This window comes from Rhineura floridana, chromosome 5 (genome assembly GCF_030035675.1).
Source record: "Rhineura floridana isolate rRhiFlo1 chromosome 5, rRhiFlo1.hap2, whole genome shotgun sequence".
In the NCBI taxonomy this organism is placed as follows: Eukaryota; Metazoa; Chordata; class Lepidosauria; order Squamata; family Rhineuridae; genus Rhineura; species Rhineura floridana.
This window is the reverse complement of record NC_084484.1, coordinates 176465980-176538068: the sequence shown is the minus strand read 5'-3', so window position 1 is coordinate 176538068 and position 72089 is coordinate 176465980. Positions and strand designations below refer to the sequence as shown.

General features: G+C 44.3%; 1 protein-coding gene and 1 long non-coding RNA gene across 2 annotated transcripts; both read right to left on the bottom strand.

The window, feature by feature from the left end:
• Window positions 1-18776: 18776 nt before the first annotated feature.
• Window positions 18777-37382, bottom strand: LOC133385601 (uncharacterized). The gene is made up of 4 exons (XR_009762919.1): window positions 37238-37382; window positions 34949-35054; window positions 28599-28703; window positions 18777-20104 (listed from the first exon to the last, which is right to left on the bottom strand). It is a non-coding gene; the product is annotated as an uncharacterized LOC133385601 (long non-coding RNA).
• On the bottom strand, window positions 20103-26951 carry FAM181B (family with sequence similarity 181 member B). The gene has a single exon (XM_061628961.1). The coding sequence runs from the start codon at window positions 26593-26595 to the stop codon at window positions 25366-25368; it is 1230 nt and encodes a 409-aa protein (XP_061484945.1). The 5' UTR covers window positions 26596-26951; the 3' UTR covers window positions 20103-25365.
• Window positions 37383-72089: the final 34707 nt, after the last annotated feature.

Below are 72089 nucleotides of genomic sequence, written 5' to 3'. Positions count from 1 at the left end.
AATGATGAAAGTGAGGTTATCCTACTTTGGACACATCATGAGAAGACATGATTCACTAGAAAAACGATAATGCTGGGGAAAAGAGAAGGGAGTAGAAAAAGGAGACGGCCAAACAAGAGATGGATTGATTCTATAAAGGAAGCCACAGACCTGAACTTACAAAATCTGAACAGGATGGTTCACAACAGCTGCTACTGGAGGTCGCTGATACATAGGGTCGCCATAAGTCATAATCGGCTTAAAGGCATATAACAACAACAAACTTTCTGGATTGTATTCAATTCCTACTCAGAGTAGAGCCTTGAAATCAATGAGCCTAAGCCATGCCCATTTACTGCAATGGGTCTACTCAGAGTAGGACTGGCATTGAACACCACCCATTTATCCTCATGCTGGCAACCCTTCCCCAAGTCAACTCCAATGAAACGTCAGAAATATATATATATAACATTCCAACCAGATGCTGACTCATCCCACATTTGTGTGGATCCTTTTCCTATATAACAGGGGTTGGGAAACCTTTCGACCTTCGAGGTTGCTGGACTACAACTCCCATCATCCTTGACCATTGGCCATGCTGGTTGGGGCTGATGGGAATTGGAGTCCAACAATATCTGGAGGGGCACAGGTTCCCCACTCCTGCTATACAATGAAATATAGGGAGTTGTGTCAATCTACATTAGCGATTGTGCAAATATTGTTCCCATGCATTTAGGGATATAAGATGAGTGCAGAAATGCTCCATTAATTCCTCTGATACACTTATAGCTCAACACAGTTGACAGAGGGGTGTTGTCTGAATGGTTGAGGATTTGGGACACATTCACACCAGACATTTATTCCACTTTTATTCCACTTTAAACAATTAAGGCTTCCCCAAAGTATCTTGGGAAGTGTGAAGGGTGCTGAGAGTTGTTACAAGACCCCATTCTCCTTGCAGAGCTACAGTTTGCCAAAGTGGTTCAACAGTAATTTCCTCTTCCTCAAAAACTTTGAAAATTGTAGCTCTGTGAGGGGAACAGGAGTCTTCTAACAGCTTTCAGCACCCTTCACAAACTACACTTCCCAGGATTCTTTGGGGGAATCCATGACTGTTTAAAGTGGAATAATAGTGCAATAACAGTGGAATAAATGTCTGGTGTGAATGTGGCCTTGGTCTGAAGGCATATGAGGCCACTGCCTTGTTGAAGCCAAGCAGGTCCAGGTGTACTGAATGCCTCGATAGGTGACCACCTGAGACCCACATGCATACTGCCTTAGGTTTCATGACAGAAGAAAGGTGAGATGTTAACCTAAGGAAATATATCATTAGATCATTCCTCTTTCCTCGCTATTTCCTCACCTCAAGAGCACAGCACCAATCCATACAATTCAACAAATGGATTTCTTTATTTTTAAAAGTGAGGTCTTAAAAATATGCAAAAGGAAGACAACAAATTGCAACACCTGTGCATCGCTCAAAATAATTGCTAAAAGGCAAGAAATATTTATTCTGAACAATTCAAGGAACAGTAATTAGAACTGTCACCTGATTAAAGAAGGGAGATGATTAGTCATTTGCCTTTTAACTGATTGATGAGGTTTTTTTTATCAATTACATTTAAATAAATTTCCATGTTACCCAAAACCTTTTGCAGAAATCAAAAGTGGCCCAGGATCACATTAGAACCTCATAAGCAAAATACTGTCCCCATTGTTAGAAGGAAAGGCCACCCTCAATAGGTTATTTTTCACTCCCTATTACAATAACATGCCAAAAGAAAAATAAACAAAGTGACATGTGTTCTCTAAACTTATGACACACACCCCATTCAAATGTCTCCCCAATTAATCATGTAATTTTTAGATTCCAAAGCATGGATAGGAAACATGTGATCCTCCAGATGTTATGGACTACAACTCCCATCATCCTTGACCATTGGTCATGGGATCTGTGGTAGATGGGAGTTGGGAGTCCAAGAATTTCTGGATGGCACCAGATCCCCTATCCCTCATTTATTCTGTAGGTTAACCTACCAATTAAAGCTTGCATCCCTTACAATAATCAAGGCAAACTCACCCAAAATTGCTTAGAAGAGTTCAGAATTTGTCATTAACTCCCACTAAGGTTGCTGGTTCAAGCATTATGTGAGGAAAACATGTTACTTGAGGAAGGTAGGAGAAATTTGATTCAGTTCACATTTAAAGGTGAACCTACTTAATTTGCACTTTCCAAAACAATGCAAACCAAAACACAGCCATTCTTCGAAAGCTACACTTCTCTGAATTTTGCATGCAGTTCTCCAGCCAAGAAATGTTTACAAAAATGCATATACCACAGTAAAATGCACATAAAGATGCATATATTAGGGAAAATAAAGTGCATTATGTTAGGGGAAATGCATTGCAAAAATGGGTATAATAGGAGAAATTTGCACTAAAATACTGGTGAATTTTCATGAGGACTTCTATTTTAAAAAATTGCAAACTGAGGTGGAAATGGGAAGAGAAACCGTAGCTACAACCAACCCGCCTGGGAGTTCTCTGAGTCAAGTACCCATCTCACCCATGTTTTAAATGCAGGGATGATCATACTAAAGGCTTCCAGGGCCTACTTCACTAGCAGCCTGAGGCCCAGCAATCAGATTCCGGTACAAAATAGTGATGGGGCAGCCCCCAAACAAAAATTGTGGAGCAAGGTACCTACTGCACCCTATGAACTGGGATGAATGATCTGCCTAAACAGCTACAAATCTCCATCTTATCAGGGATTCTAACACAAAAGGGTAAAACTGGCCAAGAATTTCACAAAGGCCCCATCTGCATTATACATTTAAAGCACTGCCATACCAATTGAAACAGTCATGGCTTCCCCTAAAGAATCCTGGTTTGTTAAAGGTGCTGAGAGTTGTTAGGAGACCTGCTGTTCCCCTCAGAGAGCTTCAATTCCCAGAATGATTTGAGAGTCAATCCTTCTTCCCAGGGCACTTTCCAACCCAAAGGTATGTACACAAATGTGCATACTGGGGGAAAGTACGCATTAAAATGAATATAATTGCAGAGGAAATAACATGCACAGATGCATTATATTAGGGGAAATGCTGGCAAAAAGTGTGTATCTTAGGCTAAATTGCATGCAAAAATGTGTCTGTTAGGAGAAAAGCTCACTAAAATGTTGATGAAAGGAAGAGACGCATCCGTTCCCCACTGTGAACAGATTTCATTGTACATGTATTGTGAGTTTCCTCATTCCCTACCCAATATAATGGCCACTGCTTGCCAGGGAAAGCAATGACATCATCATGACATTAGGACATGATGAACGTTAGGACGTTAGACATTATGGGAGCGGAAGGAGCACTTGTCTTGGGGTTGCCATTTTCTATGGCATTCCTGCCTTCTTTATTACATGAAGTGCAAGCCTTTAAATAGAACAGTGAAGGAAGCATATTGTTATGGGATTGGGGACTGAGACGATGATTGCTTTGGATCCCCTTTCCAGACTCTTATTTAGGATCTGCAAAGGAAGAAACCTGCTCCACTGGTCAGACTAGTTTCCTTTGTTAAGCTAGAATGTGAGCTAACAGGTTTGTCAAGTGGCCACTATTAGCATATGTAAGAATGTAGCACAGAAAGAAAATAGCTACTGGAACTCTTTCAGGAGAGAGGTCCTCCCTCTCCCCATCCGGGAGCCAAAGAAAGGCTTGTGTTTTTAGTCTAGTCTGGAGAAGCTGGGGATTGGAAAGACACACAGAGAGGCCTGCTCTTTTCACCATGGCTTTGGGGTGCCTCCCTACAAGCCTAATGGAAAAGCAAGATCTGTTAATGCTGTGAACCCCTCCATCTTAAGCTCAGGTTGTGAATATGTATAAATAAACCATATGTCATAAAGACACCCCAATCTCCAAGCAGTGTGAGACTTCCAGGGGTTCCTGCACTTGCTCAGGGTTTGGTTCCTTGGAAAGAAGGTCAGTGGAGACTGCCACTGGGAGTCAAAAACTGCTTGCTAATCTGTGCTAATCACCCAGCAATCTACCAATAGATGACAATCTCCTTAATGCCTCCTGGTGCTCTAGACGGCCTGTTGGAGGTGATACAGGCAGCAGACAATGCCTTGGGCTCCATTGTAACTGGGGATGCTGCCTTGAGTGCCATTGCATTTAGGGGACATGGGAATGATGGGGACTAAATTTCCCATGGCACCCAAGTGCCCTGCATACACTAGCAATGTGTGGTAACATCCAATCCTTCCATGCAATCTCGGCCATCAGAGAATCTCTGCCACCTATTCAGTCTAATGGGTCATGAGGTCTGATGGGACTGCCTGGTACATTCTCAGTTCTGTTAACATGGTGAGGATATCATCACCATGCCAGAGCAAAAAGGTCCTTGGGAAAGCCTAATACTTCTTTGAGGTTCTTTTCGGGGCAGGCGCCAATCAGCAGCCAGGTTGGGCCTTGGCTGGGGGAGGGGGCTCCTTAGGGTGGGATGGTGAAGTCCTGCTCTGCAATCTGTAGCAGCATCAGGATTCAGCAACCCGATGCTGTAATTGATCGCAAAGCAGGAGCTCCCATGGACTCCCATGGACTCCCACTCCTAGTACAGGCGGTGTGGGCTTAAATAAGCCTGCCCACCCTACCTAACTGTCACATCAGTGTGTCTGTATGAATGCCCACACTGCAGTTGCAGGTCTGCCATCACCCAAGATAGCAGTGGGGGCATCCCTAAGGGTGATGTCAGGGGCCGATGCGCTGATATGACAAGTTGGGGGGGCAGGCAGGTGAGCTCTCCATACCACTTGTATCATGCGGGGGTGGTTGGTCTTAGGGCACTGCAGGCCCTGGGCAAGCTGGTGCCCGAGGGCCCAGTCATGCCTCGCAAAAGCCCTAGTTCTTTTGCACTGAGTGAGCCCATTCTGAAATTAATCATTTTTTAAAAGACTCTTGCGTTTGCTGCTAGATTTCTGCAGTTTGCCCAACCTTAAAACTTTGAAAACAGTTTGGAAGCTGCAGCTGGTGCAGAATGCTTAGGGTTGCCATATTGCCCGGTTAGCCGGGTTTTACCCGGATTCTTTGCATGCCACCCGGCACCTGGCTAGCCCCTTAGGTGGCCCGGATTCTCAGCTTTAATTTAAAAAAAAATTAAGTTTCTAGGTGGTCCGGTTCTCGAGATATACAAAAAACGTAAGCCGCCCCCCGACTGTTAAATCTTTCTTTAAACAGTACTGTATTATAGCACTTCGTAGCTTTAACCCCGCCCGTTGAGCATTGCAGCCAATCAGAAAAGCCAGGATTATTTCAGTTTCATTGACCTGAGGCAGTGTCTAGAAAACAAAATGGTGGTTCCCCCCCCCCGTTTATCTGAAAATCTCATAAATTGGGTAAGTATATACATTTCAGTTTCTTTTCCTCTTGTGTGCAGGAGTCAGATCTTGGGCAGTGTTTTGAAAACCTTCCCAATACTTGCTTTTTGTAAAAGCAATGCTAATTCCATATGTTGCTTATCACTTCAGGTTGCATTTCTGCCCCTGTTTGAGTAGGCCCCACTGAATACACTGGGACTTGCTTCTGAATAAATAAACCTAGGATTGCACTATAAATATCTTTACAGTTTGTGTAAATAATAAATATATTTGATAGTCATGCTTATATAAGTATTTCTTCATTTGTCATATTTTTGGTTTTTGCTTATGAATCCTGACTGGTTGTGGGATGCTGAGTTTTCTGTCTTACTCACAGGAATCTTGTTGTGGTTGGTATGGTATTACATTTAGGAAAGTGATACTGCCTTTTGTGTTGTTTTTTTCCTATTTGCATTTCACTTATCTTTAACCTCACTCCGTTACAGCCATAGAAGCAACAGCAGTATATGCAAGATAATTAACTCCCATTAGTGATAAGAGCAAGAATTTATAATTATTATTTCAATTAAAACAAGAGGCTTATCAATATTTTGAAGAGGACCAGATATTTATTTTGTTTCTGAGCCCAGGACTGGGTCTTTCATGATGCCCGGAGGGAGGGGGAGCAGGAGAGTAGTCAATAAGACAGACATCCTGGCATTGGTAATCTAATTAGCAAGGTATGTGTAGAGGTGTTGCACACTTCCAGGCCCAGTTTCATTTTGAGTATGGAGGTGGAACCTGTGTAGATGTGGTTGATCAAAGGGAGAATAAATTTTGAGTTAAGCAAAGCTCTGCTTTTATAAAACCTAAGAAACATACAGATACTTTGAATGTCTGAGTGCCTGCACCAGTGGAATACTGGAGGAACCTGTAAAACTTGCTGCAACAGTATTTAGAACTGAGCATGTAGTGTGAAAGACTCCTTTTCCTAACATTTTGGCTTCTTGTTTTTCTCCACCCACCACATCTTTGAAATATATCATATATGGTTAACCGTACTGTTGCCCTGAATTACTTTATGTTTGTTGCTATTTTGTGTTTTAATTATGTTTTTATATTGATTGTGTATTTTTATTGTTTTTATTATATTTGTAAGCTGTGCTGAGCTCTGTTTTTAACAGCAGAAGGGCAGGATATAAATCCTCTTAATCAATCAATAAATACTCCATAGTGTTGGAAACTAGAGTCTAGGCATTTAAGGCTGAAAATGTTGCTTTTAAAAAAGATTTCTCCCATTTTTTCCCAGTTTTTGGTGGTAATTCCTAGGCACAAAAACAAAACAACTGGACAATCCAAATATTAATATGCAAATAATATGCATAATATGCAAATAATTTACATGATATGCAAATTAGCCTGCCCGGATTTGTGGAACTGGAATATGGCAACCCTAAGAATGCTGCTGCAAGAGTATTGACTAGTCAAGCTGATATAAAATCAGTTCTGAAGAGCCTGTTGGGTGCCTATATGCTACCAAGCCAGCGTCATGACTTATAAGGCCATAAATGACTTAAGATCTAGTTACCTGAAAGAGCACCTCTTCCTGAATCATCTTGCCCAGGAGTGAAGATCTACTAGAGATGCCCTAGTTGTTAATCCATTGCAGAGTGAGGTTCACACCTCTACAGATCATGAAAAGGCTTGCTCAGTGGTGGCTCCCTGTCTTTGGGATATCCTCCCTCTTGAAATCTGGGCGCTGCCAACATTGGGTGGTTTTGGGGATCAGCTAAAAAACTTTATATATTGATTATTTATTTATTAAATTTATATCTCACCCTTTCTCCCAGAGGGAGCCCAGGGCTGCACTTACCTCTATAGCTAGGCTTTTTAATTACATCACTGACTTTTGAAGCACAGAGTTGTTATACCAAATAATTTCATATATTGTTCTAATGCATTTTATCCAGAATTGTATTATTAGTTTATTTTTATATTTGATGTATTTTATATTTTATATTTGATGTACCCCTGGCCCGGGAGCATTGATTTGATGAAAGGTGGATTAAAAATGAAACAAAAGAAAGTGGGCAAAGAACTTTTCCTCTCTTCCTCATAATTATTATTTCTTTTTTTAAATTACTAGGGCTGTGCTCACCAACCCTACCATTGTGATGCCACATGATTGACAGGTATGTTGCCCTGCCCACCTGTCAAAATCCCAACTTCAGAGGTTAAAAGGAGGAGCATGGAAAGACTTGCAAAGCTCACCCCAAATCAATCCTTTCAACATTTTACAATCATTCCCCCATGTCTCATTTGTACCCCGATGTCCTTTGCATCATTTCCCACACACATCCCTCATAGTCTCCTCTCCCTTTTACTCTCTACTCAAGAGTGTCTCTCCCCCCACTTACCCTTCTCTCCCTTTCTCTCTCTACCCAAGGACATCTCTTTTCCCACACCCCTAACCCTAACCTCTAAACCTAAACCTGATCCTAATGCTTACCAAGAACCTAACCTGGAATGTAACCGTAACCCTATCTCTAAACCTAACTTTAACCCTAATCTTGAACCTAACCCAAACCTAACATAACATAACCTGGAACATAACCCAGAACATCTCTAACATAATCCTAACCCTGCCCCTAACCTGGAACCTAACCCAGACTTAGTCCCTAACCTGGACTGTAACCCTAACCCTAACTGGGAAGCTAACCCTGACCCAAACCCAGAAGCCAACCGTAACCCAGAATCTAACCCTAATCCAGACCTTAACTGTAAACCCTAACCCAGACCTAGACCCTAATTGATGCCCTAACCCAGAACCAAAGGCTAACGCAAAACCTAACCCTACCTGGAACCTAACCCTAACCCTAACCTGGAAGCTAACACTAACCATAATCTGGAACCTAACCCTAACCTGGAAACTAGCCCTCACCTAGAATCTAACTCAGAATCTAACCCAGACACCAATACCAACCTCAAACCTAACCTTAACCCTGAACCTAACCCTAACCAGGAACCTAACCCTGAACCTAACCCCAAACCTAACCTGGAACCTAGCCCTAATCCTGAACCTAACCCTAACCTGGAAGTTAAACCTAACTCAGGCCCTTACTCAAACCTGGAACTTAATCATAATCCTTACTCAGAATTTAACCCAAACCCACAACCTAACTTTATCTTGGAATCTAGCCCTAAATGGGACCCGAACCATAACCTGGAACCTAGCCTTAATCCAGAAGATAACCTTAACCTGGAACATTAACCTAGAACCTTCTATTCTGCAGCAATACTTTGTACCTATTTTCACCTTCACCCCCATATCCATGGTTCCTACTCACAACTCCCCCTTTCATACAGATCACCCCCACTGTAACCTCCTGCATCTTCATCCTCCCACACATTCCAGTTGCCAAGCAACCTTTTCACCTTCCACTCAGTTATGAAGCCACCATCCTCTCCTGTTCTGTAGCCCATTTTGTATCCCTGCTTTCATCCTCACCCCCTTTCCCATGCCTCCTCTCCTTTCTTGTAAATCCCATCTGCACCCCCATTTTCACCTTCACCCTTTTTCCTCCCTTCCTCCTCCTCCCTTTTCTCAACTCCCCGTTACACATACACCACCATTTCTATACCCCCTCCCATCTCTCCTACTGTGCAGTCTCCTATGCTCATATACATCTGTGATGATACATGTTGCTATATTGAATAGATTCTTAAGAGCAAGCTGTCAGCTCTTCACTGAGACAGCAGTGTCGGTGGGGGGGCAGGCAGGGCTAGAGATTCCTTGGTAATTGCCAGGCGGTAAGTCGTCAGCCGGCAGCTTGGCTATAAATCTGCCAGGCTAGCAAGGAGGAAGCAAGATAAGGGCAGAGGCCGTTCAAAGCTTACGTGCCAAGCCAGAAATCCAGAAGAGACGTCAGTGAAGGTCCGGGTCTAGTTTGCCGAGAGATCAGTCTAAGTCAAGGTTCAGGGGATAGGAAGACACACAGTGGTCACGCCTGACGTTGTAGTCAGCAACAAGCTGAACCCAAGGTTTGACTTTTAAGGAGCAGGTTTGTCAGCAGGTGTGAGCCCTCAGCATTTTGGCCTTAAGTGGACAGGCCTGCCCCTCTTCTGCCTGACCTTCTGTTGTCTACGTTCTGCAGGTGAGGGGGGAGTCTCCTGTTCACTGGCTGTGTCTGGCTGAAGGGCTTCAGCTGTGTCTGGGGTGCTCTGCAGCTGAGGGGGAGAAGGAGCTGGGTTCTCAGGAGTTTCCTCCGTTTCTCCTTCTGGGTCTGCAGCTTCTGGGTCTGCTGCTGTTACTCCCAAGTCATCCTCGTCTGATGAGTCCTCTGATGGGACCATGATACAAGCCTGCCATTGAGCTTCAGTTGAAAATGGAAATGGACTGCCTTCAAGTCGATCCTGACTTATGGCGACCCTATGAATAGGGTTTTCATGGTAAGAGGTATTCAGAGGGGGTTTACCATGGCCTCCCTCTGAGGCTAGGCCTCCCTAGATAGCTAGGGCCTGCTCAGCTTGCCACAGCAGCCCCTTCCTTGTCTGCAACTGCCAGCTGGAGGGCAACTGGGCTCCTTGGGACTGTGCAGCTTGCCCACGGCTGCACAGGTGGCAGGGCACGTAACCCCTGAGCCACTCACTGTGGGGGTGATCTTTAGCTGCCCGTTGACACCCAGGAGACACGAGTGGGGATTTGAACTCACAGATTCTGGACTCCCAGCCAGGCTCTCCTCCCCACTGTGTTATACCAGCTGTGTTAAATTCAGCTGATGGATATTGTACATATATGGGTGTTTGCTTGTTAATAAAATACCTGTTCTAAATTATTACATTGAATCTGGAACTTCATATTGAAGACAACACATGGTACTAGAAGTAAAATACATTGTGTGAAGGCACTATAGAATATTCAAGGGCTCTACATCCTTTATTTCTCTTACATGAGGCAGCTGAGGAATGGAAGAGGGAGACTTTTGAGTACAGCAAGAAAGGAGGGACACTAAAAAGGGGCAAGTGGCTGTTTTAAAGAATGGCAGAGGTTTGAGTGAAGCAGGGATTGAGAGGCATTGAACATAAAATTGTGATTTTAAAGACTGGCAGAGGTTTAAGCGAAGCAGGGATTGAGAAACAGAGAGAAAATGTGGTTTTATAGAATGGCAGAGGTTTGAGTAGAGTGAGCAGGAATTTCAGTACAGAGAGAAAGAAATTGTAAAGGGCTCTGTTGGGTACAACACAGAAGCTAACACATCACTGCTATTTCTCCTTGTTAAAACTTAAAAAAAAAACCATCAGTGTTCCACCCTTCAGAAGACTGAGGGAAGATATGATAGCACAGTCCAAGTACTTGAAAGGTTGTCACACAGAGGAGGGCCAGGATCACTTCTCGATCATCCCAGAGTGCAGGACATGGAATAACAGGCTCAAGTTGCAGGAAGCCAGATTTCGACTGGACATCAGGAAAAACTTCCTAGTGTTATGACAATGGAACCAATGGCCTAGGGAGGTGGTGGGCTCTCCGACACTGGAGGCATTCAAGAGGCAGCTGGACAGCCACCTGTCAGGGATGCTTTAAGTTGGATTCCGGCATTGAGCAGCGGTTTGGACTAGATGGCCTTATAGGCCCCTTCTGACTCCATGATTCTATGAATCTATTCAGACCTCTCTCATTGTTTTAAACCACCACTTTCCCTTGTCACTGTTCCTCTCTTCTCCCTCCTATGCCATGGCCACTGCCATTGTGCAAGCAGCCTTCTCTTTTGCTCCCCTATCCTGCCCTGACTTCATGAAAATCCAGGATTGTGATGAGGCACTACAAATCCTCCAATGGGGGCAGAGCAATGACACTGTTCTGTTTTTATTATATGTTAGATATCCCACCCTTCCTCCAAAGGAGCCCAGAACACTAGAACTGAATATTGGAAGATATGAACGTTGGAAGATTTAGGACAGACAAAAGGATAATACTTCTTCACACAGCAGACAGCACATAGTCAAATATAGAATTCACTCCTGCAAGAGGTAGAGATGGCCATCAACTTGGATGGCTTTAAAGAGGATTACACAGATTATTTATTTGTTTGTATGTTTATTACATTTGTATACCGTCCCATAGCCGAAGCTCTCTGGGCGGTTTACAAATTCACGAAGGATAAGTCTATCCATGGCTAGTAGTCACAATGTCGACTTTCTACCTCCGTTGTCGGAGGGAATAAGCCTCTCAATACCAGTTGCTGGGGATTACAGGTGGGGAGAGGGCTGTTGGGCTCAGGTTCTGCTTGCAGGTTTTCCATAGGAATGTTTGGTGACTGTGAGCACAGAATGCTAGACCAGCAGTTCCCAGACTTTATGAGTATGGGACCCCCTTTGTAACCTCAAAACTTTCACGACCCCCATACACTAATGGCTGTAAGTTGTTGCTGTTGTTGTTATGTGTCTTCAAGTCGATCACAACTTACGGCGACCCTATGAATCAGTGACCTCCAAGAGCATCTGTTCAGATCTTATAAATTCAGGTCTGTGGCTTCCTTCATGGAATCAATCTTGTTTGGCCTTCCTCTTTTTCTACTCCCTTCTGTTTTTCCCAGCATTATGGTCTTTTCTAGTGAATCAGGTCTTCTCATGATGTGTCCAAAGTATGATAACCTCAGTTTCATAATTTTAGCTTGTAGTGATAGTTCTGGTTTAATTTGTTCTAACACCCAATTATTTGTCATTTTCACAGTCCATGGTATCTGCAAAGCTCTCCTCCAACACCACATTTCAAATGATTTTTCTCTTATCCTCTTTTTTCACTGTCCAACTTTCACATCCATACATAGAGATGGGGAATACCATGGTCTGAATGATCCTGACTTTAGTGTTCAGTGATACATCTTTGCATTTGAGGACCTTTTCTAGCTCTCTCATAGCTGCCCTCCCCAGTCCTAGCCTTCTTCTGATTTCTTGACTATTGTCTCCATTTTGGTTAATGACTGTGCCGAGGTATTGATAATTCCTTGACAAGTTCAATGTCCTCATTGTCAACTTTAAAGTTACATAAATCTTGTTGTCATTACTTTAGTCTTCTTGACGTTCAGCTGTAGTTGTAATGTTAGTGTCAATTAAAAACAGCGCACAATGAAATGTTAGATGTCACTTTTTATTTCTCACAAAAACAAATATGATGATGATGATGTTTACTACCTGCCAGAGCCAATCAACTTACACGGCGTGGGACCTCAATACCTTGTGGAACGCCTCTCTCGCTATGAACCTACCCGTTCACTTCGTTCAGAATCTAAGGCCCTCCTCCGGGTACCAGCTCATGGGGAAGCCCGGAGGGTGGTTACTAGATCTAGGGCCTTTTCTGTGGTGGCCCCTGAGTTGTGGAACAGCCTCCCCGAAGAGGTACGCCTGGCACCTACACTTCTATCTTTCCGGCGCCAGGTAAAGACCCTTTTATGCTCCCAGGCATTTTAATCTTTTAATTTTCTTAATCTTTCTACTTTTAACATGTATCCTTCTTAATTTGTGTTGTATTTCGTTTTTGTTGTGCTTTCTGTTGTTTGTTTGTACATGTTTTTGTGATTTTTTACTATGATATATTGTATTTTATCTTGTTTGTTCACCGCCCTGAGAGCTATTCTGCTAAGGGCGGTATATAAATTGAAATAATAAATCAATCAATAAATAATAAATCGATTTTCTTTCATTGCTGCTGACAAAAGGGGAGGGAGAGGCGCGGGAGCCTAAAGCTAGCCCATTCTCTTGATGCACTCGCTTGAGTGCTGTGCTGCTCAGCTCTCTGTGTGGTGGGAACTGACTGTGCCAGCTGGAAGGAAGGAAGGAAGGGGAGACAGAAGCGGCTGCATGCACATGCAGTGCAGGCTCGCAAATTGGTGGTGCACAGACCAGCCATTAATTAATTTTTTTAAATTCATACATAATTCTTCTCTTGGCTCTTTGCAACCCCTCTGGGATGACTTCATGATCCCTATGGGGGTCCCAACCCCCAGGCTGGGAACCACTGTGCTAGACTATAGATGGGCCTTTTACCTGATCCAGCAGGCTCTTCTTATGTTCTTGGTATAAATGCTGTTAAGGGAGACACAAAGCAGTTCATGTCCACGATGCGTTCTGGATAATCCCAGTCTGCGTCTGTGTTATTATTGCTTTTAATATGTCTTTTAATATCTTTAATCCTTTTTTAAAAAGATGTTTTTAAAGGTTTTTTTTTAATGTTTTTAACGTTGTTTTGTTTTAATGTATTTTAAGGTCTTTTTATGATGTTTTAAAGTGTTTTTAGTGGTTCTGTTTGCCGCCCTGGGCTCCTGCTGGAAGGAAGGATGGGTTATAAATAAAATAATAAATAAATAAATAAATAAATTTATATAAAGAAAGTGGAGCAAATACAAATGTTTGGCCATAAAACTCTTATTGGCATCTCGTTGTGGGAACAGAGTGCTGGACTAGATGAGTCTTTGGCCTGATCTAGCAGGGCTCTTCTGACACTCTTAAACAAACAAACACACCTTGGATCCGATGGTAATAATATATTGAGCAGGGGAAATGATCATTCTGTTTTGAAGAGCACCAGGTGACCGTAGATGCCCAGTTTTAATTGTTTTTAAGGACCAATCTCCTTTCAAAGTTCAGGATGTTCTCTTTCAACCTGTCCTTGGAAGTAAACCCATTCGAGTCTCGCCTTAATCCCACTCTTTGTTGCTGCTCTCTGACTTTTGTTTCACAAGCACTTCATAAGAGCCCTGACCTTTTCATTCCACCAAGCGAATCTGGATAAAATGGCTAATTAATGACAAGCTTTGGCTCACCCACCGGAGAGATTACGAGAATACACGCAGGAAAAGGATGCTAAATGACGGCAACTGGGGGGGGGGAGAGAGCGGGTTTACATAAGAGGGCAAGCATGGGTCTCTGAGTCAACTCTCAATTTATATTTTTCTAAGCTTCCCCTTAGAGTCTGTAGGCCCATGTGAGCCTCACCAGGGGCTTTTCCACACCAGGCTTTACCGAGTATTTATTGTGTATTCGAGGCTGCCTCAGCCTGTTGTATGGATGTCATCTGGCGTTTCCCTTAACCCCCTCACTTTTTTGGTGTTTGTTTAGTCAATTCACATTTTCTTCATCCTTGAGAAACCCCAAAAGGTTTCAATCAAACCCTAATTCGCAATTATCTAGTTATCTGACATGCTGACAAATAATGCCCTGTGAGAGGCGGGGAACCTTAGGCCCAGGGCCCAGATGTGGCCCTCCAATCCTCTCTTTGGCACTTGGGACTCTCCCCAGTCCCCATGCCATATCTCCTCCCCAGCCACACCCCCTTTCCCCATGACACATCCCTCAGTGGCCCCACTGTGCACCTCCCTAGAGTGTTTTTGCCTGGCTGGCAAGCGTCCTTGAACTCTGATCACTTGCTCAACTTGATTTATAGAGAGGGGTGTGTGAGTGTAGAACCTACCCTACTGTACAAACATAGCAGTGACCTCTGTTGCTCTGCCCACTTTTGCCTCTGGCCCCACCCAACAATGGCATATGGCCCCCAGAAGGTTGCCCAGAAGGGAATATGGCCCTCAGGGTGAAAAAAGTTCCCCAGCCATGCCCTGTTATTTTGGTGTCGCTGTTTTATTAGCTGTCTTCATTCATTATATTCAAAAAATAGCCAAGAGCTTGATGACACAGCAGAACACGGAGAAGCTAGATCAGGATCTTCTGAGAAATTTGGAGTAGATGAGTAAGGGGTTCTGACTCCAAACTGTGTAACAATAGGAACAAAAAGGCTCTCCCCCCCCCCATCAAAGTTAGGCGGGAGAAATGGGGGCAGCTTTGGGGAGGGGGAGAACAGGTGTGGGTTTTCGTACGAAAGGATTCCATGCTCAGTTTTGCTACTGAAAACAAATTCCTGGGCTGAGCAGGTACTCAGACAGAGCCATCCTGTTCCTCCATTCCATGGGTCAAACTAGATGATACCTGAAGCCGGGGGGGGGGGTGTATAGGAAAGCTGCTTTAATGTCTATGTGAGAATTTGGGTTGGGACCTTGCCATTGTTGAAGTTTATCCCTTCCCCTCTCTTTTTCCCAATGAAAATTCCTCCCCCAAAGGTGCAATTTGTCCCATTAGGGAAAACGTACCTGCTTACATTTGCTACCGGGCCAAGTTCAAGGTTCTAGGTTTGGTGTACAAAGCCCTATACAGCTCGGGACCAGGATACCTGAAAGACCGTCGTACCCCTTGTATACCCAGCCGATCACTGTGCTCTGCAGGTGAGGGCCTCCTGCAGATATCATCTTATCAGGAGGTCCATTCTGCACAACATAAGAAATGGACCTTTAGTGTGGCGGCACCTACCCTGTGGAATTCCCTCCCCTTAAATATTAGGCAGGCGCCATTTCTGTTATCTTTTTGGTGCTTATTGAAGACTTTCCTCTTTCAACAAGCCTTTTAAGTTGAGACCTATCCCAGTCTGCATCTGTGTTAGAATTGCTTTTAATGTTTTCTTTAATATGTGTTTAACCCTTTTTTTAAAGATGTTTTTCAAGCTTTTTTTGAAATGTTTTTAACATTTTGTTTTAATGTATTTTAAGGTCTTTTATGATTTTTTAAAGTGTTTTTAGCATTTCTATTTGCCGCCCTGGGCTCCTGCTGGGAGGAAGGGTGGGATATAAATCGAATAATAAATAAATAAAATAAATAAATACACACACACCCAAAAAATGTTTTAACCAAAAATACTTAAAACAAGAGAACCAGAGATCTGAAGCGTGTATTCCACACAAGTAAGCATGTTCCCCCTCCGCCCTCGCCCAAAGGATCCTGGGAACTGTAGTTTAAGTGTGCTGGGAATTGTTGCTCTGTGAGGGGGAAGCTACAGTCCCCATGAATCAGGAGGTGTATGATGCGTATGCAGCCGGTATCATTTAGTTTGGCCTCAGATCTTGGTTACTGAATTTGGGCAAACCTGCAGAGATAAAATGATGACTATACAAGGGCCTTTTACCTCCACTAGATGGAGCTGCTGACATCTGGAAATGATCAAATCACAATTTATCTGTCTCAAGAGGGATGGAAAACTGGTAGCCCGCGAGATGTTGTTGGACTCCCAGTGCTCAACCCCATCCAGCATGGTCAATAATCCGGGATTATGTGAGTTGTAGTCCAACAACATCTAGAAGGCCACAAGGACCACACTGCCTCTGATCTAGAACCCTGGAGGCACAGGTATTTATACATATAAGGAGCTTACAGTATATGTATGAAAAAATGGAAATGGACTGCCTTCAAGTCGATCCCGACTTATGGCGACCTTATGAATAGGGTTTTCATGGTAAGCGTATTCAGAGGGGGTTCACCATTGCCTCCCTCTGAGGCTGAGAGACAGTGACTGGCCCAAGGTCACCCAGTGAGCTTCATGGCTGTGTGGGGATTCGAACCCTGGTCTTCCAGGTCATAGTCCAACACTCAAACCACTACACCACATACAAGTGGGTTCCATCACATTCTAGGCAGAACTTTTTCCATAGCAATACCTAAGCTATGAAGCCTAGAAACAACAGGGCCTTTGTAATCTAAGTGGCAGGAAAAGTCAACTGAGGAAAGCAGAGGGAAGACTTATACAGCTGTGGACGGTATAGATCCACCAGAGCTTTTCTTAACCGCAGGAGGATTGGTCTCTCAATAGCCGTGGTAGCTAAATGGAACCTCCACAGACAGGGGCAGTATACCACTAAATTCCAGAAGCTGAACTGGGAGAAGCCACCAACTTGTGAAATTTCCTACAGGTGTCTAGCTACCACTGTCGGCAATGGAATGCTCGACTGGATCTGTCCTATTCTTATGTTAATGACACATTCCATTTTGTACCTCTTAACAGAAGAGCCCTTCCTGCATCAGACCAAATGCCCATCTAGCCCAGTATTGTTTCCACAGTGGCCTAACAGATGCCTTTGGGGTGCCCACCAGCAGAACACGAGTGCAACAGTATTCTCCTGCTCATGATCCCCAGCAATTGACACTGGAGATTATGACAAGTAGCCAGTGACATTATCCTCCATGAATTTATCTAATCCTTTTTAAAAGCGCCTGTCTTGGGAAACAATTTTCTCTTCCCCTGGTTAAGCATCAGTATTGAAGGAAGCTAGACACAGGAAGAGAGGCCAGTTTGCATAGTCCAAATCACTCTCCATCATTCCAATGTTCTATGTGTATCAATTTCTATAATGTAAAAAAAATCAACTAAATGCTTTCTCCCCTCTCCTGTAGCCCCCCCCCCCAAAAAACCCCCACCTGTCGGTGTTAACTCATTTTTTATCATCAACATCCTGGAAGAAAAACAAGAATCATTTCTCTGATTTACAGATGTTTCCCTACCTGGTCACACACAGGCAGTTCTCAACTCACCACAGGTGACCAGACAAATGGCATTTTATGTGCGTCCCAAAACATGCGACCTGGGCATTCCACATATATACCATAGCTATCTGAAGAGATACCTTTGGCTGAGGCAGCTGGAAAATCAGCTCTCATGGTCACAGAAATCACCGCCAGGAAGTTGAAATTGTATCCACTGAGGAATCTAATCACACATAATGTTCTCCACATGATCAAGACCTGCCAGGAGTCGCTACACAATTCATAAACACATGGACTGCGTGAACTGGCTTTAAGAAACTCAGGAGTGGACAATAGCTAGGACAGGCCACAGGTTGAACTACAGCATACAGAAGGTACTTTCTATACTTTCAGGTACAAATCTCATAGGTTCCATGCAGCCTTAACTCCCAGCAAACTACATTTTGGAAAATGAGTGTGTCCTCCCACAAGTAATTCCCCCCTCCCTCCTAATTAACCATGGTTTAGTGATCGCATCTGTAGTGAGACAAACCAAGGTTAACATGAACCAAATTCCCTCACATAGTCTAGCCCAAGAACATAAGAAGAGTCCTGCTGGATCAGGCCAAAGGCCCATCTAGTCCAGCTTCCTGTTCTCACAGTGGCCAAATGCCCATGGGAAGCCTGCAAGCAGGACCTGGCCACAGCAACTCTCCCCACTTGCAATTCCCAGCAAGTGGTATTCAGAGGCCTACTTTGTCCAATTTGCAAACTTAATTTTTTCCCCCAGTCATTGGTTCATGAAGAAACATGGGAAGAGCCCTCCCAGAGAAGAGGGACTCACTGTTAAGCCACTCTGGGAATTGTGGCTCTGTGAGGGGAATAGGGGGTCTCCTAATCAACTCTCAGCACCCTTTACAAACAGCAGTTCCCAGGATTCTTTGGGGGAAGCCATAACTGTTACAAGTGGTACAACAGTGCTTTTACATGTATGGCGCAGATGTGGCCAATGTTACATCTCTATTTAAACAAAAAGTTGCATCATCTCGGTTAATACACTCATCGCCTTTGAAGCACCATGCACCTTAAGAGCTTTAAAACATTTCATAGACTTTAATGAACATAACTTAATTATCAAATTACATTTTGTACACCAAGATAACTCAATGGCATTCCTTTCGCCGCCTTGGCAAGCTCATGAAAGAAGTCCAACAAAGTTCATGTGCATGGCATTGATGGAACTGGTCCAATTTTGCTTCGTCTCATTTTGCAGATTCATCCATCCACTTGTCTTGGGATTGCTGTTTGCAGTATCTTCTGATACACTGTTAACAGGGCAAGCCCAAACAGGTTTACTCAGGAGCAGGTCCCACTGAAGCCCTATGGATATTACTCCCTAATAAGTGTGTTTAGGCTTACAGTCTAAAGAGTAGTTTACACTAAAGGATCTACTCTAGAGCAACCTGTCAGAGGCTCAAGTTTTAGTAACAATATGTATGAGTAGATGTTGTTTCCATAAATTCGAAGAACCTGGCCCTTACTTGCATCCTCTAATGCAAATACTGGCCGGTGCTCACCACATACAGGTGCGGGGAAAGAATTTGCACTGAAAGATCTGACTAAATTTGGGGATGAAAAAGAGTTACTTAAAAAATGGAAGTCACATACACTTAGTCATGGCTGCTGTAAAAGAACAGCTCCTGTCGTAATAGGCTAATGTCAGACACATCTAGCAGTTGCACTGGACTAGAGCTAAAACAAAAAATTGAGTCCTAAAGAACATTAACCATGGACTTTTCACATTCTGTAAATATAATGCCCAAAGGAAATACACCTGTTTTACAATGCAGTCATTTCACCAAGACTAAGGTGTAAAGTTGGGCTCATAATTTAGAGAGGGTAAGAAGTCACTCTTGCATAAAGTAAGGCTGCAATTTGTTTTCTTCAATCAGTAGTAGCAATATACACTCAGCAGCACCATGGGGGGGGAAAGTTCTCCACAAAAACTCTCATCGTTATGTGAAATTAACGTGTACACCCTGATCCAGCAAGGGGAAACCACGTGTGGAAGCAAACGTGTCCATCCACAACTAACGTAGATTCAAAGGATCATTGTGGCATTCCACCACACCGGCACAGGCACCCCTGGACCCCTACTGAACTGGCTGGAGGCATTTTTTTTAATGTAGCGGTGCATCTCTTTCCAGGATAATAACTGTTGCGCAGGACAAATTACGCATGTCTAGAGCTAGATTGCAGCCATGATGTTTCCAGAGTTCTTTTAAGCCAGGGGTTCCCAAACTGTGGCCTGAGGACTGGTCTGCGGCATGTCTGCGGATGTGTGGTTGAAGATAGGACAGCATATTCATTGCATGGAATATTCCTATAGATTTCTAATTGTGCTGTGGTATTATTGCTTCCTTCGTTTCTTATATTGTAGTTTATTGCATTCTGTGGATAAAATACAATAGGCAAGAAAAAGAAGAGGCAACAAAAATACAATTAAAAATCATACAGCACCTAGCACAGTGCATTAGTTGCTACAACAGCAGAAAAATCATTAAGTGGTGCGCCAAGACCCTCAGCAATTTTCAAGTGGTCCATGGCAAAACATTTGTAAACTACCACTTTAAGGAGCACCCAATGCCTCTTATTTCGAGAGGGAGAATCCACAAAGTATGTCACATTTTATGGCCATGCCCCTATGTCATATGCTGTGCCATCTTAACCAATACCCAATTCCTCTTTTAGCACAGCTTTGCCAACTCATCACCCACTCCTCGATGCGTGACACACCTAACAGATCGTCCCACAGGAAAACCTGCTTCTCACCCTGCCTATGGATGGATACCACAGCTTTAAAAATTCCTCTTAAAAGTTTTGCAGAACACCACAGAAAGGCACAACAGAATGCCACAGAGCTGACTGCCAAAATGGCCGATGGGCTAAACTGCACCCCTTTCCCAGCATTCCATGGTCCACTACACAAGCACCATGCTGCCATTACCATCTCAGATCCGTATCACCAAAATTTCAGTTGTCAGTGTGCCCATTCTTGGAGCTGGAAATTAATTCCATTCTTTGGACCTCTCCACTGACCAGACAATTCTCATCTCTTAATGTGACATGAGTAAGTTTTATTTCCCTTTTGTGGTGGCAGAAAAAAAAATGTAACAGCCATAGGGCACATTTGTCATCTTTTTCAGTGAATGTCGGTTCTGTTTGCCGAGTTCCATGGCACCAGGCAAACCACAGTGGGCACAATCCAGCAGGAATTCCTGCTGCGCCAGCTCCACTAGTTTCAAAAAAGCACATCCATGCCATGCATTTCAATCAAGAGTGCATGGTGGAAACCCCTAGCAGACCATGTCCCTTAATCTTACCTTGTGTGGGCTGAGGGCTACCTGTGCAATGTGCAGCCTGAATGGTCCCCTCAACAGCAAGGGGGGAGGAGATTCTAGGAGAATCAGTAGTGAAATGAAGAAATTCTGGCACTGAATTATGGCTGCTTCAGACGTGGCATTTTTCTTCCAGGAGGGGAATGGAGGGGAAATCTTTATGCCGTATGTTGTGCCCTGCGTGAAAAATGGTGCGTCTGTTCTGCCAAACAAGCACATTTGGAAGCCATAACGCACACCCCACCACACTAGCCTTTCAATTAACAGCCAATCATTACGCAGAATGAGTAATGATTTAATAGAATCATAAAATAGTAGAGTTGGAAGGGGCCTATATGACCATCAAATCCAACCCCATGCTCAATGCAGGAATCCAAATCAAAGCATTCCCGACAGATGGCTGTCCAGCTGCCTCTTGAAGGCCTCCAGTGTCGGAGAGCCCACTACCTCTCTAGGTAACTGGTTCCATTGTCGTATGGCTCTAACAGTTAGGAATTTTTTCCTTATGTTCAGTCAAAATCTGGCTTCCTGCAACTTGAGCCCATTATTCCGTGTCCTGCACTCTGGGACGATCGAGAAGATTTATTCTAGACTGTTCCACTTCAGATAGTGGGGGGGGGGTTCACCTGCTTTGAATGCTCCCCCAAGAAAGCAAGCTTGGATGTGTTACTTTACTACATGCAGAGAGGGGGTTTGTGTTCCTTTTTACATGCGAAACTTTCAAAAGTGCAATATACTTCCCACCAGCACTCAGAACTGGTACCATACAGAATTCTATCACTTTCTGCTGGGTGGAATCTAGCCTGGCTCTAAAATACACTGTGAAGTCAAGAGACCCAGGAGGGCTTCAATTCTGATAGCAGGGATGCTGGGTGGAAAGTTTTAATTCTTTCCCCTGAACTGTTTCTCCAAATCTAAACCAACACACACAGACACAGCTAATGTTATCCCTATGGATTGCTTTAAAACAGGGATGGTAACAATGGCCCTCCAAATGTTGCTGAACTACAGCTCCCATCAGCCCCAGCCATCATGGCCAATGTCCAGGGATGATGGGAGTTATAGTTCAGAAACACCTGAAAGGGCATGAGTTACCCACCCCTGCTTCAAAGGAAAGTAAAAAAAATGTCAGGGGATCCAATTACAGGTCTCCCACATCCATATATATTTTGGGCCTACGTCAATAAAGGTTTCCATCCCACCAAAATGCTTACTTGCATATCAGATCACTCATATCTATATTAGTTGTGACCAAAAAGGAAACAAAACAGAACAAATTTTGTAGCCTGGTCATCTGGAGGAATTCCTTAACTCAGCACAGGCGACCAGATGAGTGGTCATTTACAAAGGTGTTTTCCATGAATACACCACATGCCTCCCGGTGAACCACAGTGTGTGATAGAGACATGTGCATCTGGTAAACACGCTGGGCCATGTGCCAGGGATCTCAACTGGAAACACTTCCAGGAAAGTGTCTTCCACACGTTTAGAATCATGCATCTCCCTTTACAATTGACAACACTCTTCCAGGGAACACCAGTGCACACGCCACAAATACATGTGCCGTGAAAAGTATGGTCAGGCTTCCAAACTGCACTGTAAATATGCAGCAAAAGCGACATGTGATTTTCACGTGCCATATGGGTGGGCACTTCCCCCCCATACCTAAGTATAGGGGGTGTACTTTTGTGAAGCAACCTGGGTCCCATCCCCTGCATCTCAGCCCATAAATTCAGAGCAATCAGTAGGAAGTAAGTCAGCAGGGGAGATATTCTTCATATTCATGAATAATATGAGGAGACTAAGAATGTTATAAATCAGATGTGCCGATTGTAGGAAGCGGCCTCGCACTGAGTCAGACCACTGGTGAATCTAGCTCAGTGTTATCTACAGACTGGCAGAGCCTCTACAAGAGTTTCAAACAGGAGGCTTTTCCACCCATACTTGGTGATGCAGGGGATTGAACCTGGGACCTTCTACATGCAAAGCAGGTGTTCTACCATCCAGTTTTGGCCTCTCCCCAAAAGTCCCACTGAGTTCACCAGTATTTACTCCCATGTAAACAAGCAGAGAACTGCAGCCATAAATCCTTGTGGTAGGTTTCAAGTAAGATTCAGGTTCGGCTTTAGCCTTTTGCCAGCTGACCTCCTTTTCTACTTGCAGGGAGTTTTTAAACTTATGGGACCACTGGAAATCAGATCTAAAACCAAAAGGGAAGTAGGATCAACAGGTGTTTTCAGTTCAGGTTGTTGTTTTTTTTAAGAAAAACACCCTTCCCACTTTTATGTGCTGGATTCCCAAAGAGATACCTAAGAATTGATCCCATTTGGCACTAAGGATACGTTTCACACCTCAACCAACCACCCTCTTTCATTCTTCAATGCTGGTATGAACCACCCATAAGACAGAAAAGCTTTTGCCAAAACGTAACCATCCCCAAAGACCTACTTTATAAGCAACCGTAAGAATATTAGAAAAGCCCTGCTGGATCAAACCAAAAGCTTGTCATCTTGTCCAGCATCCTGTTCTCACAGTGGACACCCAGATGCTTATGGGAAGCGGGACCTAAGCACAACAGCACTCTCCCTATTTGTGCTCCTCAGGAACTGGTCTATATACTGCCTCCGACAGTGGAGGTAGTAAGCAGCCGTTGTGGCTAGTATTACTGGCCACAGAATAGTATAGTTGGAAGGGTCCTGTAAGGCCATCAAGTCCAACCCCCTGCTCAATGCAAGAATCCAAATTAAAGCATCCCCAACAGGTGGCTGTCCAGCTGCCTCTTGAAGGCCTCCAGTGTTGGAGAGCCCACCACCTCCCGAGGTCATTGATTTCGTTGTCACACCACTCTAACAGTTAAGAAGTTTTTCCTGATGTTGTCGAAATCTGTCTTCCTGCAACCTGAGCCCATTATTCCATGTCCTGCACTTTGGGACAATCGAGACAAGATCCTGGACCTCCTCTGTGTGACCCATTTCCACAGTCATTTGGGAGCTTGGAAAGCGACATGGCAAACAAGTTTTCTGCACTCACTGAACTGTCATGGTGACTCACCCAAAGAATCCTGGGAGCTGCAGTGTAGAATCCTCGCTGGGATCCTTCACCTCCCTTAGGCGACATCAGCCCACAGGAAGAAAACGGCTGGATGCTAAGCCAGTATAAGGGCCAAGCTAATACTACCCAAAAGCACATGAGATTGCTTTCTATTTAATTAAGGGAGGTGGTTGATTTTCATTGGGACTACAGCATGCAGGATGGGGAGGTCTACTCTTTCCTCCTCAGCCACGGTCCTGATGAAAATCCCACCTTGCTACTAGCCTTATGGGGGAAGTTCTCATTGGTGTCAATGGGAGATTTCCCCTCCCTCCCCCCAAGTCTTTCCCATATTATTATTTTATTTTAACAATATTTATATACCGCTTGATTGTAAAAAAAACCCCTCAGTCTAAGCGGTTTTAGAAAACACATTTAAACTTATCAATAAAACAGTTAAAAACAAGTAATTAAAACATTTAAAAAAACAATTAAAACAGCAACTAACTAAAAAGATTAAAACACATCAAGGTCTATGTGTCTGGATAATAGCAGCATTTTTATCAGAATCGTGGCAGGGGAAGGGTTAAACACCGCCAGTGTTCTGGGGTCCCCTCCACCTCCCCACATACTTTCTAAGGTAGGTCACATCTAATTGATTCTTTACAGCTACAATCCTAAAACTTTAACTGGGAGTAAACCCCACTGAATTCAACAGGACTTACTTCTTCTGAGTACGCATGGTTAGGATTGCAGTTTATTCAGTTTCCTGAACAGAAGCAAGACTGTGAAACCAGTTTAAGGCTGCAGTCCTATGCATACATACCTGGGAGTAAGTCTCACTCTGAACTCAAGTGTGGTTTAACTTCCTAGGAGACATGCATAGGATTGGCAGTTATGTCTCCTGAAAGCCAGTTGTTGGAATCCACAAGAGAGGAGAGTGCTGTTGCACTCAGATCCTGCTTGAGGGCTTCCCAGAAGAGGCATCTGGTTGTTCACTGTGAGAAGAGTGGGCTGGCCTAGATGGACCCTTGGCCTGATCCAACAGGGCTCTTCTTATGTTCTGACTGATGTCCATTCACCCAGTGGCCATTTGAAAGGAATTCAAGGCTTTCCAAGGCCATTCCCCTTAATAGACGTCACTTATTCCACACCTTCTAGGTCTAGGAGGTCCAAAAAACAGCGCCTCCTTCTGCCTCCCCAAAGTTTGAACCGCCCCCCCCCCAACTTTGGGGACCTGACAGCCCAGGTAGCGCGTCTTTTTTCAAAATTCAACACCTTAACCTAAAGGCTGGAATAAGGGGGCACCCCCCTGTTATATCCTGGGGCGTAATCGTAGGATATGGCGGGGGCAGGCGGGAGAGCGCAATCGGGAAAGAAAGGCGCAAAGGCTGCGGTGGGTAAGTGGGCCGTCGCCGCCGTCGTGCTGCTGTCGGGTGCCGTCGCCGCTGGCTCCGACGGGGTGGCGTACAGGGCGGCGACGGGGCGCAAAGGGGTCTCGGGGAAGAGCAAGTGGGTCAGCGGGTGGAGAGGCTCGTACAAAGGCGCCTCCATGCCCAGATCCGACGGCTGCAGACGGCTACTCTGGAAGACCGACTGCTCTTGCTGCGGCTCCGGGAGGAGGCTGCCGTAATCGGGGACGGCCAGGAGGTCAAACAGCTCGTCCGCCGGGAGGAGGCCTGCTCCGGGTTCTTTCAGGCCGGTACTCGGCGCCGCGGCGCCTCCAACGCGGCTCGTCGGGGCCGGCTCGGTGAAGAAGGAAAGGGGCAAATTGCGGTTCCGGAGCGGCACCTTCTTTCCACCGCCGCCACCAGCAGATGGACCCGGGCCGCCTTCTTTCCCTCCTCCCAGCCCGCCGCCTGCAGCAACCGCGGCGGCGGCAGCAGCGGCAGCAGCAGCTCCGATGGCGCCCGCCCGCTCGAAACCCGACGGCCGCAAGGAGTCGAAGAGCGCGGCCAGGCTTTTGCTCTGCAGCGCGCTGGCTTCGCGCTTGGCCGGCGGCTTCCAGTGCGCCGCGCCGCCGCTGGGTGGCGAGGCGGACGCCGAAGAAGTGCCCCCGAGCGCCGACCCGGCCGAAGTCCGCTTATTAGGATGATGGTGGTGATGGCTGATATTATTACTGTTGCTGTTATTATTATTAGACGCCTCTTGGCTTCCGGGCGCTGGGGACGCCGCCGTGGCCTGGGCGCCTCCGATCATGCCGGTGCAGCGCTTGATCTGCTTCTGCAAATATTTCCGGTGGTTCACTTTCCGCTTGGATTTCACCGGCTTGTCCAGGGCCAGCTTGATGTTGCTGGAAGCCGAGTCGATGAAGCTCAAAAGGTCGCGGGTGGCTTCTCTGAAATCCCCCGGATCGCTTCCTCCTCCTCCTCCCAACAGGAGGGAACCCCCGTCTTCGTAGGTCTTCTCCAAGTCTACGAAATCCCCTAACCCCGCGGCAGCAGCCGCCGCCGCCGGAAAGCAAAAGGGGATGAAATGGTGATGGGGGTGAACGGTTGCCGCTTGCACAGCCATCGCGCGGCGGGTCGCTTTGCTCCTTCCAGAGAGTTTTTTTTAAAAAAAATATGCAGAGGGTCTTACTTTTTAAAAACGTCTCTCTCTCTTCTGCCCGCCGCTGTTCAGGACCGCCTCGTGGTCACTTTGCGTCCTGGAGGGAAGGAAATGGTCGTCGGGGCCAGCCGCCAGTGTGGCGCGGTGGCATTTTCTCTCTTCTCTCTCTCTCTCTCTCTCGGGGCTCTTCTGCCTCTGTGTCCTGCAACCGCGCGCAACGCACCCTCCCTCCTTGGCTCGATCCGCCTTTCGTTGCCTGGGTCACCGATGCAAACCAGAACAAGAGAGGGAGAGAGGGCGCGTCCGGACATCAGCGCTTGGCCTCCCTCCGACGGCTTTCCACGGCCATCTCGCTCCCCCGCCCCGCCTTACGTTTAGCTCCCAGAGGAAGAGGGGGGTGGGGAGGGGAAGGGGGGAGGGGCCCTTTTGAAACGGGTGTTAACTCTTTCTAGGCATTTCCTTTGAAATGAACAGAGCCTCGTCAGATCAGTTTCCAGAGGGCATAAGCGGTCAGGTCCTGCTTGTGGGCTTCCCATGGGCATCTGGTTGGCCGCAGTGAGAACAGGCTGCTGGACTAGGTGGGCCACTGGCCTCATCCAGCAGAGCTCTTCTGATGATCTTCCACCAAATGAAATCATTTCTAAGTTTCACTCTCAGCTTGAAGGCAGCTAAGAGGATGTACAATAACACACGCGGCATAACCCTAAACCAGTTCATAGGCAGGTAACCTTGTTCAGCTGCGTACACACCAGACCTTTAAAGCACATTCAAAGCACACTTCCCCCCCCCTTCGAAAGCTGGGTTTTGTTAAGAGTGCTGGGAACTGAAGCCAGTGGCTCCTGGTGTCTCCATGTCAAACTGCTTCAGTTTTTCATCCAAACTTTCAAGGAGCTGTCCAAGGTGCTTGAATGTTCAGACTAAAACCTGGAGCGGATGCCACTGCCTCACTGACATGGAGCCACCAGCCCCCACTGGTTATAGCTCCATATAGCGGGGTAAACTACAGTCTACTTTGCAGCAAATACAACTACAGGGGTGGTTGCAGGTGCGAGGAATCTGTGGCCCTCTAGATGTTGCTGCATTCCCAGTTCCCATCATCCCAAACCATTGGCCATGCTGGCTGGAAGTGGGGAGTCCCATGAAATATCTGGAGGGCCACAGGTACCCCACCCCTTCCATAAAGCCTAACAAATGCATTAGGGAATAAGCTTTCATGGACTAGAGACCACTTCAGAAGCATGAGGTGCAATCCTAAATTGGCAACCATTACATGTATGGGGTGTGTGTGAGCACTGAGGTCCGAGGGAAAAGATTAAGAGCTCACACACAGGCAAAATATGCACAGTGACCCTTCACAACAGCAGTGACAGGTGATAACACAAGCATACATCCATGTTCTAACTTTGTTTCCCTCTGACCTCATTGCTTACAACACACACACACAAATGAGGATCGTCCACAGATGCCATAACACATTTATTAGTCTTTAAGCCAGTGTGGTGCAGTGGTTAAAGTGTTGGACTATGACCTGGGTGACCAGGGTTCGAATCCCCACACAGCCTTGAAGCTCACTGGGTGACCTTGGGCCAGTCACTGCCTCTCACCCTCAGAGGAAAGCAATGATAAACCACATCTGAACACCGCTTACCATGAAAACCCTAGTCGTAGGGTCGCCATAAGTCGGGATCGACTTGAAGGCAGTCCGTGCATGCATGCAAGGTGTCACAAGATGGTTGGTTGTTTATCTTAAAACGGGTGGAGAGCCTCTTTCAGTGCATACACCACACCCCCTCACAGGCCACACCCCCAGGGGCTGGATGGACAGCTCCTCAAATATTCAGGCTAAAACCCAGAGCGGATGCCACTGGCCCACCAACATGGAGCCACCAGCCACCACTGGGCGTGGCTGGAGGAAAATGGGTGTGGCCACAGACAAAGGTGGGCAGAATCATAGATAAGGCACTTACGTTTGCACAAGACAGGAGGTTACATTCCAGCCATGCAAAAGTTGGAAGTTTCTGCCTCTCTCCATCCTCTCTCCAGACAACCAAGTCTCATCGCCGTTCTGAAACCTATTCCCAAAAACATATATATATATATATATGGGACCCTCTCTAGTTGTGAATGTAGTTTGTTTCAAGCTGTTTTTAATAATGAATTTTATATTGTTGTGACCCGCCCTCCTGGGACCTACTGGTGAAGGGTGGGTAAGAAGAAGAAGAACCATCTAAGTCAGTCATGTTTGTTAACTTCAGTGGGTCTGCTCTGAATAGGACTAGCATTGAATACCACCCACTAATACATACAGCGGTGTCACTAGCAGGAGTGCGGGGGGTGCGGACCTCCGGTGCGCGCCCTCCCAGAGGCATGGACGAGGTGGCTGAGCTTGTGCGCACGCGCACATGTGCGCTCAAGGCCAGCCACCCCATCCATGCCCCTGGGAGGGCGCACGCCGGAGGGGCACCCAGCCGGAGAAGGCCTGGGAACGCCGGTGCACCTCCCTCCCCCCGCCGACGCTGCTCCCGGTCTCGCCCACCCGCCTCCGAGGAGTTGGAGCAGCCTTGCCGGGCAACAGCGTGGGGCGGCTCTGGGTGTCACCCCCCTCATGGTGACACCCGGGTGCGGGCCGCACCCTCCGCACCCCAGTAGTGCCGCCCCTGAATACATAACATACAGTTGACCCCTTATCTGTTTACTTCTCACTTCTGTATCTCCCTCCAAAGTTCTCAGGGCGGTGTGCACCTGAATGGCACTCATTCTCTCCTCACAATGACCCAGTGAGGTAGGTAGATGAGGCTGAGAGATGGTGACTGGCCTCTAGGGATGGATGAATGTATCCGTCTCTCCATTTGTCATTTTCCTGGTTTGGTTCAGTTCTCCAGATCTCTGAATCACACATTTTATACGCAGTTTTGCCTGACAAATGCATTTTTTGCAAGGTATTTGCTTAACATAATGCATTTTGCATGTTATTTTCACTATTATATGCATGTTTTGTGCACTTTCATAAACACATATTGGATGTGCATATATCGGAGAAGTGCAAATTTCAAAGGACGGCTGTGTTTCGGTGAACACAACATTTCAGAAAGTGCTAATTTGGCAGGTTCTCATTAAAACCGAAATCAAACCGAATTTCTCCTCCACCTCTATAATGGCCTCTCAGTGAAGTTCATGATAGAAGGGAGCCTTGAACACCTGTCTCTCTGATCCAATTCCAATCCCCTAACTGAGGGGTGGGGAACCTTTTCCCAGCCTGAGGGCTGCATTCCCTTCCAGGCAACCTTCTGGGAGCCACATGCCAGTAGTGGGCGGGGTCAGAATGAAAAGTGGGTGGAGCAACACATGCCAATCTACTCTGTCCTCTATTCAGGCAAGCAAGACATTTTATCAGAGTTCTAAGACACATTCTAGACAGCGGGAAATGCTCAAGGAGGATGCAAAGCTTGAGGCCTTGGGTGGTTCCCAAACATTTTTCTCACACACCACTTTAAAATTGCTGATGGTCTTGGGGGACCCCCAAATGATTTTTTTCCCCTGCCCATTGCAGCACTTGTAACGCACTGTGCTAGATGCCGTATGAGTTTTAGTTACATTTGTATTTCTTTTTCCCTTTCTTACGTCTTGTATTTTATTGTATTACAATTTGCATTCCGTGGAATTCAAATTGCAATGCAAGACAATACAGTAAAAGAAAGAAAAGAAGCCATCAAAATAGAATTTTAAAAAATCAAAATGACTATTTAATGCAGACATGCTGCGGACCACCTGAATGAAGTCTGCAGACCACTGGTGGTTCACAGATCACAGTTACAGAACCCCTTTACTATAGTATGCTGGCACTTTTGATATTGGCCATGAAGGCCATCAAGTTTCATCCCTGAGGGTCCAAGAGTATCCAGACTCAGCCTTAAATCCATAAGGGGTTATCTTCCACTCCGCAGGTCCTACTAGGTTTCACACCTACCCTGATATTGCCCACACACACACAACCTGATTCTCCGCTTTCTATCCTCCAATTCCATCCCCTGAGCATCTGGGTCTGGACATCAGTAGACTTGTGTATCCTATATATTATTCACTAATAGGCAAAAAAAAACCCTTGCAGATAAGAACGTACCTATAGCCAACAGATATTTCTATCAAAATCTTAAAAGCAGGGAAATTGGTCAGCTATAGTGAATGCACCAGGGGAGCAGTAAACCTGACCTCCTCTCTGAGATATTGGACTGCCTACAAATTTGTCAAAATGCAAACACAATTTGGGTTGGTCTTTCACAGTCCAATCCACTTCCTGTGTAGCTTGGAAGAATTTGGTAACGTGTCTCTGAGCATATGGTGAGTGGTGGCAACACCTGCAATCAGCCCAAATAACAGAAACAAGATGTGCTGTGCTGATCTTGTTTTAGCAGTGAGGAAGCAACAATATTAAGACACTTGATATAGTTCAGATAGTCACTTTAAATATGTTTGATTTACTTTGCAATTTTAGTGAAGTTTGCTATAGTAAATCATTCTATTTTGCTTCTGTTTCTGTGAATATGTGAAGTACAGCAACACTTTGCAACACTAAAAAAACTCCAAAAACAATTGTGGAATAATAACACTGAGTATTCTGCAGAATAGTTTCCAGTAGACATGAGGAGTGTCTTAGTTTGCACAAGATAAAACAATGGGAGGTGAAATATATTCTAGCAAATTCTAGGTGTGCTCTGTGTTTTTTATTGACCATGCCCACCTTTCCTTAAGTTGAATAATTTAAGCATAGCAGGCTGAAAACATGCATCTTGGACAGGCCAAGTTTGTTTTTTCCATCAGCTAGAATCATTGCTTAAGAAGTAACATATTGTAATCAGTCTGATTTTACATCAAACTGCAGTTTCAGATTCAATTGATAATGCACCCAAAATAGAAACAGAGCATAACCTCCAGTTTGAAACAAAAAGGCTGTTTTCACCATCATGTGACATTGACCAATAAAAAGGCTTTGAAATTAGTAAAAATAAATTTGACACAGATTTCTAGGATGAATAATGAGAGAAATATAATTTTCTAGGTTAGATTCTCTATAAAAACAAAAGTAACACAGGAAAGAAGTACAGTAAGAACGCCAACAAACATACAAAAATGTAATTCTCCGTCTTTGGAGATGGCAGGTGTTGCCACCACTCACCATATGCTCAGAGGCGCATGTTGCCAAATTCTTCCAAGCTACACAGAAAGTGGATTGAACTGTGAAAGACCAACCCAAATTGTGCTTGCATTTTGACGAATTTGTAGGGCAGTACAATATCTCAGAGAGGAGGTCAAGTCTCCTGCTCCCCTGGTGCATTCACTATAGCTGCCCAATTTCCCTGCCTTTTAAGTTTGATAGAAATATCTGTTGGCTATAGGTACATTCTAAAACCACAAGGATTTTTGCCTATTAGTGAATTTTACCTTTGTATTATAAGCTTGTTTCTACACGGTCATGCATCCCTCTCTATAAAGGGTATAGTTATCCAGGGTCTCAGGGTATTTGTGTCTTAGACCCCATACTTTTTTGGGAGCCAGATCCCAGCAGGGTCCTATGTCTCTAACATCCTACAAGTCAATCAGAATGAATGGGAAGTGTGTTAGATGCTGAGAAGAGTCTTCTCACATGCTTCCTTGTCCTTTCTTGCTGATTGGAGCCAATCAAAGTGAAAAGAGGTGAGTCAGCGACTGAGTAGTCTTCTCAGTAGCTCACACACTCCCCTTTCATGCTAATAGGCTCAGACATTTATTTCACTTTAGACAGTCATGGCTTCTCCCAAAGAATCTTGGGAAGTATAGTTAGTGAAGGGTGCTGAGAGTTGCCAAGAGAGGCCCTGTTCCCCTCACAGATCTTCAATAAGAGCGACTGACTGTTAAACCTCTTTGGCGACTGGAGCTCTGTCAGGGGAATAGAAGTCTCCTTTCAGCACCCTTTACAAACTACACTTCCCAGAATTCTTTGGGGGAAGCCATGACTGTCTAAAGTGAAATAAAAGGCTGGTGTGGTGTGGCCCCCTGATTAGCCATGCCAAGCAGCTGTGAGTCTGGCTCTTAGAACACTGACAGTTGGTTCTTAATTAGCATGCCCAACATTATGATAGATTTCAATGATAAATTTCTTAAATTAATTAAAACTCAGCCAGGCATTTTTTTAACTTTTAAACTGCAGAAGATGAAGATCAGAGTATGGGGCAAGGTCAGTAATAAGATTACAGGTACTCTGTGAACATGGTTAATTTTTAATTAATTTCAACAAATTATGAGAACTCTGACAGAAAAAAGTCCAAAAGGGGTCTGGATTTTTTTCTCTCTTTTTACATTTTGAACTCTAGATTCTTTCTGACTGTTTTGTGTATCACCGTGAAAACTTAGAGGGTTGTTAAGCAAGCATTTCTGAGTTCAGGACTATAAGTTTTGTAAGGTTTTGTTTTGAAATGAGCTTATGGGAAGCATCAGAATGGCATGAGGGGTATTTTCAGTTTAACATTGCGGAATGCAAAAATTCCATGCTGACTATAGTATACAGCCACTATCATGGCTGTATAATTAACATTTGTTGATCCACTCACTGCTGCCATGTGGCCCCGGAATGCTGCTCAGAAAGGAATGCAGTCCTTGGGGCCGGAAAAGGTCCCCCCCAACATAAAATCTGCATAACCTTTTGATAGGTCTCAGAAGCAAAGCTCACAGGCCACCATCAGGATTGATGAGGCAGGGCTTTTTTGGTGGTGGCCAGCAGAAGCTGGCCCAGGAGGGCAAGCCAAGACATTACCTTACCAAATGAAATTTCAAGCAAAGTTTTTTTTAAAGTTTCCCCAGTTTCTCAGACCCACACTCTTCTCTGACCGTCTTACACTCATATCCTTCCATTTCAACTTAGAGAAACCTCAGGAGACATTTCTGTCAATCTCCCATTCTCTAGCCAATTAGATTTTTACACTGCTCAGCCAATCCCAATCGAAAACTGTTGCTACGACCAGGAGGTCTCTGCCACCCATCACCAGGCAGAAGAACAATGTGAAAAATTAGCTTTTTCCCAGAGCTAGCACCAGGTTCCCACCCCTTCCTATTGCCATGAAGGCAATCCAGCCAACCAGGACACATGAATTAGCATACAAACATACCATAGACATATAGGCATAAGGCCCTGTGTTTATGAAGCGCCATCCCAAGAAATATATATTTGGCTTTTTCTTTGCCACCTTTCAAAGGGGCCTTGGAAAACATTTTGTTTTCATCTGCTTTAAAGTGCTGTGAATTTTAACTGCTTGAACCGATGCTATCTCTATTTGCTTTATCAGAGCACTTCTGATGACTGTTTTAATTTTGCAACGGCAAAAGATAAGGTTTTAGCTGTGTTTTATGTTTTCAATCGCACCTTGAAGAGGGCTTGCCCCAAAAGGTAGCACAGAAATACTGGAAATAAATCAATATAAATAAATAAACATTATCAAACAGTTGGCAACTGCATTTGCTTATTCTTCCTGTCACCACCTCATATTTTCCCCCAGCCCTTTCCCTCTGGCGTGTCTATTGGATCAGGGGTGGGGAACCTTTTTCAGCCTGAAGGTCACATTCCCCTTTAAGCAGCATTCCAGGGGCAACACGCCAGTGATGGGCGTAGCCACAAGCAAAAGTGGGCAGAGAGATGAATGTGACTTTACATAATAGGCTACATTCCAGCCAATAGCGTGGCGGCAAATTCAGAAGTGCAGGATCCCTTTACGATATTCCCAGCCACTTCCCCTTCTAAGATTAAACAATATTTTTTGCCGCTGAATTGAGAATGAGATTCTTGTTAATGCCTTCTCCCACAACAACAGACGTCCTAGGAACCAATTAACATGAAGTGGGAGTGTGGCAGCTACTGAGAACACTTCTCAGTGGCTGACTCACCTCCTTTCACTCTGATTGGCTCCAATCAGCAGGAAAGGACAAGGAAGCATGTTAGAAGACTCTTCTCAGTGGCTAACACACACCGCTTTTATGCTGATTGGCTCACAGGATGCTGGAAACATAGGCACCCTGCTGGAACCTGGCTTCTAAAAAAGTAAGGGGTCTAAGACCCCACGAGACCCTGGATGACTACACCCCTGAGACAGCAACACAGCAGTTAAAGGTTTCTACCTGCGCATAGATGCACACACGTCTCTGTCCTCCTTCCAAGCAAGGCAGAGACATTATCACAGTTAAAGGGCACGCTCCAGCCAAACGGAAGCACTCAGGGAGCAGAACCTGAGGGCCAGTCAGAGGGACCAGCACCCTTGCACTAGATTGTACACCATTACTTTACATTGCTTACAGCAGGTGTTCCCAAACTGTGGTCGAGCTTCATTCAGGTGGTCCACGGCCAGTCTATGAAGAACACTTACAATTTGACTTCTGTAGGATACTGTGTGGAATTCAAACTGTAATACAATCAAATGCAACATAAGAAATGAAAGAAACAATGAACGTGCAATTGAAAAATCCTACATTATCCAGCACAGTGCATTACAATTGTTAGAAGAGGCATACAAAAATCATTAAGTGGTCCGCCAAGACCCTGAGAAATTTTCAACTAGTCCATGGGGAAAACATTTGGGAACCACTGACTTACAGGATAGGGGTCTATAAATAAAATCGACTTGATAGATATTTTGGTCCTGAAGCCCTGTGGAGTTCATTGTTCAAAAACGCTGCCCATATAAATGTTACAAAATAATTATTTCATTCATTCATTCATTCATTCATTCAATAAATTTATATCCTGCCCTTCCTCCTAGAAGGAGCCCAAGGCGGCAAACAAAAACTCTAAACACGCTCTAAATCATCTTAAAAACAAAAGACTTTAAAATGTATTAAAATAAAACATCTTTAAAAAACATATTAAAACAAAACATCTTTAAAAACATGTTTTTTTTAAAAAAAAAGCTTTTAAAACATCTAAAAAAGTAATTCCAACACAGACGCAGACTGTGCCGACAGAAATAATAATACCACTAATAAAATAGCAACATGAATAATGATTTTAGTTTTTAATTAGTTCATTTATATACCACCTCATATTTCAACAGAAATCTCTAATGATATTATTATTATTATTATTATTATTATTAATAATAATAATAATAATAATAATAATTTCTCTCCCACTGAAATCAATAGGACTTAAAAGTGCTTCGTTTGGGGTTGGATCATCACTATTTTTTGGCATCAGAGAGCCATCCTGGCTTTTCAGTTTGCTGTGGTTAACAGGATGGAAGGAAAAGGAGCTCACAATGGAGAAAGGCAAAGGCAAATAGATTGGGGGTTTGGCCTTTTTTTAATTTGAGCAAAGTGGGGGGGGGAGGTCCTCCAGCGATGGGAAAATGAGAGGGGCCAAACAGGTGTTCCAAACACACATTCTCATTTCCTGCTTGTGTCTTAATCTGCTCGTCAATCCGGCAAGTCGACTCCTTGCGCATTCTTCCAGCAGTGGGAATTTCGGCCCTTTCCTGACAAGCATTATGGAGAGGCTTTGACATACAGCCTTGCAGGACCTAAATAGGCTGGCCTATTCTTTGCCTTCCCTGAAAGAGAGCTTTGTGCCAAAGCTTCATTAAACTGCACCACACAGACCTTCAGAAACTGGGGGGGGGGGAGGGAGGGGAAGGGGGGGTCTCAATAATGAACAGTCGATTTAACTGGAAAAGCTGCGAGAGCTGTTAAATTAAAGGGAAATAAACCACACTCTGGGCTCGGTGACCTAAAAGGGGAGGGAGGACCTTGCAAAAGTTTGCAGCCTTCAAAACACAGCTTGGAGCAGGCCGCATTAGATGCGTTAGAGATTCCATTGAGGGGTGTCTCACATCGCAGCCCATGCAAATGGGCAGTGTGGTGCTGTGGTTAAAGAGTGCTGTACTAGGAGCGGGGGGCGGAGATCCAGGGTTCAAATCCCCATTTGGCCGTGAAGCTCACTGAGTCGCCATAGGCTGGTTACTCTCTCTGAGCCTAGCCTACCTCACAGGGTTGTTGTGACGACAAAATGTGGAGGTGAAGGGAAACTGTTCCCTAAAAAAATAGCAAAACTTTGCATTTTTACTCTGTATGAATTAGGGGTGATGCTCACGTTATCCCAGCAGCAAGGAAGATGCCGCATAGGTCAGTCATAGGGCAAATGCTTTGCATGTGGAAGGTCCCATGTTCAAATCCCTGCCTCTCCAGGTAAGGCTGAGGCTGTCCTCTGCCTGAAACCCTTGGGGGCAGCTGCCAGCCAGTGCACACACTACTGAGCTAGACAGACCAACGGCCAATGTTTCAATGGCTTTGCTGGAGGAGCCCCTCATAGCCTCACCTGCCCCTTGCTCCTGCATTCTCATAACCCTGACAATAGCTTCTGCTTCGACAACTCTACTGCCTTCTGGGAAGGGACCACGGAACAGTGGAAGAGCACATGCTTTGAGTGCAGAAGGTCTCAAAGTCCAAGCCCATTCCACCCCAGCTTTAAAAAATGATGAAGTAGCAATGGGGGGGGGAATCCTCTACCAGCACCAGTGTCCAGCAATCCCAACCCTAAACCTTGCAGGGGGAGCTGGACCCCAGCACTACTAGCAACCTTGAGGAACCTGACCTTTCCTGCACAGCCTTCTGATATGAACATTCCAGCTGCAGCACCAGAGGTCTCCAGACCAGTTGCCTGGGCTCCTGTCCAGAGCTCAGACTCTCCCCCTCATCATCCCTCCCAGAGCCGCAGAAGCAGAAGAGGCAGTGAGCCTCCAGCAGAACCTCCAGCAAGGGAGTCTGCCAGCTGCATAACGCTACACTTCATAAGAGACTACTAGTAGAAGGTAGCGTGTCCACCTGAGCAGAGCTTGGAAAAGTTACTTTTTTGAACTACAACTCCCATCAGCCCTAGGCAACATGGCCACTGGATTAGGCTGATGGGAGCTGTAGTTCAAAAAAGTAACTTTTCCAAGCTCTGCACCTGAGAGCCAGGAAGGGGTGGAGCTTCCAGCTCCTACACAGGATCTTAATCTGAGCCAGGCCATTGCCAAAGCAACAGTTTCACAACGGGAAAGCCTGCGGATGGTCCACTGAGAAATGGAAAGGGGGTGAGCCTCCCCTCCAACTGCTACGTGGGCTCTCAGTGCTGAACCAGGCCATTGATGAAGCAACAGCTTCCTCTGTGCTCTGTGGCAAGTGCCTGTTTACAACCAGGAGACTGACAGACCTGTGAACCTCTCCAGAACCAGGGAAATGGACAGCCTGAGACTGCAGAGAGCTGTTACCAGTCAGTGTGGACCAGTGGTACCCCACCTGTTGTGGTTTGAAGGCATATCTGGAAATCTAAGGGTAGAAATACACTCACAGTTCTGCCGGTTCCAGTGAGTCTCCACCTCTGTCTTCTGAAAACGGGGGCACAGGACGCTAGTCAAACCCTGCCCCTGGTGGGAGCAGCTTCAGTGCATTTTTAAAAAAATCAGCTTCAAAGACATTTCACAACTGATCAGCAGATCAGCCCATTCCCCCTCCAGGTGTGGCTAATGGAAAAGCTTTGCTCTGGCGACTAGTGTATTCACAGGCTAAGAAACTGTTGTGGGCACCACAAAATACCCATTTCACAGAATAAGAACCAGTGATGCTCAGAACACCTCCACAAATAGGCAAACAAACTACAGTACATATCCCCCACTTTTAAAAAAAACCCCACAAATAAAACACAGACGGAAATGACTCACTGTTGCAGGGTGGGGCAACTCCACTCTGCAACGTTTTGCTGCAGGATATATACATAAAATTCAGTGTGCTAGTAAGGCTCTTCAAGGCTTGGAGCTTCAGTACTCCAAGGATTGTCTCTTCTTACCCAGACCCCAGGGCCAGATTATCCATTAGGCTTAGTAGGCTGAAGCCTAGGGGCCTGGAGCTCTTGGAGGCCCATGCATAAGCTAAAAAAAAAAATTGTTGGACAAGAGCTTCCGAACCGCCTGCCATCCCCCCGCTTCACTTACCTTTTTCTCCACTGTTTTTTGCGGTTTCCCATCAATCAAGATGGCGGCCGAGGTTTGCCTAAGGGGTTGAAGCCTCTGACGCCATCTTGGTTGATGGCATGCATGCATGCTACACGTGCACATTGCTGCCATCAACCAAGATGGCGGCAGAGGCTTCAGCCCCTTAGGGAAACCTCAGCCGCCATCTTGATTGATGGCAAACAAGCAGAAAGGTAGGGAGAAGAGGGCCCTAAACACCAATCAGCCTAGTGGCCCTCCTCAGCTTAATCCGGCCCTGCCAGACCCTGAGATCTTCATCTGCAGCTGCGTACGCATGGTATCTTGGAGGCATCTCATGTGTGCATGTCATCCACACAACTGTGTCCTCATCGAAATGACAGCATGTACTCCCCCACATGTCATTTGGATTTTCCTGATCTGCAGATAATGCGGTAAGCATTACGTTATCCAGCTGTGGATGTACTAAAGTGCATTGTGTCAGCAGAGGGTTTTTGTTTTGTTTTGTTTTTAATGTGTTAGATGACATTTTGCTGGGTGCCATCCATCACACACACACACAATTCCATTGGTGAGGGACTCCTCAGTAGGCTGTTGGTGCGGCTAGGCACCCATGGCAGCTGGTGCCTTTTGGGACTCATAGGGGTAAGCAGTAAGTGGAGCCAGAGCCAATGACAGGCTGAGCCACCTAATTCTAGTCTCGTCCCATCCTCCTCCTCCCTGTTGAGTTCTACAAGGGCAACACTGAGGCGAAGGCAGAAGAAACCGACAGGCAGGGCTACCCCTTGGACTGGTTGTAAGTATGAAGGCAGACAGGCAGATGGCAGGCTGAGGGCAGAATGAGATTGTTAGGGCAGTGCCCTATTTGCCTCCACTGCTGGGCGCAAAACATGTGTTTTATTTTTATTTTTCAACCCTCTGTCCTGTGTAGGTCTTGCATGTTGGAAAACTTGTATCTCAAAGATCATTTTAAAATTGGCTCGGCCCACAGGTAAACATGCTTGCAATGGACTTCTGGTTTCCAGAATTCAGGAAGGGTAGAGAAGTACTAATTGAGGAGAAGGGACAACAACACAGAGAACAAATATATTACACCTTGGGACCAGGATGTGTAAGGGACCACTTCCCCCAATATATGCCTGCCTGGCAACCATCCTCCTCAGATGGGGCACTGCTGAGAACATCGTATGCCACAAAGCGGCACAAAGCATGTACTCAGGGGCGTCACTACCGGGCTGCGGAGGGTGCGGCCCGCACCCGGGTGTCACCATGAGGGGGGTGACACCCAGAGCCGCCCTGCCCCGTGCCATTGCCCGGCAAGGCTGCTGCAACTCCTCCTTGGAGGCGGGCGGGTGGGCGAGACCGGGAGCAGTGTCAGCGGGGCGAGGGAGGCGCACCGGCATTCCCAGGCCTTCTCCGGCTGGGTGCCCCTCCGGCGCGCGCCCTCCCAGGGGCATGGACGCGGTGGCTGGCCTCGAGCATGCAAGCCCATCTACCTTGTCCATGCCCCTGGGAGGGCGCGCACCAGAGGTCCGCACCCCCCCACTCCTGCTAGTGACGCTGCTGCATGTACTAGAAACAGCTTCTAGTGCAGCAGCTCCAGCTCTCTGGAATCAATTACAAGACAAAATCAGACAGGCGATGAGCATCGTGATGTTGAGGCACCTTTTGAATACATTTTTTGTTCAGGAAGGCTTTCCCTGACGTGTAACCCAGTCATTTATGGAATTGTCAGTTTTATTACTGATGAAATCATTTTGTGAGGGAGGGGATTTGGAGTTTGCAGGCTGCTTTTATTGTTTTTTGAGCTTGTTGAATTGATTTGTTTTTAGAGTTTATGTTTTTGGGCTTGATTTTGTTTTTATCTTTGGTGGCATTATACTGTGAAGCAGACTACAGATTTTATTATTATTATTATTAATAATAATAACAACAACAATAATAATAGCCATCAAGCACCACCACTAGTGTGAACAGAAAACAGTGAGACAGAGTTCAATTGAAAGTGCTCAGGCATGAGCAAGCATGCACAAAAGCGCACATGAAAATATCAGATTTGTGTGTTCCACAAGTGCATTAACACTCATGTGTACAGAAGGGGTTCCCAAACTGTGGTCCATGGACCACCAGCAGTCCTCAAGCTTCATCCAGGTGGTTCATGGTGTGTCCCTGGATCTATGGTTGAAAACAGGAGACAGCACATCCATCACACTAAATATTCATATTGATTTTTAAATTTATTTTATTGCTTTCATTTCTTATATTGGGTAGTATTCAGTGCTAGTGCTACTCAGAGTAGACCCACTGAAGTTAATAAACATGACTAATGTAGGTTCATTAAGGTCTACTCTGTGTAGGTTTTAGTTGAACACAACCCATTGTATTTTATTGTATAACCAACTATAGAATTCCAATTGTAATACAATATTCATTAATAGGCAAAAAAACCTTGCGGTTTAAGAACATACCTATAGCCAACAGATATTTCTATCAAACTTTAAAAAGCAAGGAAATTGGGCAGCTATAGTGAATGCACCAGGGGAGGAGGAGACCTGACCTCTCTGAGATATTGTACTTCCCTACAAATTGGTAAAAATGCAAACACAATTTGGGTTGGTCTTTCATAGTATAATCCACTTCCTGTGTAGCTTAGAAGAATTTGGCAACATGTGCGAGGATATTGGGTGAGTGGCTGGGCACTGGGCAGAGGGGAAGCCCCTTTCCTTTCCAAAAGGAAAATATTTTTTTTCAGTGTTTCCCCCAATTTAAACCAAAGCTGTCCCTGGCCACATCCACACCAGAGCTTTATTCCACTTTAGGCAGTCATGGCTTCTCCCAAAGAATCCTGGGAAGTGTGGTTAGTGAAGGCTGCTGAGAGTTGCTAGGAGGTGCCCTGTTCCCCTCACAGAGCTTCAGTCAGAGCAGCTAACTGTTAAACCACTCTGGCCACTGGAGCTCTGTCAGGGGAAAATGAGTCTCCTCTCAGCACCCTTCCAAGCTACATTTCCTAGGATTCTTTGGGAGAAGCGATGAGTATCTAAAGTGAAATCAAGGTCTGGTGTGGGTGTGGCCCCCTGATTAGCCAAACCAATTAGCTGTGAGTCTGGCTTTTAGAACACTGACAGTCGGTTCTTACTGAGCAAGCCTGCACTTATAATTGACTCCTATGCCAAATTTCTTAAATTAATTAAAAAGCAGCCAGGGATTTTTTTAACTTTTAAACTGCAGAAGATGAAGGTAAGAGTATGGGGCAAGGTCAGTAATATGATTACAGGTACTCTGTGAACATGGCAGATTTTTAATTAATTTCAACAAATTATGAGACCAGTGACAGAAAAAAGTCCAACAGGAACTTTTTTCTCTGTCTTTTTGCTCTTTGAATTCTTGATTCTCTCTGACTGTTTTGTGTATCGCCATGAAAACTTAAAGAGTTGTTAAGCAAGCATTTCTGAGTTCAGGGTTATAAATTTTGTAAGGTTTTGTTTTGAAATGAGCTTATAGGAAGCATCAGAATGGCATGGGGAGTATTTTCAATTTAACATTGCGGGATGCGAAAAATCCATGCTGGCTACCCACTCTTGTGGCTGTATAATATGAGAAATAAAAGAAGAAATAAAAATACAATTAAAAATAATCAAGTGGTCCACCAAGACGCTCAGCAATTTTCAAGTGGTCCATAGGGAGAAAAGTTTGGGGACTCCTGATGTACAGCTTTTGGCTCTCCTTCATAGTCCTCCCAAGTGAGGCACAACAGATGGCCACGAGTAAGGTGGCTTTTCAGTAGTGGTGCTTGGTTATGCAACACTCCCCAGAGAGGTCCGCATTGTGCGGTCGGAATTAAGTGGATTTTTTGCCCACCCCTGTAGTGTATTGCGTCAGTGCTATCATGACTGTGATCGTTTGAGTATGTCTTTAATCTATTCTGCCAGTGATTATTTAGAGCTACCTGGAAAACACTTTCAGGCATGCTCCCGTTTCTTCTTCCTGTTCTAGAATATTCAGTAAAGAAAAATGCTGGCAGCAGAAAACTCTGACTCTTGTGTCTTTTTTGGCTAAAGGGTAGGAGGGGGACTTGACAACCCCAGCCGGCAGCCTGTCTCTTGCCCCACAGTGTGGCGTCTCCTCTTCCTGTTTCTCTTCCTCCTTTGCAATCTGGCCTTGCTTAGGGAGGCTGTTGCTGAGGCCTCCGCTCTGTTGTTCGGCCCAGAGGTCCCTTCTCTCTTTACTCCTTCTTCTCCATGGTGGCAAATCCAAGATGGCTGCAGATCCCATGACAAGCAGGCGTGTTTAATTCCTGAAGGGGGGATCCTCAAGTAGTGTGTGTGTGTGTGAGAGAGAGAGAGAGAGAGGCTACAGGAAGGTGTGGCCGCAAGGGGATGTGGCATGACCTATGAAGGGACCCTGCACTTCTAAATTTTCTACTACACTACTGTTTCCCAGTCTTATCTGAGGTTGTTTCCATGCTGCATTTTATCTAATTCTATCCTTATTGTGTTGTATATTTTTAATTTGGTTATATGTGTGTGTAAGAGAGACAGAGGAGGGAGAGAGAGATCTGCTCTGAGAATTTTTTGTTACGGAGTGATGGTCTACAAATGCCTTTAATTAATAACTATCATGAGCCCATGTAGTGGCTCTTACTCACACTGATTCTCACCCAGGCTTTGATGCTGATATGAGGAGGAACCTGGGTGTATTCTAGAGTTTCCCATGTTATTCCAACTCTATCAGGAGGAGAGTATCGAGGCTTCCTCAGCAGAAAAAAACGCCACTGCCTAAAACAGCGTTACCCAGCCTTTTTTGACCCAACGCCCCTTTGCAAAATCTTTTTATGCCCAACGCCCCCCTCAGATTAAGTATATGCCAATGCTTCCTATTCTTCCCTTAAAGTATGAGTAATGCATAAAAGGTATTTTCAATTATTAATGATCGTTTTTATCATGCCTTTTTATTGCACTTAGATTACACAATGAATTCTTAGTATGATTTATTAATATACATACATAGTTATAGAAAAGTAAATTGAGATTTATTATAAAATACTAGTGTGATCCTTGAGCTTGATGAGTTTTGGCTAACTTCACAATATCTGGAGTATACTTGGATAGTAATAGTCTTAAGTCACCACGACTAACAATATCCAAACGGTTTCAATTCTTCAAGAGTATGCGATTCACTGCACTAAATCCTCGTTCAACGAGATAAGAAGATGGAAAGGCAATATAAAGAACTAATTAGGTCCACACAGTATGAACCAATAGAATACACGGTGTTACTGAACAACAAACTCATTCAGTTTACTGGCATTGTTTCGTTAAACAAGTTCATTTAAACATCACAGAAACAACGGGTAGCGAGTGTGTCCCATTCCTGAAGAAAACCAGCGAATAACTGACTGTCTGCGTCACCCGTTTGCACATGGCACTAATCCATTGGAAGAATGCGCCCTCCACCAATACACCCACCTTATCAAACACCCTCTCGTGATTGGTTCCAACATCCCTCAAGTCAGCATCGGAACATTACCTAGTGCCGGGGCGTGGCTAATATCCCCATTCCTTGATATGACACTGACCACTATTGAGAATTTCTTTACTAAAGAGCACACACTATTTATAGTGTTATTTCCATGAACTGAGACTATTAAATACATTCTAATTGGGGACAAAACAGTTTAAAAAATAATGATTTGTGTATTAAATAAAATTAAACTTAAATGCTTCAACTGTTGCATCAGACCGCCAAATGTCAATGCCCCCTAATGAACCCAAACGCCCCCCATAAGTTTGTAGTCATGCCAACGCCCCCCTGAAAGGCTGTAACACCTCCCAGGGGGCGCTACCGCCCACGTTGGGAATCGCTGGCCTAAAACCATCGAATTAGAAGAGACCTCAGAGTTCATCTGTTCCACTGGTGAGGAACCTTTTTCAGATTCCTTCTGGACTAGGAGTGCATTTCCTTCTGGACAATCTTCTGGGTCCCACATCCCAGTGGTGGGCCGGGCCAGAAGCAGAAGTAGGTGGAGCGATGAATGTAAGTTTTACCTTTGTACAGTAGGCTAGTTGTCACACACATAGCAGATCAGTGCTGTTCCGGCTTCAACACACATTGAGCTGTGTGCAGATCCAGGCACGTTAACTCACGTCCAATCCACCTTTTATGTGACAGAAATCTTCTATTTTATTCATACGTTATAGCACAGTTGGGAGGAGAGCCTGACTGGGAGTCCAGAGTCTGTGAGTTCAAATCCCCGCTCGTGTCTCCTGGGTGTCAAGGGCCAGCTAAAGATCACCCCCACAGGGAGTGGCTCCGGGGTTACGTGCCCTGCCACCTGTGCAGCTGGGGGCAAGCTGCATAATCCCAAGGAGCCCAGTTGCCCCCCAGCTGGCAGTTGAGGACAAGGAAGGGGCTGGCTTGTGCAAGCTGTGGCAAGCTGAGCAGGCCCTAGCCAGCTGGAGAGGATTAGCTTCAGAGGAAGGGAATGGTAAACCTCCTCTGAATACCTCTTACCATGAAAACCCTATGAATACAACCAAAAAAAAGGATTCATAAGGTTGCCATAACTCAGAATTGACTTGAGGGCATATAACAACAACAAATCTTGGAACAGCAACTAATAGATCCAGCAAGAAAACACTGAACTGCAAAAAAGATGATGAGTAGAGTATTACCAGTTGAATATAGGAGATGGAATGAATGTGCTGTGGCAAGATAATACACAGCCAAGCCCTCTAAGCTATGGAGAACCAGGCCTGAGGGAGGTTGTCTTCCTTCTAGAAAGAAACCACCCCAAATACAGAGCTACAGACTCTTTCCAGGGACAGCCAATTCAGGCATGGTAACAGACAATCAACCTAAACAGTTGATTTACTAAAGAAAATTCTACCTGCAACCCTTTTCAGCGTTCTGCTAATACGGTGGCTTTCAATTAGAGTAAGGCCCCACTCATACAGCGCTTGTTTGGCTTTTACGGTGTTTTTTGGGCATCGGGTGCCATTCTATTGACAGAGTTCCACTTTTCGGCAGGTTTCACTTTTAGACGAGGGTCTGGAACATATCCCGCCATATGAGTAGGGCCCTACTGTATATTAAATAACATAATGCCCAGCTGAGGCAGAACAGAGCAATGAATGTAAATTTTACCTTTGTACAATAGGTTAGTTGTTGCACATACCTCTCTATCCTCCATGCAGGGAAACAAAAGGATTTATCAGAATTTAAGGGCACATTCTAGCCAGAGAGTCCTGAGGGAGAGTCCTGAGGGTCAGTCAGAGATGCTTAGAGTGCCACAGTTGGCCCTGGGGCCTGAGGTTACCCATTCCTGAACAAGTCCAACCTCCTGTTCAATGCAATGCAACTACAGCAACCCTAACAGATGGCTGTCCAGCCTCTGCTCAAATATCTCCACTGGTTGATGTTTTCATAAACCATTTAATAGATTTTGGGTGGTATTTCATGCTAGTCCTGCTCAGAGTAGACCCACTGAAGTGAACAGACATGAGTAATTTAGGTTCATTCATTTTAGTGGGTCTTCTAGTCTAAGTAGGACCTAGCTGACTATGACGTTTGAATGTTGGTTCCTGCATTTAGGCTCATGCCTGGATGGCTGCATCTTCAAGCAGTGACTTGCATCGTGCTTCTCCAAGGCCTTTTTTAATGGCTAGCAATCGGTAGTTTCCAATTCCAATCGGTTTCAGTCCAGAAACTGTGATTGCTAAAATAAACAAATAAATAAATCATGAAATCAAGTGTATCCAACCAGGCCTAACATATCTGTTCCAAGGTTTCTCTGAAACTAATGAGATTTCTTTGGTGGCCATCACTGCTCTCGCTCTAAAAGAAAATAACAAGCAAGCAATCTGCTGCCCGCTTCTGCCAATAGTGCTGCTGTCTAGTTCTGATGGGGATGGTGAACCTTGTGCCCCCAAGATGTTGTTAGATTCCATCTTCCCTCAGCCCCACCCAGCGTGGCTAATAGGCAAGAATGATTGGAGATGCAATCCAACAATATGTTGGAAATGTTGGGATGCAACTCAACCTGGCTGAGTGCATGGGGAGTGGGACAAAGTAGGCAGATAGAGACCTTCAGTTTTCTAGACCGTCTTTCTGACCTAACCTGGGCTGACCTTCTTTCCAATGTAAATTGATACTGACCTCATTTCCTGTTTCTCCTTTTTTGTCCAATAGTCTCTCTCCTGCAGCAGAGGGCAAAGAACAAGCATGGCTCTTTGCATTCCCAGCTTAATTAGAACTAGGATATTTTCTATCAAGTATGTATGTTTCCTATAATAAACAAGCTTTATTTTTCTGAGCCTTAAGTCTCAGTGTGACTAAATCCAGGAAAGGTATGCTGCTTCAGGTAATGATTCACAGAGAGAGAGAGAGAGAGAGAGAGCTTGACTACTCGGATGCTGTAAGCTTACTCAGTTAATACCTCTTTACCCTGGCCTTTGACACCTGTTCTGTTGTTATGTGCCTCCAAGTCGACTGCGACTTATGGCGACCCTATGAATCAGTGACCTCCAAGAGCATCTGTCATGAACCACCCTGTTCAGATCTTGTAAGTTCAGGTCTGTGGCTTCCTTCATGGAATCAATCCATCTCTTGTTTGGCCTTCCTCTTTTTCTACTCCCTTCTGTTTTCCCCAGCATTATTATCTTTTCTAATGAATCATGTCTTCTCATGATGTGTCCAAAGTATAATAACCTCAGTTTCATCATTTTAGCTTCTAGCGACAGTTCTGGTTTAATTTGTTCTAACACCCAATTATTTGTCTTTTTCATGGTCCATGGTATCTGCAAAACTCTCCTCCAACACCACATTTCAAACGAGTTGATTTTTCTCTTATCCGCCTTTTTCACTGTCCAACTTTCACATCCATACATAGAGATGGGGAATACCATGGTCTGAATGATCCTGACTTTAGTGTTCAGTGATACATCTTTGCATTTGAGGACCTTTTCTAGTTCTCTCCTAGCTGCCCTGCCCAGTCCTAGCCTTCTTCTGATTTCTTGACTATTGTCTTCATTTTGGTTAATGACTGTGCCAAAGTATTGATAATCCTTGACAAGTTCAATGTCTGATGTTTTGGTTGTTTTCACCTGTTTTAATTATGTATTTTAAAATTGTTGTAACCTGTGCTGGGACCTCTGGGTGAAGAGTGTGTTATTATTATCATCATTAGCATCATCATCATCATCATCAATAATAATAACATCCAGAGGGCCACAGGTTCCTCATCCTGCTTTAAATCGATCCATGTAGTGGAGTTCTACGGTTGCTTTCAGAGTCTTTTTTAACTAACTGGAGTCTTGCTCATGCTCTGACGAAGGTCTTCCCTTACCCTTCCTCCCCCCTCAAACAAATCCCTTGCTAATTTAATTCCAAATAGGGATGGGGGAATCCAATTCACACTTCCCAAAACAATACGCAAACTGAAACCAAATTCACACTACTGCAGTGCGTTTCCCCAACCAAAGCATACAGAAATTATATTGGAGGGGGTGGGTATGCCCAAAAATTCTTATTTTATTGACAACAATGCACAAAAAAATTGCATTATCCTAGGAGAAATTGCCTGTAACTATGAATTTATTAGATGAAATGTGCATGAAAATAGACATGTATTTTGATGTGGACTTTTTCGAAAAATCACAAACAGATGTGGAAATGGGAAAAAACGGAAGATGAACAACTCAGGAAAGAAAACGAGAAACTGAAATTGACAGGTTTGTCCTATCCTAGTTCCCATTTAAAAGCCGAGTGCTTCTGTCTAGTTTTGAAACTGTCAAGCCGGGCCTGTTTTGCAATCAAGAAAGTGCTGGCCAGCTGTCAAGACAGTTCTTTCTTTAACTGGCTCTGCAAGAACTCGCCTATGGATGGCAGAAGCAGGATTGCTCACAATACAGCAGCCTTGTTGATCAGAATAGCTAGATGGAAGCCGTAGAGGTTGGAGAGTGTGAGAGATTCATGGAAAAGGGGGGGGAGTGGCCTAACTCTTCCCACACTTTCCTTCTGAACTGAAAGCAAGAAAAATGCTCATAAAGTGGCTCTTTGTGCATGGAAAGAAGTTGTGTGAGGTATGTGTGTGCGTTCTAAACTGTTGCTATGTTCCCTTTTGTTTTCAGCCTGTATTTTGTGCTTTGAAGATAGCCTTTACTGTGGGCCCCTTTCATTCGATTTGGCTGTTTTGGCTGCAGATAATTAGATCATTGTTATCATTTTCACTATTCTCTCCCCACCCCCACCCCAATTGAGCTCTATTTGCATCCTTCCCAGCCCCATTTTACTCTTAAAGAGCTCTAACGCAAACAGGAAATAATACAGCAAATGATATCCCATGCATGCAAGCAAAGGGCTTCCATTCTTTCCAAATGGGGAGAAAGGGATCACATGTGGTGTGATAATCACATGTTCCTCCACCCACCTGCCTGAAAGTTCTTCCGGGGTTGTGGAGGAGAAGATAATCTTTGCAATACCACACGAACGTAACAAAACAGGAAGGAAGTTCAGGAAAAAGAGGTGCCAATTGCCCACGTTGTACTCCTGTCCTGACTAGTTTGCAGGTTTGGATTGCTCTGTAAAAGACCAAGGGCTTATCCACATGGGAGCATTTCTTTGTAGCAAATACACTGCTTTTACCATCATAATTAGGGTTGCCAGGTCCATGACCTGAGATTGATCCTGTATCTTTAGGAGAAGAGAAAGTCAGCCAAGTGCAGGTGTTCTTGCAACCCTGTAATAGGAAAAACCACAAGGTGGAATTTGCCCTTCCCCCCGCAACCAAGAGGTCTTCTGTATCTTTAAAAGTTGTGCAGGGGGAAGGGAGAATTCCACCTTGTGGTTCTTCTCATTACAGTGTTGCAAGAACACCTGCACTTGGCTGACTTTCTCTTCTCCTAAAGATACAGGATCAGTCTCAGGGATTGAACCTGTCAACCCTAAAATACATTTGAAAGGTGCATACTTCGTGCGCAATAGTAGCTTCAAATCCATTGTTTTCCATTTACACAAGTAGACATTCCTCTGGGAAGGATTAGTGTTGCTGTTTCCTTATGGCCCCACCCTCTAATTTTACATTTGTACTCCTCTGGTTGCTCAGTTACTGGGCATGTGCAAATTTTTTGACCTATGCAGTATTTCCATTCCCTCCTATCCACCACTTCCTGAAGTGTGGCAGTTGAAAAGAAATGGGGTCATCTCCCCCCCCCTTTCTCTGCTGCCCCTTTCTTTTTCTGAGTTAATTTTTTCCCTGCTGGAAAAACAAATCAATATAATATAGATATTTTATTCATATAGATATTTTCTCAAAATATCAATATTGATATTTTTGAGGCAACCTTTTTTAAAAAAAATCCAATTTAGATTTTTTAGGGGGGGAAATGGGAAACCAGGTACTTCAAAATTATCTCCGCAAACATAGAGAATATGAGAAAGAATGATAAAATCCAATTGCAAATCCCATCACTAGTTTCAAGGAGTGAGGGAAGTTTGTTCAGGGAGAAAGGGAGGAAAGAAGGGAGGGCTGGAGCAAACTGTGAAGGGGAGAGGACAGAGCAGTTGGAAGTTGCTAAATAAACCACCAGAACAAAATGGAATTCATGGGAGATTTAGTGGATGGAGAAAGGGGAATAGCCGAAAGTGATGATTCACCTGCCCACTAGAAACCATTGGAGCAAACTGTCTTCAAAGACGTGTGGAGTGGAGTAGAGTCATACTGTTCTAATCTTTTCGTATTATCAGTGGATTGGGTTAGTATGGATTTACAGGGGGGGAAGTGTGTGATAGTTTCTGTTTGCCAGTAACATTATGTGAACCATGCGAATTAAAAGCAGCTGTGAGTAGCACCAAACACACATTAAACCACTGTGTAGATGAGCTCTAACAAAATGCCCCTTAGGATATAAGTAGGTAATTGTGTGTGTATATGACTAGAGAGTATGGAGGAGAAATTTGATTTAGTATACATTTCTTTGCACTTTCCAAAACAAGACATGAATCGAAACACAGCTGTCCTTCGAAATCCGCTCTTCACTGAATTTTGCAATGCAGTTCTCCAGCCAAGCAATATGGACAAAAATGTGTATACTAGGGTAAAGTATGCATGTAAATGAATATATTAGTGAAAATAATGTACAGAAACGCATTATATATTATTATTATTATTTATTACACTTTTATACCGCCCAACTAGCAATAGCTCTCTTGGCTTTTTGCAATTGGCTTGCAAAATGTGCATTGTAGGCAAAATTGCATGCAAAAATGTATTTTAAGAGAAATTTGCACTAAAATGCTAATGAATTTTCAGGAGGACTCTTTTCCAAAAAGCTTTGCAAAAAGGTGTGGAAATGTGGAGAACCAAATTTAGGACTGGAAAAATGAGAAACCGAGAGAAACCAAAATTGACATATTAGCCCATTTGTAGGGGGGGGGGGAGAGAGAGAGGTAATTTAATTGACCCGTTTCTCATTGACATAGTAAACCTGAATTGTACCACTTCAGAGTGCAGGTTGAAGTTCACATGGCAGAATGCTTCTCCATACAAAACACAAAATGCCGCCAGATAGAAAATTACGGCCTCAAAGACAAGATGTGATTCTGTGAATGGTTTCTCAAAAGCAAATAGCAGCCATGGACACAAGGAAGGGGTCCAAATCATTGTCATCCCATAGTCTCAATCCTGATTCCCCCAATGAGTGCTAGTCGTACCAGAAGCTTGGATTTTCATCATTACGTTTCCCTTTCGAATCATGTCGCATTACCAGCTATAGTTTTTGGTGTCATCTTTAGTATGGTTAAGTACTTCATAATATAGTTACAGCTTGATAAGAAAAATGCCTTGCAGAAGACATCTGTATCTAGGGTTGCCAGGCTCAGGGCCTGAGACTGTTTCTGTATCTTTAGGAGAAGAGAAAGTCAGCCAAGTGCAGGTGTTCTTGCAACACTGTAATGGGAAAAACCACAAGGTGGAATTCTCCCTTCCTCCTGCACAACTTTTAAAGATACAGAAGACCTCTTGATTGAGCCTCCAACATTTCCCATTACAGAGTTGTAAGAACACCTGCACTTGGCTGAATTTTCTCTTCTCTTAAAGATACAGAATCATTCTCAGGCCCTGAGCCTGGCAACCCTATCTGTATCAGACCAAATTGGGAAAATGACCTCCACGGAAAATGTGGAGTTGGATGCAGAAGAAGATAACATGATAGCAGTGTATGAAATTATGCATGGCATAGAGGAAGAAAATGGCAAAATATTTTTATCCCTCTCTCATAACACTGGAACTCATGGACATCCAATGAAGCTGAATGTTGGAAGATTCGGGACAGACAAAAGAAAGCACTTCTTCATTCAGCTCAGCTGCTAAGTTTGCGCAGGTTAAGGCAGCCTTTCCCAACCAGTGTGCCTCCAGATGTTGTTGGACTACAGCTCCCATCTTCCTGACCATTGGCAATGCTAGCTGAGGCTGATGGGAGTTGTGGTCCAACAACATCTGGAGGCACACTGGTTGGGAAAGTCTGGGTTAAGGTCTCACTATGAACTTGAGTATTTCCTTTACAGTCTAGAGTCCAGTCTAAGATGGGACTTGGGGCTTGAGAGGACATATGATCAAACTCTTTTATAACTTCTGTGTTCATGAAAAATTGGGTGATTTTTGTCTGTTGCTTCAGTTTGTTTAAAGGGACGTATCCTTCAAGGGGAACGATGACCTGAGTCCCAGGGCTGTGGAGTCGGTACGCCAAACCTTCGACTCCGACTCCTCTATTTTTCTACTGTCCGACTCCGACTCCACCCAAAATTGCTTCTGACTCCACAGCCCTGGAAAGTGTTGTAAATGTCTTTTTAAATTGGAGGCTCTTGTAGGAGCATTTTTATCGCTGCCTGAATATGCGCTGATCTTGGCATCACAGCATTTGTCTTCATCTGGGTCTTGTGTCATACACTGACACACAAAATGTTTTCCATCTTGAGTTATGGTGAAATGCTCAACTACAGCTGACTTCATGGGAAGCTTCTTTGACATTTTTAATTTATATTTTAAAAAAATTGTCAATCAAAATTTATTCTGAAGTCGGAGTCAGTACATTTCTACTGACTCCGACTCCGACTCCACCCAAAATTGCTTCCAACTCCACGACTCCACAGCCCTACTGAGTCCTGTAGCCTTTTCTGGTGAGCACCATATCTTTTAATGCAGTTTACGACACTGGCTTCTCAAAGTGAATTTTTGAGCTATTTAAACTGTTTAAACTTTTTTCAGCAGTATAAATGCATCCACCCCAATTTACACTGCTCACTGTTGCTTGCAGCTGGAAGGGCATCTTACCTCTTATTCTCTTCTTCTACTCAAATCGTTATGTTTACAAAAATATACAAAAAAATACTTCCTTGTTTTCTCTTGTTAAGCTAGCAGAGCTCATTCCTGCAGCACAGAGGTGAGTATAGATAACAAATGTAAAAATATAATATAAAAGGCTGCCATATACCGGATGTAATCATGTCGAACTCAGACAAAGTTAAAAGAACTGATGTAAAAGCCAAAAGTTAAATTTTTTTAAAAATTTAAATTTAAAAACTAAGTTTTAAAAAAGGTAGTAAAAGAAAAAACATACGTACATGCTCTCCTAATCAGCCTCTTATCAGCAAGTGTAATAAAATGTGGAGATTTGTGGAGCTCCGATCAAACACTCCTGCTCAGGCGCCATTTTCATTCCCAGTTGGGAACATCCTTCATGCAGCGCATAGTTAAACCATGGAATTCGCTCCCACAAGAGGCAGTGACTGCCACTAACTTGGACGGCTTTGACAATTCATTATTATTTATTTATTTATTTTATTCAATTTTTATACTGCCCAAAGCCAAAGGCTCTCTGGGCGGTGCACAGCATAAAGTAAATACAATACAATAAAATAACAATAGAAACACTAAAAGCATACATATTAAATATTTAACAGCCTGGTATATATAAACAACAATAAAATATGTTAAAATGCCTGGGAAAATAAAAAGGTTTTAACCTGGTGCCGAAAAGATAGAAGTGTAGGCGCCAGGCGCACCTCGTCGGAGAGACTATTCCATAGTTCGGGGGCCACCACTGAAAAGGCCCTAGATCTCGTTACAACCCTCCGAGCTTCTCTATGAGTCGGAACTCGGAGGAGGGCCTTTGATGTTGAACGTAGTGAGCGGGTAGGTTCATATTGGGAGAGGCGTTCCGCCAGGTATTGTGGTCCCGCACCATGTAAGGCTTTATAAGTCAAAACTAGCACTTTGAATTCATGGAAGATAAGCCCACCAAAGGCTACTAGCCATGATGGCTATGCTCTGCCTCCACTGTTGGTGGCAGCATGCTTCTGAATACTAGTTACTGGAGAGGTGTGTGGTGTGGGAAGAGTCCCAAGGGCCAGACAGAGAAACCTGGCCACATTTGGCCTGCAGATCTGAGCTTTCCTCCTGCTGGTAACGTTAGTGGAGGGACAGAGCAAAACAATCAATTTACAGAGAAATGGAGGGTGGTATCCAATCAAGTCATACCCAAATGAAACTCATTGAAGTCAATGGGCATGACTAACTTAAGTCCATTAATTTGAATAGTTCTACCAGAGCTTGGAAAAGTTACTTTTTTGAACTACAACTCCCCTCAGCCCAATCCAGTGGCCATGCTGGCTGGGGCTGATGGGAGTTGTAGTTCAAAAAAAGTAACTTTTCCAAGCTCTGAGTTCTACTTAGAGTATGACTTCATTGAATACGCCCCAGAATTTTTTTCATTCATTACTGGAATAACAAAGCTCAGGATTAAGTTTATCCCTTCTCCGTTTCCGACTTATGGTGACCCTACGAATAGGGTTTTCATGGTAAGCGGTATTAAGAGGAGAGTTACCATTGCCTTCGTCTGAGGCTGAGAGGCAGTGACTGGCCCAAGGTCACCCAGTGAGCTTCATGGCTGTGTGGGGATTCAAACCCTGGTCTCCCAGGTCGTAGTCCAACACTCTAACTACTACACCACGCTGGCTTGCACATTCTTACATAGGGGGCTATATATGTGTTCTGCAGGCTATGAGAGTGTTCTTGCACTCGGGTCCTGCTTGCAGGCTTCCCCCAGGCACCTGGTTGGCCACTGTGAGAACAGGATGCTGGACTAGATGGGCCACTGGCCTGATCCAGCAGGCTCTTCTTCTTATGTCACTAGAGCAGCTCTCTTAGTAGCAACTAGAAGTTCATTTATTTATTATTTATTAGATTTGCATTCTGCCCTTCCTCCCGGTAGGAGCCCAGGGCAGCAAATAAAACACTAAAAACACTCTAAAACATCATAAAAACAGACTTTAAAATATATTACAACAAAACATCCTTGTTTTGGATACCACCCTCCATTTCTCTGTAAATTGATTGTTTTGCTCTGTCCCTCCACTAATGTTACCAGCATTAGTTTTCTCCCCCCCCCCGTTGGTATTTAATAGGACATCTTGCATGTCTCCAAAATGTTTGAATGCCAACTACAACATTGCAAGCCACCTATCCAATACAGTACAGTCAAACATTAAATACTATTAGATGTATCAAACATTGTCAAATATCAAACACTGAAATCAAAATCATTATCAGATGCAAATATTTTAAAAAGTTCAGCAAATGCTTGCAAATATTTTGACCGTTCACAGAAAATCTGATAAATATTTGATGTTAAAATTTGCAGAGGGAAATTTAAGAGAAGCAACATTCATTTTAGCTGCGGAGATAATTACGTTGTGTGTATAGTTTAATTAGAAATCTGGATTTTTTTCTGTGCCCTTAAAATTCACTATCTGAACCTCTCTCTCTCTCTCTCTCTCTCTCTCACACACACACACACACACACACACACACACACCATGATGTAATGCAATGCCAACTTCATCCATTGACACACTACAACTCTTTCCAATTTTCTCCCCATGTAAAAGATACTGTTGAATAATTCTTGCTTTTTCACTGTGTGGTCTTATTTTGGGTTCTGTCATGCAGACAGTGGCAAGACTAGGGAAGGCCAGACGGGTCATCAGAATGGTAATAAGAAATCTGATTGATGACCGTGTGCCAAAGAAATGAATGGGATATTTAATTTGATGACTGTCTGCCAAAGAAATGAATGGGATATTTAATTAATGTCTCCTGCTCTTTTTAAGAGGAAGTTTCCCTTAATTCCTATTCTTTTTTCCTCTGCTCTGTTTTTGTTTTTTGTTTTTTTAAAAACACCCCAATAATCCAAAGTTTTCCAAACAACATAGAGAGAACTTCAAAGACAGACATGGTTGGGTTTTTTAAGCTTTGGATTGGTTCATTGATTCTTTTTTCCTTTTTTGCTTAGAAGAGCAGCCAGCCTTGCATCTGAGGCCAAAAGAAAAGGACATCTTGTTCAATGGGAATCAGGATAGTTTTCAACACACACACAAAAATCCTCTTCACAGTGGGACAATTAACTACTTAAATTCTGGATTGATGAAAAGTGCATGCAGCAAAAAGTTTGCTGTGTCCCTCTGTAGCGGGAGTTCTGTGGCATCAGTGTCTTTGGAAGGCAGGAAACTAAAGGTGGAAATCATGAACAACTGAATTTGTATATATGTCACTTTGGGGTGGTGGTGGGAGGAAGAGGAGCTTGGCCCTTCACTTTCTGTTCAAAATGGCCCACCAGAAAGCAGTTGCTAACTGAAGGCTCTGGATATTGTGACACCTTGCAGATGCTGTTGGACTACAGCTCCCATCATCCTCAGCGATCATGGCTAACAGCCAAGGATGATGGGTGTGGTAGTCCCAACCAGAGTTGGAGGGTACTACATTGACTACCCCTGGTTTAAGAAGCTGTGTGCATGAGAGCAACTCAAACCACTTTATAAATGGGGCGACCTGATACCTAAACATAATAGTCACTTTACCAAAATAAAAATAAAAAATGATGGTGTTCTTGCCTAGCAGAGGAAGGCTTCTTTTGGCTTGTCAACTTGCATTTCATTGATTTGCTCTCTCTCTCTCTCTCTCTCTCTCTCTCTGTGTGTGTGTGTGTGTGTGTGTGTGTGTGCATGCATTTTTAAAAAAACATTTATTTATTATTTATTTATTTATTTATTTATTTATTTTATTTGTATCCTGCCCTTCCTCCCAGCAGGAGCCCAGGACAGCAAACAAAAGCACTAAAACACTTTAAAACATCATAAAAACAGATCTTAAAATACATTAAAACAAAACAGCATTAAAAACATTTTTAAAAAGCAACCTTAAAAAAGGGTTAAAAACATTATTAAAAACATATTAAACAATTCTGACACAGATGCAGACCGGGATAGGTCTCAACTTAAAAGGCTTGTTGAAAGAGGAAACATGATTTGGTTCCCACCATCGCCAGTGACTATGGCCTCTTTTTTGACTCCCAACATACCGAAGCAGGAGACCTTTGGAAGGGTTAATAAACAAACAACTTTAAACAAATGCATTGACCAAAAAAAAAAAAAGTGGGAGGAAAGGAGAAGGGGAAAAAAGAGGAAAGCAAGTATGGGAACCAAAGGAGTAAAGGAGAAAATCTCACATCAAACACGGAGCTTAAAGGAAATGGAGAGAAAAGCGAGGACTGAGAAAAGACCAGTTCGTTAATGCTGGACAGCTAATAAAATAAAACAAAGGGCAGAACTGACATAAACTACCCATTTGCATGTCTATCGAGCACTTGGGAAATAGTGATAAAACTGGTTTTATTTTTCAGTGGAATTCAGGAAATATCACCCACAACATCTGTGCATAAACACAAAAAGGAATTTAAAGGTTGTTGCAGCGTTTCAGTTCCGAGGCCATCGCACAAGTGAGAATGTCAGAATAATGTGTGTGTGTAGATCTCTGCAGCTCTTATCTCTTGATTCTACCAACAATGAAAATGGCAGAAGCACAAAATGACAGCGGTTTCTATTCCTTTTCGGAAGGCTGGAGAGCCAAAACGCATTGCCAACAAATTACTTCTAAGCCACAGACCTGGGAACACGCCTAAAGCGTCCATCTCCCACACTTCCCTGCGCCTGCTGTTTGGTTGAAAGGGCCATCTTTATTTGAATTAACACTTTCTATGGTTGAAATGGCCATCTTAATTTGAATTAACATTTTATATAAGACTAGCGGCATCACCCCTGTGTGCTTTGCACGCCAACCCCAAACATACACGCAGACACAGTGGGACTCCCAAACACACACACACACACACATATTCCCACCCCCCTGGGACTCTCTCTCTCTCTCTCTCTCTCTCTCTCTCTCTCTCTCTCTCTCTCTCACACACACACACACACACACACACACACAGAGCCAAGGTCTCCCAAGCACACACAGGCACTCCCAAACACATACACAGGCATTCACACACACACACACACACAAAGAGAGGAGGGGCAACTCCCAAAATAGTCCCCCACCCTCCAGGCAACTCCCAAGACTCCCCTCACCCTCGGACAACTCCCCAAACACCCTCCAGGCAACTCCCAAAATGCCCACGCCCCAGGCAATTCACGAAACGGCCCCACAGGCACTCACCACTGCCCCATGTAGGCAGCTTACCAACCTCCCACCTGCCCAGGCAGCTGCTGCCGCCACCCCACCTCAGCTGCTTACCTGCCTCCCTCATTGTCGTGCCACCTGCTCACCCACCCCCTCGCTGGCTCCCCACGCTACCTGCTCGCTCCCTCACTCGCCTGCCCCCCACTCCACCTGCCCCCCTTGCTACCTCCACTCTCTCGCCTCATTTGTCTGCCATCCTACTGCCACACCATGACCCCATGCATAATGGCATGACAGCTTACAGTATTAGATAGATAGATAGATAGATAGATAGATAGATAGATAGATAGATAGATAGATAGATAGATAGATAGATAGATAGATAGATAGATAGATAGATAGATAGATAGATAGATAATCTTGACACAGCGCATTCATTCCATCTTCTATATTCAACTGGTAATACTCTACTCATCATCTTTTTTGCAGTTTAGTGTTTTTTTGCTGGATTTATTAGTTGCTGTTCCAAGCTTTGTTGTTGTTATATGCCCTCAAGTCAATTCTGAGTTATGGCAACCCTATGAATCCTTTTTTTGGTTGTATTCATAGGGTTTTCATCATAAGCAGTATTCAGAGGGGGTTTACCATTGCCTCCCTCTGAGGCTAGTCCTCCCCAGCTGGCTAGGGCCTGCTCAGCTTGCCACAGCTGCACAAGCCAGCCTCTTCCTTGTCTGCAACTGACAGCTGGGGGGCAACTGGGCTCCTTGGGACTATGCCGCTTGCCCACGGCTGTCCATGTGGCAGGGCACGTAACCCCTGAGCCACTCACTGTGGGGGTGATCTTTACCTGGCCCTTGACACCCAGGAGACCCGAGCGGGGATTTGAACTCACAGACTCTGGACTCCCAGCCACGATGACTACAAACCAAAGCAAAGATGATACTGTTGTGAGGGTTGTGGTTGTTCTTGTTGTTGTCTTTATGGTATAATGTGTTTATTTGTGCCTTTAACAGTGTTGCAAGTCGCTTAGAGAAACTTCCACTACGTATTGAGCCAGTCACATGATCTTGCATGGTAACAGTGAACAACCTTACAGTACTCCATTTATCCACAAATAAATTTAGATGGCTCTCCCCACCCGATTTTTTAAAGGCTTAGTTTACAATGAGGTGGCATACCTATCTGTATGTGGACATGTATGTTTACCACTTGGTAAAGTCAATGGCATATTCAATACCAGGGATATAATGGTATAATCAATGGCTACTAGCCACAATAGCCATGTACTTTATATATATACAAATATATTGCAGGGGGCCAGGAAGACAGCTGCTCAGGTTCTTGTTGCATGCTTCCCAGAGGCATCTGGTTGGCCACTGTGGACACAGGATACTGGTCTAGATAGGTTTTTGGTCTGATACAGCAGGCTCTTCTTAGGTGCTGAAGGTGACTGCAGTTGGAGTTCATCTGTTGGAATATTCTTCCATACAAAAAAATTCTCCATGAAAAAAAAATAGCTTGTCAGGGGAAAGGCTAATCTAGAACCCTTTCCCCCTGAAGTGCTTATTATCTACATGCAGGGAATGTCTTTACTTTCTGCAAGAAACAGCCCTTGCCTTCAGTCTGAAGTGGTAGGGTCCAGACACAAGGTTTTAACAATTTAAGTGATAACGAGGGCACAATCTTTGGTTATTATGGTTTTAATTGGCTTTGGGGGCTCATTGGTTTTTACTAAGTGTACAGTTTCATTTAATTTTACTTTTTACAGGCTACATGAGATTGTACCATTTTGGAAGCTGCTTGGCTTGGCTGAGTGGATCAAAAATCATAATTATTACCCAAATCAAATCACATCTGTATCATTCTTGCTGACATTTTAAATATATCCTCACAAGGGTGATATTGCAGGATATGATTTATTACAGGATAGGATTCATTTTTATCCGTTTCCCCTATCTTGCCCCCACCCGCTCAGTTTGACACAAATGGACCATATGTATGAAAACAAACTCCTTTTAAAATCTCCTTCTCTAGCACTGATGAGCCAATTTGGATTTTGGAAGATCTTATTACCTGTCTGCTGACCATACTGAGAAATGTACCGTCTGTTGGTGGATTTGAAGTTTTGCCATCATGGGGTTGTATCGAATGCTAGTCCTACTCTGGGTAGACTCACTGAAATTAATGAGCCTAAGTTAGTCACGTTCATTCATTTCAATGGGTCCACTCTGAATAGTACTAATACTTGCTACAGTCCATGTTGTGCAACTCAGTGAGTGCCTGTGATGCTGAATTTTCTACTTGGAAGCAAGTCCTATTGTATTCATTGGGGCTTATTCCCTCGGAAGTGTTTATAGAGCGTGCTTACTTAGGAGTAGGGACCGGGAGAAATTCGATTCGGTTCACATTTAAAGCAGAATCCATCAGATTTGTACCTTCTGAAACAACATGAGAACTGAAACACATCCACCTTTCGAAATTTGCACTTATCTGAATTTTGCCATGCAGTTCTCCATCCAAACAGTGTTTACAAAAATGCATGTATTAGGGGGAAATATGCATGACTATTTTAGTAAAAATGACATACAGGAATGCATTCTATTAGGAGAAATTGGTTGCAATAATGTGTACATGAGTCAAAACTGCATACATGATGTTCAATGTTTTTAATTTTTGTAAACAGCCCAGAGAGCTTTGGTTATGGGGCGGTATGTACATGTAATAAATAAATAAATAAATAGTGTTTAGTAGGAGAAATGCACACTAAAATGCTGAGGATTTTTTAAAAAAACAAATGTGCAAATTGCTACAGAAATACAGAGAACTGAATTTAAGATTGGTAATAAAAGACAAACTGGGAAATCCTAAATGGACAGATCTTTCCATCCCTACTTCGGAGCTAGCCCTGCCGAAATCAGTGGGACATACTTTTGACTAAACAATGCTTGCCAGATCAGGCGGCCGTAAGGAGGATTTAAGTATTGCTCCTATTTTGGAGAAGGCAAGAGAAAAGTAAAGCAGAACAAGAGGCAGGCATGGCAACAGAGAGCTCTTTTCTTTCACACCAATTCGCCAGCTTTCTGCTGTGATCGCTGCACAAGGAGAAGCAGAGATAGGACTGGAAGGATACTCAACAAAAGAGCCGGTTTCTGGGGAAACATGGCTCTAGAAGATAACTTGGGCCACCACAACTAACACATGGGGGGGGAGGGAGCTGTAAGAGAAGTGTCAAAACATTTAGATGACTGGGACATTTATCCGGGTGTCGGGAGAAAGGAGTTGGGAAGCCAGTTGCCAAGTGTTGCCGCCGATTTGGCTGGGGACTAAAAACAAGGGAGAAGATAAGCTCTCAGTATTCCTCCACTGCTTTTGTGCTTGGAGGACCAGATGCACCATTGTTATCATTTGTTTTAATCCTGCCTTTCCCCGGGGGTACTAACAGGATTTTCTGGACCCTGCACACTATATGGGTTTGGGCCCTCCAACCCACTCGCAAAAGAGGATGCATAAAATTTGCATGTGCTTAGTGTCTGTGCAAAAATTATGTCCTCTTTTGCAGGTGGAGTGAGTGGGGAGGGCAAAAACAAAGCAATAGCCACATACATAATAAAATGTCGGACAGACAGAATGTCAACAAGTGAAACTTTCCCCATAATTGTACAAATAAAGGCTGGACCTGTTGAACTTCTGCCTGCCACACCGCTGTTAAAGGTACAAATATCCTGCTTCCCCCCCCCCCGTGCCAACCCCAAACCAAAATCTAGACTGCAGTCCTATACCCAACTTAGCCAGGAGTAAGCCCTATTAAACATAAAGAGACTTACTTCTGAGTAGACATTGTGCTGTATGTTAACTATGCAGTGAATTCTTCATGAGTGTCTGGCTTTAGGTCCTGCAGAGCAGAAGACATGCCCAATGCTTCTTTGCAAAGTTTTCCCATTTTGCATTTACCATTTGGGGGTGAGAATTCTTTAACATCCGTCTGTACTTATTGTGTAGTAGCAACTGCAGAAAATAACATTAAGGGAGTACCGGATCTCAGATGAGCCCACCACAGGAAAGATGAGAAAGGAAAGGCAAACTGTAGAGAGCCCAAGGACTAGAAAATGAGACAGAAGCAGAAAAAGTGCACTAAAGGTGACAGGAAAACAACAGCTCTTTAGGACCCCAGGGATTATTATTGCCTGGTGTACAAATAACTCAGTTATCAATCACAGTTCTGACTTTACTCATTGAGTAAGAACACTGACAGGCAGAAGCAGAAATTGCTTAAAAGGGTACCTGCACATTTTGCTTCATAACTTTCTTTCTAGGAGGGCTAGAAATTTTATTTTATTTTATTTTATTTTTATGAAAGCTCAAGCATCTGAGGTCCCTGCTGGCTGTGATCCTGGTATATCAGTACTCTCTCTACCCACCCCTCCCAAAAGATGCTCAGGGCCATACAGATTGCCCCCTTAGCCTCACAACAACCTGTGAGGTTGGCTGAAAGCTAGTGATAGAGATATTGCTGTGGATAACAACTTAAGGATATAAATCTACAGTATATTTTAAAAAAATATCCTCATATCAGACCTCATATTAGATCTAAAAGAACACTTTATCCTGTATCAATCCATGCGTTAAAATTAGCAGACAAGACTCTCCTGGTGGTTCCTACATTAAATGAGATGTGTTCTGTGGGGGCCCATGGAAGAGCCATTTTGGTGGTGGCTCCACATCTGTGGAATGACTCCTCCACTGAAGTGCAACTTGTCCCAACTTTATATTCATTTAGATGGCAGGTAAAAACTCACCTTTTTTGCCAGACTTATGGAGGCTAATGGGTGAAGTTCATTTTGAGTTGAATACTCCTAATTTATGTGTTTGAGTTTTTTTTAACGTTTTTGTTTATGCTGAATTATGTTTTGTGTTGCCTTTATTCTTATGTAAACTGCCCTGTCACATTTTGGTGAAGATTAGTATACAAACCAAACCAAACCAACCAACCCAAAATGCATGTTCCGGTCAGAAGAAAGAGATAACATTTCTAGATACCAGGTGTGCGGAATCTTTGGCCTTCCAGATATTGGACTCCAACTCCCATCAGCTCCAGCCAGTATAACCAATAGTCAGGGAGGATGGGAGTTGTAGTCCAGCACCATCTGGAGGGCCAAGGTTCCCCACATTACCTTAAGCAACAGTAGGCAATGGAACTCACCAGAGGAAAGTGAGCATGAGCTTGAAATCAACTGCTGTCCAAGATTTAGTGCACAGAGCAAGTGTTCAACCAACTGATGGATGACGTAGAAAACTGCCTTATCACGAGTCAGACCATTGGTCCATCCAGCTCAATATTACCTACACTGACTGGCAACAGCTCTCCAGGGTTTCAGACTGGACACATTCCCAGCTCTATCTGGAGGTGCTGGGAACTGAACATGGAACCTCCTGTATGCAAAGCAGATGCTGTACCACTGAGCTATGGTCCTTCCCCTCAGAAGCAGAGCGTCCTATTTGCATGCAGAAAGCCCTAGATCCCAGCATGGTTAACAAGGAGAGGCAAGGAAGCGATTCCTTCAGGAAATGAAGTGTCATGTAAACAAGGAGAAGAAACACTTATCAATAATAAGAGATGCCAAAAAAGAATCTGAGGATCAGATCATTTAAAAAATTGAAATATTTTTAATAGCTGGTCTTAAACGCACCAGGAGTAGGGAACAGAGTGGACCATTGGATGACAAGAGAGTCCAAGGTGCACTAAAGGAGAATGTAGAAAAACTGGATGGATTCTTTGCATCACAGCAGAAGGTGTACAGCCGATATCCATGTCTAACTAGCGATGGGTGTCACTTTCAGGTTCTCTCCAAATTTCAAAGAGCGGCTCTGTTTCAGCTTGCATATTGTTTTGGAAAGTGCAGATTAGGTAGGCTCACCTTTAAATGAGAACTGAATCAAATTAATCCCCCATTCCCAATCCTGAACTGACTTTTTCAAGAAAGGAGTCTGAAGAACTGAGACCAATAGTGGTGGTAAGAGATGAAGTTAAAAGCCTTATTGGCACGTTATTTTTTTAAAAAAAGAAATCATGCAGTCCAAATGGAATCCACCTTCAAGTACTCAAAGGTAATTATCAAGCTTAAAGAAGAAGTCTTGCTGGAGAAGAATCAGTATGGCTTCTGCAAAGGTAATTCCTGCATAACTAAACGTTTAGAGTATCAAACAACATGTGGATAAGGTGATATACTTAGACTTTAAGACCTGCTGGAGCAGGCCAGTGGCCCATCTGTTCAGCATCCTGTTCTCCCAATCCAGCATCCTGTTCTCATAGTGGCCAACCAGATGCTCATGGGAAGGCTGTAAGCAAGACCTGAGCACAAGAGCACTTTCCCCTCCTGTGGCTTCCAGCCACTGGTTTTCAGAAGAATGCTGCATCTGACTATAGTGGCAGAGCACAGCCATCATAGCTCGCAGCCACTGAAAGCCTAATCCTTTATGAGTTTGTCTTACCTTCTTTTAAAACCATCAAAGTTGGTGACCATCGCTGCCTCATGTGGGTAGAGTTGCCAGGTCCATGGCCTGAGACCGATCCTGTATCTTTGGGAGAAGAGAAAGTCAGCCAAGTGCAGGTGTTCTTGCAACACTGTAATGGGAAAAACCACAAGGTGGAATTCTCCCTTCCTCCTGCACAACTTTTAAAGATGCAGAAGACCTCTTGGAGGCTGGGCCTGGCAACCAAGAGGTCTTTTGTATCTTTAAAACTTGTGCAGAGGGAAGGGAGAATTCCACCTTGTGGTTTTTCCCATTACAGAGTTGCAAGAACACCTGCACTTGACTAACTTTCTCTTCTCCTAAAGATACAGGATCAGTCTCAGGCCATGGACCTGGCAACCCTATGTGGGAGTGAATTCCATAGTTTAACAATATACCACATGAAGTACTTTCTTTTGTCAGTCCTGAATCTTCCAACATTCAACTTCCTTGAATGTCCATTAAGTTCTAGTGTTATGAGAGAGTGAGAAAAATGTTTCTCTGTCCAGTCTTTCCATGCCATGCATATTGTATACACTTCTATCATGTCGCCTCTGACTCACCTTTTCTCTATGCTAAAAAGCCCCAAACGTTGCAACCTTTCCTCGTAGGGAAGTTGCTCCATCCCTTTGATCATTCTGGTTGCCCTTTTCTGAATCTTTTCCAGCCCTACAATATCCTTTTTAAACTTCTGAGGAAACTTAGTAGCATGGGATAAGAGGACAAGTCTCTTTACAAATCAAGATTTATGTAACTTCAAAGTTGACAATGAGGACATTGAACTTGTCAAATACCTTGGCACAGTCATTAACCAAAATGGGGACAATAGTCAAGAAATCAGAAGAAGGCTAGGACTGGGGAGGGCAGCTGTGAGAGAACTAGAAAAGGTCCTCAAATGCAAAGATGTATCACTGAACACTAAAGTCAGGATCATTCAGACCATGGTATTTGCGATCTCTATGTATGGATGTGAAAGCTGGACAGTGAAAAAGGCGGATAAGAGAAAAATCCACTCATTTGAAATGTGGTGTTGGAGGAGAGCTTTGCGGATACCATGGACTGCGAAAAAGACAAATAATTGGGTGTTAGAACAAATTAAACCAGAACTATCACTAGAAGCTAAAATGATGAAACTGAGGTTATCATACTTTGGACACATCATGAGAAGACAGGATTCATTAGAAAAGATATGCTGGGAAAAACAGAAGGGAGTAGAAAAAGAGGAAGGCCAAACAAGAGATGGATTGATTCCATGAAGGAAGCCACAGACCTAAACTTAAAAGATCTGAACAGGGTGGTTCATGACAGATGCTCTTGGAGGTCACTGATTCATAGGGTCGCCATAAGATGAAATTGATTTGAAGGCACATAACGACAACAGGAATTGAAGACCCCCAAGGATTACTGGGTGCTTTTTAACATTCATAAATGATCCAGAGTTAAGGATGCACAGTGAAGCGGCCAAAACAACAAGAGATTGTGAAGAGCTCCAAACGGATCTCTCCAAAATAGGTTAGTGGGCAAAAGCGGTTCTATATAAATGATGCACTCTACAGCAAAACAAATCTTAACTTCACATATACACTGCGGGATCTAACCTGTCAGTGAGTGACCAAGAAAAAGATCTTGGGGTCATGGTGGTAGATGGCACAATGAAGATATTGTTATGTGTTTGGGGTTGAGATAGATGATTTCTGTGAGACCCCTTCCAGCCTCTGATTTGGAACCCTGCACCTGGAGGTGGGCTCTGCAACTGAGAAACTTGCTCTGCTGGCCAGATGAATCCCCTTTGTTAGTCTAATACAGTGGTCAGGTGAACTAATCGGTCTATCAAGTGCCCACTAACTGAATGGGCCAGGGAGATCCTATTGCTATTGAAACTCTTCAGGAGAGCCCCCCCCCCAGGCCCAAAGGGAGGGTTGTGTTTTTAGTTGGGTCTGATGAAAGGCTAGGAACTGGAGACACGCAGAGGGGCGGGCTCCCTGCACCATGGCTTTAGGATGCCTCCTGTAAGCCTGATGGGAAAGCAAGATGTATTGGACTGCTAATGCTTTGAACCTCACCATTTTAAGCTCAGGTTGGAACGTGTGTAAATAAAAACCTAAAAGACACCACAGTCTCCACTGGCCTTCTTTCCAAGGAAGCCAAACCCTGGATAAGTGCAGGAACCCCTGGAAGCCTCTCACCACTCGGAGATTGGGGTGACGTGTAACAATATCAAAGCGTTGTGTGACAGCTGTGAAAAAGGAACATTCCATTCTCAGGATCATTAGGACAGAGATCAAAAATAAAACTGTCAAAATTGTGATGCCTTTATACAAATCTGTGGGGTGGCCACACTTGGAATATTGCGTCCAGTTCTGTTTGCCACACCTCAAAGCGGACATTGTGGAGCTGGGAAATTTTTTTAAAAAGGGCCATCAAAATGATCAGGGGCTTGGAGAAGCACCCCTTTGAAGAAAAGTCACAACATTTGGTCCTATTTAGTTTTTTTGGGGGGGAAGTCACATAAGAGGGGAGCACATAAAATGATGCATGGTGTGGGAAAGTGTTTCTCCCTCTCTGATAAAACTAGCACCTGGGATCATCTAATGACCACCAACTTAGATAAGTTTCAAAGGGGTTTAGACACATTCATGGATGATAAGGCTACTAGTCATGATGGTTATACATTACCTCCAGGATCAGAAACAGCGTGCCTCTGAATAAAAGTGACTGGAAAACATGAGTGTGCTATTGTGCTTGTGTCTTGCCTGTGGGCTTTTCAGAGGCATCTGGCTGGTTAGCCACTGTGGCAAATAGGATACTGGACCAGACAGGCCCATGGTCTGCTAATACAGGAATATTTGTCTGCATTCATGTGCTATGTTGGGACTACACCCCCCCTTTTAGACAGAACAACATAAGAACAGTGGCAGCTGATCGCTCCGTGTCAGTAGGGCAGTGGAATCTGCTCTGGGTCTTAGTCTGAACTTTCAAGGAGCTGTCCAAGGTGTTTTAGCCGCCACCGAATAAGGACATAGGAAACTGCCTTATACTGTGTGAGACCAATGGTCACCCAGATAAGTATTGTTTGCACTGACTGTCAGGAGCTCTCCAGGGTTTTAGGCTCCCAGCCCTACCTGGAGATGCTGGGGATTGAACCCGGGACCTTCTGCTCTACCAGTGAGCTATGGTCCTTCCCTCTTCTCTGCATGCTGATCCCAATCCCAACTTCCTCAGACCTTGCAGCTCCACCCCACACCTTTGCACATTGGGCAGATGGTCCAAAGGTGGGAGCCCAATGGGCAAGCAGCAGAACATGTGTGGGCTCATCCTGCGCAATCAGAGTTCCCACCTGGGCCGTGCCACCCATAGGCCTTTGTCTGAATGTGCTTAGGGTTCCCCTTCATCCTTTCCATCCAATGTGCAAGAAGCTTTTCACAGCACAGAAATGAACATTATCTCCTATTCTTAAAGTGGACAGATGGTGCTGCTGTGAAAGATAGAGGCTGTTTTGTTAAAAAAGAAGAAGAAAAAGGAGTTGAGTATCTTATCCAGGGGAGGCTTGATTTCACCTTTCTTTTCAAGTGACCCGGTTATATTGCTGTGATGACTTATTCCCAGGCTGTGTGAAAAGTGTAAAAAAAAAAGTTTACATTGGAAAAATGGGAAATGGACTGCCTTCAAGTCGATCCCAACTTATGGCGACCCTATGAATAGTATTTTCATGGTAAGCAGTATTCAGAGGGGGTTTCCCATTGCCTTCCTCTGAGGCTGAGAGGCAGTGACTGGCCCAAGGTCACCCAGTCAGCTTCATGGCTGTGTGGGGATTTGAACCCTGGTCTCCCAGGTCGTAGTCCAACACACTAACCACTACACCACACTGGTTGTCTGAAGTTTACATTACTTGCTGGATATTAATTTAAAATGATCCTGGGGTGTCTGGAAACTATTTGCACCCACCCCTTTGTCTCGTGGGTATCGAAGAGATCACTTCAGTGATACACGGAGGCAACCAGAGCCTTCACAGGACAAAACGGGAGGCTCAAAGGGGGCCTCAGGTTTAGGTACTTGTTAATTTTTTGGCATTTGATTAGTTTCTCAACTTTTTTTTTTTAATGCGCATCAGACAAAAACGTGACACTCTCTCCCTGATTAGAGCTGTAAATAAGAGATGTGATTTGGGAAAAGACATTACTTTCTTTTTAACCAATATAGAATTTATAGATTTTACAGCTTCTGATTTTCTGCATGCACAGATGAAGATATCAAAAATATTTAGTCACAGCCATTCCCATTCCCCCAGTTATTTACTACATCTGGACAAAAATAAAGAGTTGGAACTGTATGTTAAAGAAAAATATCTTTACTGGGAGTATATTAAAGATGCAAAATCATAGGGTTGGGAAAGAATTGTATGGGACCATGTTATCATTGATTTTGTTATTCCAGATATTTTTCTCTGATAAAATAATCTGATAAAATGGTCATCAGGGCAATCCCCCATATCTGATGTAACCATTCTTTTAAGGCTGGAACTCTTTTTTCTTTCCATAGTTGAGCAATGAATAACCTTGCTCCAGTTGTTAGACTGGCAATTAGTTGTACATAAGTGTTATTAAAAATAAATTAAATATTTCAAAACTATTAATTAAAAAATCTGTTCTGTTGGCTTGGGACCTCTACCACTGGAAGTGGCCTCGGCTTTTCTGGACATCAGAGAGGGCCTGGATGAAATACTAAACACCTTTTACTTTATGGGGAACCCTCTCTCTCTCACACACACACCAACCAACACCTCATTTCTGCTGCGTATGCACGCATGCACCCCCACACACACCAACCAACACCTTATTTCTGTAGCTGGCAAACACACTCTTGGAGAAGAGACTTGAAAATCTGAGGAAAACATCTCTCTCTTTACTCTCCCTTTACTCCCTTATTAGCCCCTAATTCAAGTTCCCACTGAATGCTGGCCACCGGTGAGTCTTTAGCTCAGTTGCTTGAATTGGGCTTCTTTTCTCTGCAATATAAGCACCCTGCTGTTTGTTGATAGTATTAATAATATGAGCAGCAGGAGACTGTAGACATTTGGGGCCCAGGCTGCGGGAATTGTTCTCGGATGACATCAGGCCGCCTCTGTAAATTACTCCGCGACCTAGGATTTCGGCAGGTTACCACGATAACTCAAGCGCCTCTGGTTATTGCGTTTGCCTCCTGCTGCCTTGCCGTTTATTGGTCTCGCCTCGACGTTAAGGGGCGGCCAGCTCCATTGCTTTGGGAGAAACCTTGAAAGCTGTGCAAAGATCTTGAACCATTGGATGATGATGATGATGATGATGATGATTAATTGACTATGGAACTAAACAAAACAAAAAAGGAATGTACCCAGAGATGCCGTTTTCCATGAAACTGGCTTGGTCAGATTTAAAAGTAAAGGGGACCGGTCATGTCTGCTATTTTGGAACAGACAGGTCTGCACTTGTGGAGCTGGCAATTCTGGGTTTCTGTGTATCGACACTCACCTAGTGCCTGTCTAAGAACTTTTGCTACTTAAAGCACAGTAGCAGTCAGCATGGAGGGGCGGCAGCAGTCATCTGACCTCTCATCATGGGGGGGTACTGTGGGAAAGGAAGGATGAGGCAGTGGACCATAGAGCCACAGGTCCATAGGATGCTGCTTTATACTGAGTCGGGCCATTGGTCTATTGACTTACTTGTGTTGGGAGTGAAGCACCAGTGGTTGGCCACCATGAAAACAGGATGCTAGACTAGGTGGGCCATTGGCCTGACCCAGCAGGCTCTTCTTATGTTTTTAATACATGTTACAAATTACCTGAATCGGGGGGGGGGGAATAGACAGAAAGGTAATATTGTCTTCCCTCTGCTGATTCCCCCTCTAGAGTGTTTATTGTTTTTGCAGGCTTTGCTCCTCATCTTCCTCCTTTCTCTTCCTATCTTTGCTCTCAGTTAGTTAGCAACGGCTCCCTGAGTGGAAGCTGCATAGCTGCTTCAGCATGTGTGACGTTACCTCTTTGTACTAACATAGATTAAGTTTCTTTATTCTTTCATCTGCCAATCTTAAAAGATCAGTTATTTTTGCACTCCACTGCAATAGTGATCTACCAAAAACTCTAACAACTTGGAGATGCCAGGGATTGAACCTAGGACCTTCTGCATGCAAAGCAGATGCTCTACCACTCAGCTACAGTGGGGAGTGCAGATGGGGCAGTGCAAACACACCAACAGGAGCAATGGATTGGATCCACACGTGTATTTGCACTGCCCCAACCTCCCCTCCCAGTAAGGAGCAGCCATGCTAGTGATGGGAGGTCTGATAAGCACCACCAGCCTTCCAAGCTGACTGTGACAACCAAGGTAAAGGCTAAGATCGTGCCTCTCCCCATTCCACCTACAATAACCAACCAGACTGGGAGCTGAATCTTGCATCAGCAGTGTAAACTGGCCAGGAGGCTACCTCAGGGCAGGCTGCAAGGCCTGTCTTCCATCTCCTCCCTGCTGGAATTGTGGGAATGCAACTTGAACTGGGTTAGTTTGCATGATTGAAAGGGGACAGAGAGGGGACCTCCAGGTTGCTAGTCTGTACCTCTCCTTTTCTCATCTGCTATTCTTCCTTCCTGAACACTGATACTCTTAGGGATGCTGACCACACTTTCCAGTTCTTCCTTCCTGCTTCTTCTCCAGCCCTCAAGGAGAGGAGACATCCATGCCTTGTCTCTCCTGCTCACCTGTAGCATGAGGACAAACACCACGCCCAGTCACTGCACCTCCAAAGTACCTAGTTAGAACTAGAATCCCTTTACTATCACCTATGTATTTCCTTTGATAAAATAAGCTTCTCTTATTTCGCCAAGTCTGAAGCTTCAGTGACTGTAGCAGAGTCAGAGCTTGGAAGTAATTCATTACAGGTAATGTCTTGGCTGTGGTGTTGGAGGAGCCCAGAACTATAGTGCTGGGTGATTTCAATGTCCATGCAGAGGCTGCCTCTAGTGTTCTGGCTTGGGACTTCATGGCCTCCATGACGACCATGGGGCTGTCACAGGTTGCCACTGACCCGACGCATAGGGCAGGGCACACCCTCGACTTGGTTTTTGCTCCAGATGGAGGAAGGGGTGGTCTGGAGATGGGGGTGTGTGGATGTCACCCCATTGTCATGGTCAGATCACTTCCTGGTGAAGTTTAGACTTATGGCTCCGATCCTTCCCTGCAGAGGTGGTGGACAGAGTAAGATGGTCTGCCCCCAGAGCTTAATGGAATCCACAGGATTCCTGAATGCCCTGTGGGAGTTCCCAGTAGATAGAGCAGGTGACCCTGTTGAAGCCCTTGTCACGCTGTGCAACAGCGAGGTGCATCGGGCTCTTGACACTGTTGCCACCGAGCATCCTCTCCAGCATTGTGGAGCCCGGCTTGCACCTTGGTACACCAGTGAGCTAAGGGCAATTAAAGAGGCTGGAC

Bases quoted from the DNA above. Each gene is read 5' to 3' on its own strand.
- FAM181B (XM_061628961.1), bottom strand. From the start codon at position 26,595: ATGGCTGTGCAAGCGGCAACCGTTCACCCCCATCACCATTTCATCCCC.